Source organism: Chionomys nivalis, chromosome 3 (genome assembly GCF_950005125.1).
Source record: "Chionomys nivalis chromosome 3, mChiNiv1.1, whole genome shotgun sequence".
Classification (NCBI taxonomy): domain Eukaryota; kingdom Metazoa; phylum Chordata; class Mammalia; order Rodentia; family Cricetidae; genus Chionomys; species Chionomys nivalis.
The window spans coordinates 63,928,925-63,989,872 of record NC_080088.1 but is presented as its reverse complement, the minus strand read 5'-3'; the positions used below and the strand labels follow the sequence as shown (position 1 = coordinate 63,989,872).

The 60,948-nt window shown below is 45.7% G+C and overlaps 2 protein-coding genes and 1 pseudogene across 2 annotated transcripts; 2 read left to right on the top strand and 1 right to left on the bottom strand.

Moving 5' to 3' along the window:
* Positions 1-1,288: 1,288 nt before the first annotated feature.
* Lsg1 (large 60S subunit nuclear export GTPase 1) lies at positions 1,289-30,638 on the bottom strand. The gene is made up of 14 exons (XM_057765628.1): positions 30,511-30,638; positions 28,128-28,254; positions 22,197-22,317; positions 21,599-21,685; positions 20,560-20,646; positions 13,237-13,297; positions 12,001-12,165; positions 9,894-10,292; positions 8,132-8,233; positions 7,905-8,048; positions 7,440-7,563; positions 4,883-4,962; positions 4,204-4,377; positions 1,289-1,732 (listed from the first exon to the last, which is right to left on the bottom strand). Exons 1-14 carry the CDS (start codon positions 30,607-30,609, stop codon positions 1,553-1,555), a joined length of 1,950 nt encoding a protein of 649 aa, XP_057621611.1. The 5' UTR covers positions 30,610-30,638; the 3' UTR covers positions 1,289-1,552.
* A 12,583-nt stretch (positions 30,639-43,221) lies between these two features.
* Positions 43,222-47,051, top strand: Fam43a (family with sequence similarity 43 member A). Its single transcript, XM_057766097.1, has one exon. The coding sequence runs from the start codon at positions 44,400-44,402 to the stop codon at positions 45,678-45,680; it is 1,281 nt and encodes a 426-aa protein (XP_057622080.1). The 5' UTR covers positions 43,222-44,399; the 3' UTR covers positions 45,681-47,051.
* A 13,132-nt stretch (positions 47,052-60,183) lies between these two features.
* The window catches only part of LOC130871289 (phosphoglycerate kinase 1-like), a 13,033-nt pseudogene continuing 12,268 nt past the window's right edge, over positions 60,184-60,948 (top strand).

Here is a 60,948-nt window from a genome sequence, read left to right as displayed (position 1 = left end):
AAGCGAGACTAGGCACCTTGCCTCCTATTAAGGCTGGACGAGGCAATCCAGTAGGAGGGAAGGGTCCCAAAAGCAGGTAACAGACAGCCCCTGCTCCCACTGTTAGGAGTCCCACAAGACCAAGCTACACAACTGTCAATATGCAGGGAGTCGAGGTCTCTCCCACGCAGGCTCCCTCGTTGGTTCAGTCTCTGTGAACCCCTATGAGCCTGTTAGTCGATTCTATGAGTTTTCTTGTGGTGTCCTTGACCCCACTGGCTCCTACAATCCTTCCTCCCCTAACTTTGGTTTCTTTATGGGTTGTTTTCCTGCTACAAGGCAGCTGGTGGATAAATATTTGCTAACTAACTGTAGTTTCTTACTGGGTGTGGTGCTCACACCTGTAAGTCCGGCTCTTAGGAAACTGAGGTGGGGATGGCCTGAGTGTGAGGTATGCTCCAGGCACTTGACGGGGACAGTGACGGAATGAAGAAAAGACAGATACATAGACACACACAAGAACTGGAGTCAGGTGGGTGGAGCTTGCTAATGGAGAAACCACAGCACCCTCGAAGCTCATCCCGAGAGACAGGATTATTACAGAGCTGAACGAGGAGGCGGGGTTTAAGGTAAATAGCTGGATCAAGGACACAGGTGTAGCTAGCCTCTGGAGGAGCAATCTCTGGACCGTAAACTGTTCAGAGGGAGAAAGCTACATCAACATCAACACACAGGCCAGAAGGGAAGCCTCTGCCATTTCCCCTTGGGGTGAGGCCCAGGGGCTGGCGAAAGGCTTTGAGGTCCTTGACATGCTGTGCCCACTACACAGCACACAATCGCTCACTCAGGGCTTTCTCTGCTTCCTAGAGGTGACCCTAAAAGGTGGTTTGAATGAAAAGGGCTCCATAGGCTCACATATTTGAATGCTTGGTCCCCCGTTGGTAGAACGGTTTGGAAAGGAGTAGGTGTTAGAGGAGGTGTCACTGGGGGTGGGATCTGAAGTTTCTCAAGCCCACTCCATTCCCAGTCAGCTCTTTCTGCCTGTGAACCATATTCATGGATGTGTTCCTGGTACCCATCAAGGCCACAAGAGGTTGTTGGATTCCCTGAAACTGGAGTTATAGATGGTTGTGAGCTGCCATGTGGGTGCTAGGACCAAACGGGTCCTCAGGAAGAGCAACCAGGGCTCTTAACTGCTGAGCCATCTCTCCAGACCCTCCCCTAGTCATATTTTGGCAAATTAAAATTATAACATGAAATGTATGAATGGCAGCTTACCTATTTAAGCCAATAAAAATATCAATTAGTGGAAAATTAATTTTAATAACTTTTTAAAATCAAAGTTAATATGCATTTGTATGTATGTTTACACACACATCCATCAGTCTTCTGCAGGGCACTTCTGGGGGCACCTCGGTGACTACTACAGCCACAGTCAGTGCTTCCAAAGGCTGTCAGTTGTCAAGACTTCTGGTGCAATCCACAGTGCCAGTGTCTGGAGAGCCCCACGTGCAGTAGTGACTCTGGTCCTTTTCCACCTGCACAGTGCAGACGCCATTTCTGTAGAGCCAATTCACATATCCAGGTGCTTGTAGAGCCTACGACTTTTCTCTTTTTTATTTCTGTTGCCATGTTTTTTCCAGGGCTTCCCAGCCACGTTCTCAGCACTCACAGCAGCTGTGGTCAGCGGGCCACTCCCAGGTTTGTAGCCCATCACAGCCTGGACCCCTCTGGTCAGTGCTCTGACATTCTCCTGCGAGGAAATACGGGAGACATGAGCAGGCTTCTCAGGACCAGGAGCAAGTCACTCAGCAAATGGCTCTCCTCTGGCTCCTTCCTCACTCCCTGCCGTCACGCTAGGCCTCCCAGCACTCCCTCTTAGCTCACCTCTTTCCCAGCCTTCCTTGCTGAGTGTTTAGTCCAGTAGCTTCCAATGTCATCTAAAACCATCCAAACCCACACAATTCAAACTATTTCCTGGGAATTTCTACTTTTTTTTTCTTTTTTGAGTCAAGGTCTTATTGTGTAGTCCAAGCAAATCTTGAATTCCCGGTTCTCTGCCTTTGGAGTGCTGGGATTTTAGGTGTACCCCAACATAGAGCTTGAAGCTCCATGGATGTCAAGCTGCTTCAGCTCACACCAGACACTGACGCTCAAGAAATATTCAGTTTATTTATAAAATGAATAAAAATTATAAAGTAATATCCCAGGACTAACACACACCGTAAAATATTACTCTTAGGGGTGAAGATTTAGATATGGACATTAATTTAAAGTCTAAATAGATTTTTTTTGCATAAAGAAATTTTCAGCTTTCTTATGCAATGCCTTCAGAAATCTCTGCAAACTGAATGTCCTGAGGACACTTGTGGACACTGGGAACCAAACCCAGGTTCCCTGCAAGAGCAACATAGGTTCTTAGCCACTGAGCCATCTCTCCAGTGCCCATTTAAGAATATTGAAAATGTGTATTAAACACAACCAAATGACTTAACTCTTGTACATAAACCTGACATTGAAAAAAAATGCTACCAGCTGCTGGGTGCAGAGGGGCAAGCCTTTAAACCCAGCACTTGGAAGGAAGAGGTAGGTAGATCTCTGTGAGTTCGAGGCCAGCCTGATCTACAGAGTTAGTCCGAAGACAACCAGGGCTGTTATACAGAGAAACCCTGTCTTGAAAAAACAAAAATAATAACAAAACCAACCAACCAAACAAGCAAAGAAAAAGAAAAAGCTACCAGTTATGATGAAGTGATTCAAGTTACTAATATTCACTCGCTTATTTTTTACATGTGCATGTGCACACATGCCTATCTGTGGAAGAGAGAGATGCTTATGTGTGGATGTGGCAGCAGAACGTGAGTACTGGGTGCACCACCTCACCTTGTCTGGGGTGTATACAGAAGTCTTCGGTACGTGGAGGCACACATGGGATATGGAGGTGGAAGGATCAGGAGGAGTTAAAGACCAGGGCGGTCACATAAGACCTTGTTTCATCCCCCTAAACACACACATACACACCACCACCACCACCAACAAAAACCTCTTACAACTCGTTTCTGTGCAGGAAATGCAGGCACCCCGAGTCTGTGAAATGCTGCTGTTCATCACGAAGCGCCAGGGAAATAAAAGCTGACCCAGAGATGACTTCGAGATGGTGAAACAGCACCAATAGATGGCAAGCACGGCACAGATGTGGAACATGAAATCCACAGCCATGTCTAGACAGTATGGCTGCACCCCACGAGCTAAAAGCACAGCTTTACAAATGATCGAAGCACTCCAGTTCTGCAGTGCTTATTCATGAGATGTGAAAACGCACACTACACAAATATACACATGCAGACCTAGCCTAATTATATTAGCCAAAGCGTGAAAACAACCCAAATGTCTATCAACTGGTGAATGGGACTTTTTTACAGCAACTCATTTGTAGTAAAAAGGAACGACGTATGGACACATGCTCTACCACAGACGGACCAAGAAACAGCTAAGCGAAGGAACAGAAGATCACAGCACGACTTCACTCACGTGACATGTCCAGAGCAGACAACCCCACATACAGAAAAAGAGCGGATTAGTGGCTGACATGGGAGACAGAAAATGAGTGGATGTCAACAGCATGGGGTTTCTTTCTGGAGTGATAAAATTCTAAACTGGTGGTAACGGCTGTGCAAATGTGAGCATAGTATAAACTGTGTGTGGAGCCAGATGTGACAATGCACATCTGTAATCTCAGCACTAGGGAAGCTAAGGTCAGCTAGAGTCATAAAGCAAGACCCAAAGTAAAAAAGTGGGGGCAGAGAGAGATCTCAGTGGGGTACCTGTTGCAGAGGACCCAGGTTCAACATCAGCACCCACATGGTGGCTCACAACCATCAGTAACTCCACTACAGGGGATCTGATTTCCACAGACATATACATGATGCAGAGAAAACATTCATACACATAGAAAGAAAAGTGTGTTATGTGAACTTATAGTGCCCATGAAGGCTAGAAGAGGATATTGGATCCCCAGACCTGGAATTACAGGTGACTGTGAGCCTCATGATGAGGGTGCTGGGAATCAAACTCAGGTTCTCTGGAAAATTGAGTGCTTTTAATAACTGAGCTGCCTTTCCAGTCCACTAGATGCTTAAAATAGTAAATATTTTGAATTTTTAAATGCACTGGATGAGAGTTAAATGCAGCCTCTTTTTCTTTTTCTCAGCCTCTTTTTCTTACCTGATGGAAAAAGGTTTTGTCAACTATATTTTCAATCTGTTTGGCTTTCTGGTTTCTGCCTGGCTGTTGCCGTACTTCTTCACCCTTCGTTTTGTTCTCCAGGAGCTGTTGGTGCTGATGCTGGAAGGTCACGGGGTCTCTCCCAGGAGGAGGGTGGCAGTACAGCAGCTTTCCCTGCAGTGAAACAGCATACCGTAACCACCTTACCCTAAGACGGTAAAGGTCCTCATGGCAAGTGTCAACCGGGCAGAGGGCGGAGCAGCTTTCTGTTGATCTGAGTTTGGTCTGATGCACCTGCAGAGCCCTAACTCTGACACCCAGCTCCTCCCAGGGCCCTGGAGCATACAGCAACTCTTCCTTCTCTGTGACCTTGTTCACCTGCTCGTCATTTCTACCAAGTAGTCTTCAGTGTTCTTCTATGTGAGGACACACTAGCCTTGGGAACATCAGGTGGGAGTCTGAAATTAAGGTCACTTTGGAGGGCTGGGCTGAGTGGTGGAGCACCTGTCCAGCATGTGTGAGGCCCACAGGTCAAGCCCTAGCACCACTAGAAACAGCCCACCTGGGCATCAGTCCATCCCAATGGGAAATATCTCCTTACCAGGCCGTCATGAGCTAAGAACTCAGTGTAGGGAAAAGAAAGCTTACTTACTCAGGGCAACAGAACAGGCTCACTTACTCTGACGTAGTCCTTTAGGATGTAGCGTGCAGACCGAGGCTGGTCTGGTTGTCCATGTGCTGTCATGAATCCTCGCATGCCTGTGAGAGAAACCAACTGTGTGAGAGCTCATTTAGGAGTTGACACAACAGCGTGACTGGGCTGATGTGCACTAGGTCCCTTCCCACAGCCCTATGTGAAACTAATTTCCTCTCAGCGTGAAACACACTTCTTCTTCATCATCATCATCAAAAACATTGCTAAGGCACAGCAGACACTGCAGCTTATCTAATATCTAACCACTTAGCACCATGACAGGCACGTTTGGTTTCTCATAATTAGTTATTCCTTCTAACCCTGATTTTAGGCATTTACTCATGGAGGCTACCTGCAGGAGAATATTATCTGCAGAACAAAAGGCAACACAGCAAACTCTCCCTAATTTAATAGCTACACCTGATTGTCAGCTTCCCAAACATACCAAGATCGCTCTAATTCTCTTTCACTTAGTAGCAAGGAGAGAGCACAACTGTTTTTGTAGAAAGGCTGAGTTCAAAACTCAGCCCATGTGCAAACTAGCTACGCTGGCCTTTTAAATTTAGAAGATTTTGAGTCCTAATTCCCATTACACACAAAAATAAATTTAGATATATTAAAAGACCTAAATGGTCTGGACAGATGGCTCCGTGGTTATGCACTGTTCTTGCAGAAGACCCAACGAAGCTCAGGTCTCAGCCCACAGCCAGTGTCTCACAGCTGTAATTCCAGCTCCAGGGAATTCAACCTCACTCATGACCATTGAGGGCATTGTACTCATGTGCAAACCCCTACAGAGACACGTGCATCCCCCCCCACATTAAATATTACACAGTTGCACTCTGGGAACAAGGATGGCCCCCACATGTAAAACATCAAACCCAGGCTAGTCCCAAAGGAAAAATACTACATTATAACTGGGAACTTTTATAGCGCCCAAAAAACCAAACATAAGCACAGGGTGAGGGTGGAAGGTATGGGTAGGATTACACAGGATCTAGTTACATATAGGACAACAACAAAAAAACCTCTAAATTAAGACAGAAACAATGCATAGAAACAAACAAACAAACAAAACCCCTATGATTTCTAGAAGCAATATAAAAGGTCAAAAACTTGGGGAAAAAAAAAATGTTCCAACTTTACCCCAACACCCACCCCATCTATGAACTGCTGGAGCATGTAAAAGGCCAGACCTCCAGACCAAAGCTGCAGGATCTCCACAACACAAGGCTACAACAGGATATCTAAGAGGAGTCCCAGTGAGGGCCCAGTATCGAGGGTGTAGCAGAAGCAGGCTTCAAACCAGACCAATGACTCACTGCAACGAATACTTGTGAGTGAAGATGTGTGGACTATACGGGTATACTTGTGTGACTTACTGTATCTTCCACGCTAAGACTTTTATTTGTTTTTGCTTTTTGGATAGAATCAGAATGCATGATGTAAAATCTACAAAGAATCAATAAAAAGTTAAGAGAAAATATTTCAACTTCACCAGCATTTAAAGAAATACAAAGTAGGGGGCTGGAGAGATGGCTCAGAGGTTAAGAGCATTGCCTGCTGTTCCAAAGGTCCTGAGTTCAATTCCCGGCAACCACATGGTGGCTCACAACCATCTGTAATGAGGTCTGGTGCCCTCTTCTGGCCTGAAGGCATACACACAGACAGAATATTGTATACATAATAAATAAATAAATATTAAAAAAAAAAAAACAAAGTAGGGCTGGAGAGATGGCTTGGCAGTTAAGAGCAGAGGTCGCTCTTCAGAGGACCCGGTCCAATTCCCAGCACCCACACGGTGCCTCACAACTGCCTGTGACTCCAGTTCCAGGGCATTCACTGCCTCCTCAGGCACCAGGCACGCACACGATTCACAGACATTATGTAGGCAAAACAGAAAATAAAATTTTTAAAAAATCTTAAGAAAGAAAGAGATAAATTCCAGCACTCAGTGGGCAAAGGCAGGCCATCTGTGAGTTCTAGACTGGCCGGGTAACAGTGAGACTGCTTCAAACAAAGACAAAAATCAAAGAAATACAAAGTAGGCACTGGAGAAAGGGTTGGGTAGCAAAGAGCGTGTGTGGCTCCTACAGAGGACTCAAGGGATCCAAGTTCAATTCCCAGCACCCATTCTGAGCGGTTCACAATCACAGTAACTTCAGCTCCAATGCCTCTGACTATCACGGGCACCAGCACTCATGTACATATAACCTCATACATATACATAAGTTAAAATAATACATTTTAAAAAGAAACACAAAATAAAATTGGAGTAACTTGGAAGTGCCTTTAAAATTCATGGCCAGAGGCTTTATTCTACCGAGCTTTGTTTGGACAGTGGTAGAGCAACTGTACACGTGTGGTCGTTCTTGTAAACAGGAAATACCGACGCTATGTAAGTATCAGATGAAATTCAGTCCTTATGTCATTAGAATGAAACGGGGGTGGTGGTGGAGGTGTGGTTCATGCTACTAGCCCTGGGTTTGATGCCTAGTGACCCTTTCCAGACTTCTATGATTTAAAATGACAGACAACTCACATCCATAAGCTGTTAGCAGCTCTTCTGAGGTTGGAGGTCGGCAGGGGTCTTCATCTTCTCTAGGTTTTATAATGTTAATACCATAGGTAGCTTCCAAAACACATCGTGGGATATTCTGGCAAACGTAAACTTGTCAAGGAATCCACTCTTGAACTGACTGTACTCCCACAGCATCCAAACACACTATTTTGCTGCTTCTGACACATGTTCTCCCTCTAAGCAGATTATAGTGACTGATTCATTTAAATAGCTTTACACACCAATGATCACTTTTAAATGCATTCTTTACTTTAAGGAACAATATTATAAACAAACCCTAACTTTGAGAGACTATCCTAATGGAGATACAAAGGACCATGTCTTTGCTTCCAATGCCTACAATTATGCTGTTAGAAGGTAATGCCCTAAAAATTCTCAAAGCCTTACACATTAAAAACCAGAGTGGTCCTGAAACAGAAAGGATATTAGTGATACAGGTGGAACGTGATCTCTCATCTGGTCAATTGGGAGAATCCCATTGCAAATCATCTCTGCTTTAGTAGACACAAAGGACGGCATCACCAGGCCCGGGCAGTCACACAGGCAGAGGCCAGGCTCCACATACAGAGTCTGAAAGACACAAGCAGCTTATGATGGACACATGGCGAGTGGAAGGGAAGAGAAATAGCATTGTGGTGAAGAAATTCCTGTACCTGGAAATGCTTGGTGTGGCCAGGCGTGGCAGACACAGACACTTTCTTGTTGCCCATGATAGTGTTGATGGTTGAGCTTTTCCCAACATTAGGATAGCCCACCTGGAAGAGAACCAGAAGTTACCGGAGGGGTAGAAATGCTAATGTTCACCTTTCATTCTCTTGGCTTTACAAACTCAGACTCAGCTCTGACACACAGCACAGCCGTATGGATTTTGTTTCTGCAGACTTTGCTGTTGCCCACAATATCCTCATGCCCTCTGCCTGCCCCTAATGTTCCATTTCTCGGCACTTCACTGTTCCCACTGCATCTTTAACAAGGGGTGAGCTGAGCGTCAGGAAACAATAATTACAAGCTGCAAACATCTGAAAACTCCCAGGCTTTTTAGTCCGGGCCAGCAGAAGGTGGCAGGCTATGCAGAGCTGTTTGTAGATTAGGGAGCTAAGCTTCGTCCGGATGATGCCCTGAATTAAGAATTCAGAGAGCTAGAAATCGAAGACACATGTAGAGAAACCCGGTTTTCTGATACACATGGGAACAAATTTTTGGCAGAGAATATAGCCTTAAAACTCAGAGAAATTAAGAAATTTTCTGTGTTCAGGTTAGTTCTACTGTGAAATTGGGAATTACACCATGCCTGCCTAACTCCAAAGGCAGGTCTGTAGCAAGAACAATACACAAAAACACCATTTACTTCATCTTTCTTTTTAATTAAGATTTTATTTTTATTTATGTGTAAGAGTGTTTTACCTTCATTTATATGTGTGTACCACATGCAGGCAATACCCAGAGGTCAGAAGAGGGTTGAGATTCCTTGAAACTGGGATTAGAGACAGCTGTGACCTGTCATGTGGGTGCTGGGAACCAAATCCAGGTCCTCTGTAAAAGGAGCCAGTGCTTTCGGTTGCTGAGTCATCTCTGTAGACCCTACATTGTAAGTAGGCCTCCTGTTTTATTTTAGGTGATGGGACTCAGGAAAGAGTCTAAATACAATGAGGATTAGTTACACCTAATTTTAGCTGAAGAGCTGAGAGACTACATACCTGCTGCGACCTTCCACGGTTTTGTTTCCCTGGAAAGATCTTTAGTATAAATGTCTTCTCTAACAGCTTATGTGTCCTTAGCCAAGGATGGGTCATCTAGAGCTGTGCTGTGTACCCTAGAGCCGTGCTGCGCCCTAGAGCCGTGCTGTGCCCCCTAGAGCCGTGCTGTGTACCCTAGAGCCGTGCTGTGTACCCTAGAGCCATGCAGTATCCTTGGGGTGTGGGCAGTTCCACAGTCACCTTCAGAATTAGGTAATATAGTTGGGATCTGATCTAATTTTTACCATTTCTGTTATGTTTATGCAATGAAAATATCTGTCATGGTTTGCCTTCCCAGGGCTGGATTCTTCCTAATGGTATATGGAACAGTATAATCTGGCAAGGATCACAGGATGTCAACAGAGCACAGCACTGAAGTCTGGCAACAACGTCAAAAACTTATTCTCGTCTCTCAGTGACAAAGAACTGAGCTGGAAGAAGATCATAGAATACATTTAATATAAACATGTATGTAAACACTATAAACCCAGAAATGTTTCCTTTGAGTTGGATCCTGGTCCTCATCCCATTATGCCAGGGGCAACAAGTAGGCAGCATGCTCAGTAGGCAGCATGCTCCCTACTGCGCCAGAAGCTTGACTCTCTGGGGATGTGTAGCTATGAAGGGCAGGGAAAGAAGACGCCCATGTGGTGCTAGTTCGTGATCTACTCCATCTTACCAGCCCAACAGTTAGCTGTCCATCCTTCACCTTCTTCCCCGTGTGCAGCTTCTTAAAGAGCTCCAGTAGTTCCTGCTTTGACACCAGCTGGCTACAATTGTTCATTTGCTGGTTTTCTGGTTTTTCCCTGTTCTGAGTCTCAGAATCGACAGGACAGTGTTCTTTCCAGTCCTGAGCACAGCCTTCCTTGTCTTCCTCCTCCTCAGGGCTGCTGTCTTCTGAGCACGTCTGCCAGTCCTCCTCCTCCTCCTGACAGTCCTCATACTCACTGTCATCCTCGTCACTTGCGGACTCCTCACCAAGTGAGAGCCAATTTCTGCGTGGAAGTTCATTCTCATCCGAACTGGAATTTTCAAACTCAATCCTGTTGGCTTCTTCAGCAACACTGTTTTCTTGGTCCTGATAAAATAACAACCACAAACCTTCAGACCTGTGTAAGTGCACTTGTCACTCAGGGGACTAGTTACAGAAGGAGAAAAGGAAATATGCTGGAGACAGGCATGTGGTTCACAGGGGCGCAGCACAGCAATCTGTCCACACGAGCGCACAGGCGGATGGTCTATCAGCAGAGTGCCCTCGGGAGGGCAAGAGAGGCAGACCTTGGCTCTGGTTGCGCTGTTTCTGCTGTGCTATGACTGAGTTTTTGCATATGAAGCAAGACTATACCACCGAGCTATACTCCAACCTTGCTTTGCTTTTATAATTGCTTTGAACAAGTCAAAAAGTACTACGGAACAGAAGCTTGTGTATGAAACTCTGGAATAGCAAAATATCATTTTAGATTGGCTATTATTATTATTGCTACAACTAATAGACTAATAGATACAGGGTCTTACTATGTAGACCAGGCTGGCCTTGAACTCACTGAGGTTTGCCTGCCTCTGACCCCCAAGGGCTGGGATTAAAGACGTGCACCCTTAAAGGCAAGCACTTTACTCACTGAGCTTTCTTCCCAGCTCTAGAATCTATCCACATATGTCCTAGCAGACAACACATGGAATAAATACGTTCAATTAGGTTCCATAAATTTTAGTGGTAGTCCCAAGATAAAGTCCAAAAAATACTGTGTACAAGATTATCGGAAGGAAAAAAATGTATAGGAAGGAACCAAGCAGACACAGAATAAATTCTCAGATCAAAGATTAGGGAGTAACTTAGTTTCAGAAAGGAAGAACTTTCCGAAGTCACAGATGAAAAAGGAATATGTTGCCTGGTCCTAAGGCAGTTGTCATTGCTAGTGTTAAGAGACTAGAACCTTCTTTCTGCATGCTTGGCAGACACTTCTACTGAGTTACAGCCTAAGCTCAAAACAGTCAGTGGGAGATAACATGACCATCTGACAGGAAGCGGAGGAAGGAATTTCTTCTTTCAGTTGGAGCTTAGAGCTCAGTAAATTATGAGCTCATTTATGAAAAAGTGTTATATTCACAGAATCTACTTTTTGGCCGGGCGGATGGACGGGACGGGGACAGGTCTTCTTGTGTAGTCCCTGGCTGTCACGGGACTCTACGTAGATCAGGACAGTTTCAAACTCAGAGAGACACTTCTGACTATGCTGGGATTGAAGGTGTTCTCCACAACACCCAGCCTGCATAGCACCTACATAACCATCAAAGTCAGAAAAAAGAAGGGGAATATTACTACTAAATGTCTTCTAAATATCAAAGATCCCATGATCTTTGTTGTTTTAGTAAAATCTGGATTAAAGGTAAAAGAAATAGCATAATTTATCTTAATTCAAGTTGAGTTTGTCTTAAAAACAAACTCAGACCCTGATAAACCATGACAAGCTACCACATCCTTTAGCTGTACAGTGTACACTGAGAAGTTTCTCTTAAAATAAGCAAATACAAAACCACTATGAAACTTCTTTACGGTTCCACAAGTGACACTGGGCATCTCCAATTATCCAAAATCACAACGCATCGGTATGATTTGATTAAAGATTCTAAGTATTTTCTATAGTCTATCCTACGAACACAGCACTAGGGAAGGAACTCCCCATATAAAAGTAACTCTTACAAACTACCAATATAAACAAAGCACATCAATCAAATCAAAGCAATTCCTTAAATCCACCTTGAGAAAGGCCCCCAGTCCCTGTTACCTTAGAGTGAAGGGTTTCTCCCAAAGCTGACCAGAAAATAACCTTCACACCTTCTTTTTCAAAGTGTGAGGCCCAGGCAAGGCGCTGTTCAGCAGTCAGCAAGTCTGCCTTGTTTATCAGGATAACGTTCTCCTTAGCGGTATCAATCTCCTTCACGTAACATTCCTGTAAAGACAAAGGCATTTTCAGTCTGTTCAAACAAGTGAGACAAACACTGGAGATTCCCAATTTAAGTTTTTATGACCTCCCTACTTTAAATTACTCTCTCTCTATTTTGGGTTTTCAAGACAGGGTTTCTTTGTGTAGCCCCAGCTGCTCTAGAACTTGCTCTGGAGGCAGGCTGGTCTTGAACTCATAGAGATCCACCTGCCTCTTGCTCCCAAGTGCTGGGATTGAAGGTGTGCACCACTGCTAAACACCTGGCTTAAATCACTTTCCTTAACAAATTATTTATTATCGTGTGTGCACAATGTGTGTACATGCAAACATGACACAGCATGTATGTGGAGGTCAGAGGAGAACTAGGAGTCAGTTCTATTGGTCCCACTTTACATGGTTTCAAAAGGGGTCAAACTTAGGTCACCAGGCTTATGTAGCAAGTGCCTTCACACCTGCTGAGCCACCTCAAAGGAGGTCCTTAAATCACTTCCTAATTTAAATATTAGAAACTTTGATATATTCTACTAATTGATCCTTTCTGTGAGCTCTGAAAAGAACTTTAAAAGAAGCATTACAATTTCTGTTACTCATGAGTTTAGAGAAACCACTACAGTTGTTCTAATGAAAATATGTACATCACATATGTAAGGAGTTTCATGGGTTCATGCATTACATCATTTTAAGTGATCTTTATGCCTTAGTGCTACTCTGTATCCTATAAGCTTAGTTCATTTGTAAGATAGCATAGGTGTAACGGTATGTGAAAACAAAGTATTTAGTGTGATGTATTAAAAAGCGACTGGAATATCTTTAAAAAAAGTAATATGCCATCCTGACTGCTATCTCCTGAAAACAAGTAACCAGCAAATGACTAACAATAAAGTACCTTCCACCCCAGCAGCTAAAACACAGCAGGCAAATCTCTGTGCTTTCTACAGATGAAACAAGTGCTGGAGCAAACCTCTGACCTTGCACAGCGAGGGGAGCCAGAGAAGACAGAATGCTTGCTCAGTTACTGCTGTGAGGACATCTTTCCTCTCTTTACCGTCCCAAGGATCTAAATCAAACTTTACTTACCAAATCCTCACATCTAAACAGGAGTGGGTTTCGAGCATCTACTATCTGGACCACAATATCACTGGGGAGAAAATGAGACAATCTAGTTACTGTAAAGTAAAAGCGACCACTGACTGACACAGTGCTTAGCACAGAAACTCACAACAGGTTAAAGTACAGAGATCAGGTTTCTGTGGAATGCTCAGCCACATTTCCCATATATCCCATTTCCTTGCCTCAATGTTCAGGAACCCTTGAGGAAGAGGGGACAGAAAGATTGTAAGGGTCAGAAGCTGAGAACCAGGGTGAAGTCATGTCTTCTAGATACAGCAGGACTAGTACACTCATGAACTTGGCAGCATAGCTGTCTGCACAAGACCTGAGCAAGATCAAGCCGGTCACCATTTCTGCTTAGAGTAGGACGGGGGGCTCATGTTCTCTTCCTGTGCCAAGGGACTAATGACATCTGAAGGCTTCAGGAGGCTCAGTTTTCTTTATGTGTAGCCCCTGGTCCATCCACCTTGCTCCAGTGGAGGCCCTCATAACCATGAGTATATGGGAAGCACAAACTGGACTCAGTGGGTTATCAAAAAAATTTTATGTATGACATTCTCAAATTAGAAAAGCATTTAAAAAGGAACCACTGCCATATATTAATATAATAATAGGAAATACTTTCCATACATTAAGTAGCTGACATACTAATTCCTTAAGGCATATTATTTCCAGTTTCTATAATGTATATTATAATTATATAATCTGCCCAAAATCAGCTAATAGGCAATGAAGCCAGAATGGTTACCCAGGCAGTCTGGACCAGAGGCCACACTCTTCAACAGTCTACTGTTCTAGTTTGGCTTAGAGGACTCGATGACTTCATTGCTAACCTTCTACTACTTCTTTTAGTAACTTTGGGTCAGATAAGAGCATCCTAACTACCTCAAGGTGAAGTTTACTAAGTATTCAGTCTGATCTGAATTCACACGCATCACTTGTTGCCAGCTCCCATTATAAGCCAGTATTGTATTTAGACCCAAGGTTCCAGAGAGGAGAGTGCATACCCAGTCAATGATCACCCACAGGCTCGGCGGATGTGTTTAAACAATAAAATACAACTAAGTGTCAGCTTAAGGTACCACAGTGAAGCATGGATGTCAAGTCTACATGTAAGATGTCTGTCCACATGTAAGATGTGACAGTAAGACAGCTTTCTCCAGCTGACAGCAAGCCTCTCCAGTTCAGCTAGATGCAGAAGGGACACACAGGTCAACATGCTGCACACTGCAGCATTTTCCTCCTTAGAACATTTACTTCCGGTCTCTCAGAGGCCCCTCCCTTCCTTCAGCCTCTGTGCCTAGGAACATGGTCAGGGCATGTGGCTACCACTGGAAAGAGATTAATTGCAGATGCAATGCCCCTATAGAGCTCTCACCAAATTCTAATTTGGTCAGCAAACTTTGTTTTTTGAGAAAAAGAATTCACTATGTTGGTCTCGAACTATATCTGCTGTGCTTACCTCACAACTATGGGATTAAAGGCAAGCGCTGACTTGGATTGGCTAATTTTTAACAAACTGTTTTGAACTTCTCTAATTAAGCTATTTCAGTATCTCCCTCAGGGTGAACCTCACTTTCAAAACCACATTAAGCTAAATGATTGCAAAAACTAAGCCTAAACCACAACAAGACAAACAAAACACTAGCTCTATCTACCAACACAGAGAGGGATAAACAGCTTCCAATCTCAAGAGGAGGACACTTCAGGCTAGCCTGCGGGAGGCATTTGGCAGCAATACAGGAGAAACGCCTCATTGGAACAGAATGTTCTTTGCCCGAGCCTCAGCCACTTTCCTGCATTTCCTCCGTGTTATGTATCAAATCTTTTTTGATAACTGCTGTTGAAATTAAAGAGACAGATGGCTTAGTCAGACTGTTAGCAAACAGTAGACATCTGTCATAGGAAAGACATCAATAAAATATTTCCTATTAATGATGTGGCAGCAGTCACTTCACTAATATTTCTGGATAATTCAGGTCTATTTCTATGTGATACCAACCATACTGTGTAATTAAAACATACTGCTATATTAAGGAATGGGTTGGTAAGATGTCTCAGCTGGTAAAAGTGCTTGTTGTCGTCTGATAAACTGATAACGTTGACCCATATGGTACAGGATAAAACCAATTCTCACAATTCTCTGATTTCCACAAGTGTGCCATGGTAGTCAATGTCTGTCCCCACCATGTGCATACTCATAAATAGTTAAACGTAATGAAAAAAAAATTTAAAAAGGAAATACAGTAATAGTTCAGCAAGTAACACTATACTCCAACTGAACCTCCAATTTTTAACCATGTACAGGCTCTCTTGAGGAAACCCAGATGCTAACTTAGGGGCATAAAAAGTAACTACAGTACAACTTGTTAGTCATGGAGTTGCTTTTGTCCCCCCCCCTACAACCTACAAGAACAAAAGTAATGACCCTCATTAACGAATAAGAATGACAGCCACCAGAAGTGCCTAGAGAAGTAAGGCTGTTTATGTCACAGCGGCCCAAGCAAGAGTTGAGCACAGACTGTAAGGAGCCTGAACAGAAGGTTTCCAGGTTGGTTCGCTGTTCCAGCTCAGCCACCCAACAGTACTCTTTATTGCGGACCAGATGGGGAAGGGAGGGGAAGCATGTCAGGGGAGGGATAAACATAAAGTGCCATGAAGATGCCTGCTCCCCTCTGCCACACCTTCCTGGAATTTTTTTTTTTTTTTTTAAGATTTTCCCAGTTTGGTGCAGCACATGCTTTAAGGTATGTTCTAACAATTTTCTAAATTTCATTGCTATCTGTCATAATGGCTCCCCCTTTTCCTCTAATTACTGGTGAATCTTCTCTTTCATTGGCAAAGAACTTGTTCATCTTTATCATTTTTTTAAAGAATCAACTCTATTTCATTGATTTTTCCCCGTTTCCATTTCATTAATTTTGTCCCTGACTTTAATTATTTCTTTTCATCTACTGATTTGAGGTTTGGTTTGTTCTTGTTTTCCCAACTCTGTGAAGTGTATCTTCAAGCTATTTGATTTTTTTTTTCTTTTTGTCTTTTGAGGTAGGACTCAAAGGTGCCATAGCCACATTGCACAAGTCTTTAATCCCAGTGCTTGGGAGACTGAGACAGGAAGAGCTCTGTGACTTCAAGTCCAGTCTGGTCCACAGCACTGAGCTCCAGGCCAGCTGGGGCTACGTAGAAAGACCCCCTCTCAAAACAAGTAGGCAAAATTTAAGATTTTTAAAGTATGTATTTTATGTGGGTTTATGTAAGAACATATATGAAGGTGAGAAGGACACTTTTGGGAACTACTTCTCTCCTTCCTGCTTCTATCTTTTGAGCTCCAAGATTATAGGCAGGTAGGGCAGTGGTGGTGCACACCTTTAATCTCAGCACTTGGGAGGCAGAGGCAGGAGGATCTCTGTTGAGTCTGAGGATAGCATGGCCTACAAAGTGAATTCCAGGTCATCCAAGGCTACATTACATGGAAAAACCCTGTCTCGAAAAAACAAAAACCAAAAAATAAAAACAGTAACAAAGATTATAGGCAGTACCATGCTGTGGTGGTTTGAGTAAGAATGACCCCCATAGGCTCATGGATCTGAATGCTTGGTTATCAGGGAGTGGCACCACTTTAGATGGGTTAGGGTGTGGTCTTGTTGGAGGAAGTGTCACTGGGGGTTGGCTTTGGCTTTTCAAAAGCCCAAGCCAATCCTGGTGTCTCTCCCTGCTGCAGTGAGTCTAGATGTAGAACTATCAGCTGTTTCTCTAGCTGCCTGTGTGCCACCATGTTCGCCACCATGATGAGAATGAACCAAACCAATGAAACTATAAGCAAGCCCCAATTAAATCAATTAAATGCTTTCTTTTACAAGAGTTGCCATGGTTATGGTGTCTCCTCACAGCAATAGAACACTGGCTAAGACACCAAGTCCAGTTATGTAGTGTTGAGGATCAAAGCCAGGAGTCTGTACACGATAGGCAAGCACTCTGCACAACAGAGCTACAGTCTTAGACCCCTACTTAGTATTGTTTGTTTTTGAGACAGGGTCTCATGTTGTAGCTGTGGTTGATCTGGAGCTCACTGTGTAGACCAGGCTGGTCTTGAACTCAGGAACTCAAGAGATCCAGCTGCCTCTACCTCTGGAGAGCTGGGATTAAAGATATTCGCCACCACGTGTTCTCCTTCCCCAATTCCTTAATGTAGGCACTTAGAACTGGCTTTGGCCATAGATTTGGGTATGCTGTGTTTTCATTTTCATTCCTTTTATTTTTCTCTTTTTAACTTTAAGAAACACACAGGTTTGCCGGGCGGTGGTGGTGCATGCCTTTAATCCCAGCACTCGGGAGGCAGAGGCAGGCGGATCTCTGTGAGTCGAGGTCAGCCTGGTCTACAAGAGCTAGTTCCAGGACAGGAACCAAAAAAGCTACAGAGAAACCCTGTCTCGAAAAAAAAAAAAGAAAGAAACACACAGGTTTTTTTTTTTTCTTTCGAGACAGGGTTTCTCTGTGGTTTTGGAGCCTGTCCTGGAACTGGCTCTTGTAGACCAGGCTGGTCTCGAACTCACAGAGATCCGCCTGCCTCTGCCTCTCAAGTGCTGGGCTTAAACACACAGGTTTTAATGAGTAAAGGTGTTTGCCATCAAACCTGAGTACACAATTTCAATCCTCTAGGTCCCACATGACGGAAGGAGAGAACCAACTTCCTGAAGTTGATCTCTGACCATACATGCATGTGGCACACATGCACAATATAATAAATGTAAAAAAATACAACATAAAACCCTGATAGGCACTAAGGAAAGATCTTAGAGTATTCCAAAAAAATATAACTAATCCCTGTCCAGTCTCTCTACAGAGAGGTTCACTACTAAGCAAACTATATCTAAACAGCTTTGTAATACTTCATTCTTAAATATGAATGGATAAAAAATGCCAGTCATTTCAGGAAACCTCATATGTAAACAGCAGAAGCCAGGATAAACAGCAAAATGAAGTAGGAGGAAAGACAGTCTGAACTACAGGAAAGCCTGTGGACGGTGTTTTCTGTCAAGGCCAACAGTGCAGCACTGCAGAGCTGTGCCCCCTTCTCTTTGGAATTAAACACACACACCCTCAACTGCTGCGGAAGCTCTGAAGGACGCAAGTCCATTCTGCACAGCCAAAGCTCCCCATGGGAAGGGGACAGAATCTCCAAGCTCAGCAGAGCCTAAGACTTAAGAGGAGCTTATGCACACCCAGCCACCAGCAGCAAACCTCTGCCACTGGGAGGTACAGTGGCTTTAAAAAGCTGAGGCACCACTCGCCCCTTTTCATGGTTTTAAGAATATTCACAAAGCTCTGCCACCATCACTATTTAACTCTCGAAGGTTTTCAATAACATAAAAGGAAATGTATTCTTTTACAAGTTAAATTTAAGTCTTAATTAAATAAACCTGTTTCTGACTGTTCTTCCTACACATATTTTATAAACACAACTCGAATGTCTCTTATTAAATCCTTGAAAGTAATTCAGAAACTCTTTGAGAAAAACATATCCTTCTAACCAAACAGAAGAGGAGAAATAGAGAATGATAATTCAGGAATTCTCCTTGGTGGATGTGGAAAGGAATGAGTCTCCCTTCCACCCCAACTCACCAAAAAACAAACGAACAACAACAACAAAACAATTAAAAAAAGTCACTTGGGTCGGGTGTGGTGGTGCACGACTTTAATCTCAGCACTCAGGAGGCAGAGGCAGGCGGATCTCTGAAGTTGAGGCCAGCCTGGTCTACAAAATGAGTTCCAGGAGAGCCAGTATTACACCTGTCCCCAAACAAAAATAAAACCACACCTTGGTTGTCCTCAGTCCTGAACAATCACGCCTTCTCCCTTCTCTCTACACTCATTCTGCTCTGGTCTCTCACTAGGTGCCACGTGCTGATCTTAAGGGAGCATTTCACTCCTCCACGTGTCCCTGGAGCGTGGCCGAGCAGTCTCCCTCATAGCACACACCTCTGAGGCTGTGCTTTTCGGTGTCTGTTTTCCATATTACCAGGAGGAACTCAACGCATAATTGCTGAAGTAACCACAGGTGCTCCAGAATTCACCTCATAAAAACATTTATTATTTACTTATTTTAAGACTTACTTATTTTTATTTTATGTGTGCTGCCTTGAAGGGCAAGAGAGGGTGCTGGCTCCACTGGAATTGAGTTAAGAGACAGTTGTGAGCTGCCATGTGGTGCTGGGAACTGAACCCAGGTCTTCTGTAAGTGCAGTAAGTGCTCCTAAGTGTTGAGCCATCTTTCCAGCACTGTCACTATTCTTACACACCTGTCAAATGAACTCATCTAATAACTGTACACACCCACCTCCCCGGCACTGAAGAATGATCTTAGGATCTTACACACCTAGATAAGTATTCTAAAACTCAATTACTTCCTCAGACCTAAAAAAGCCACTACAATTTAAATGAAATATAATATTTTCAGTTTTTTGTTTTTTGTTATTGTTGTTTGGTTTTTCGAGACAGGGTTTTTCTGTAGCTTTGGAGCCTGTTCTGGAACTAGCTCTTGTAGACCAGGCCTGCCTCTGCCTCTTGATAGCTGAGATTAAAGGCATGCACCATCATTGCCCAGCTTTCAGGTTTCTTTTAAAAAAGACATGTGAGTTAAATTGTGTGTATGTGGCTATGTAAGTGTATGCAGGTGCCCGTCGAGGACAAACTCCTGGAACTAGAGTTACAAGTAGTTGTGAGTGATCTAATGAGTGTTAGGAACCAAACCTTAAGCAGCAAGAGCTTCTAACTGCTCAGTTATTGCTCCAGTCCTCTATTTTCAGTTTTTAAATTTTTTAAATTTATATTTTTATTTTCTATATGCATTGGTGTTTTGCCATGGGTATCGGGTCCCCTGGAACTGGAGCTACAATATAGGTGCTGGGAACTGAACCTGGATCCTCTGGAAGAGCAGTCAGCACTCTTAACCACTGAGCTATCTCTCCAGGCTCCAGTTTTTAATGTTTTAAGATGAATTTCTCTGAAAATTCCATCCATGCATATAATGCATTCTGATCATGTTCTCTCTCCTTCTCTTAGCTCCACCCCAGCCTATAAACACTTCTCTTTCCCAGATTTAGGCTTTTGGTTTAGTTTTGTGATTGTTTATAGTATAGCCAGGGCCACTGTCCGGTTTTCATAGTTCTCAACAGCCCATTGTGTAACTTAATCTCGCTCCTGCTGGAGCCGGAGCCGGGAGCACATGTCAACGCTGCGCTCAGTCACATCACTGCAATGTCTTCATTAAACATGGAAAACATTACTCACCTTCTCTCAATGACCCTCCAGAGCTGGCGCCAGAAGTCCAAATTTCGTTCAAAGGGAGTCAATATCAACTTTTGTTCCTCTTCTAGCCTGGCTTTAGAATGAGAAGGTCACATCTCTATCTGATCATAATAGTTTTAATGAATTATAAACACTCAAATTCATTACATTAAAAGACACATATACAAATACTGCAAATTATTATGTTGGTTAAGATACTGGGGATTATACCTAAGGTTTGCACATGCCAACCAAGTGCTCTACCACTCAGCCACATCCCAGCCCTCCTTTTACCTTTTTTGTAGCCTAGGAAGGCCTTGGAATTGCAGGCCTACACCAGGCTCTGTCCAATTATTTTAATGTATTTATTATTGAGTCAATACAAGAATACCACCAAATTCAAATTATATCCTTATACCGCAGAAGGTTCTCTCCCACAACTCTCACGGAAAAATGCTCAGAGGACCCCTAAGAGGGGCCAGACAGATGGCTCAGGAGTTAAGAGCGCCAGCTGCTCCTGCAGAACATGCTCATGGCAGCTCACAGTTGCCAGTTCCAGGGGATCGGATGCCCTCTTCAGACCTCTGCTGGCAATGTATGTATGCACATGGTGCATACACACACTCAGGCAAACACAAACACATAATAAGAAAAGACTAGGAATGGAGCAGAATAACCACTAAGTGCCTTTGTGCACCGCTGCCCTACACCCAGCAACACTGTCTATTTACACACCAAAATCCACTTGTAATAGACACTACCACCCTCCCCCACCCAAAAGTGCATTTTATTTATTTATTTTGTGTGCATGTTTAGAGGTCAACACACAACTTGCGGGAGTTGGTTCTTTCCTTCTACCATGTGGGTCCTGAGAACTGAACTCAGACCATCAAGCTTGGCAGGAGCTTCTACCTGCTGAGCTATCTCACAAGCCCCAGTATTTCCCTTTTAAAAGAATCAAAATTTCAGGAGGCAAATGGCAATGCAAGCTAAAATGCCCAACCCAGGGCTTCCAGACAAATCTTCAGAGTCCAATACTCACCGGACAAGCTGGCGTCTCCATTTTAGGAAGTTATCTTTCTCTGCCTGTTTCAGTTCTTCTGGGCTAGTTTTTCTGTCCCAATTTGGTCTGGAACAATCACAGAAAGGATTTTATATATAATACCAAAATAAAAAGAGAATTTGGATATAAATGGCAGTTAAGAAGGAAGCAGGAAAATTATGAACTAAGAATATATTCCGTGGTTATGTCTTCTTTTTTTAAAAAAAATAATTATTTTATGTGTATGACTGTTTTTGCCTGCATGTATGTCTGTGCGCCAGAAGTGGAATTATAGAAAGCTGTGGGCTGCCATGTGGGGCTGGAAATTGAGTCTGGTCCTTTAGAAGAACAGTCAGCTCTTAACCACTGAGCCATCTCTGCAGCCCCATTCTATGTCAACTTTTTTCAGGGGATGGAGGTGTTGAGATAGGGTTTCTCTCTTTAGCTCTGGCTGTCCTGGAACTCACTCTGTCGATCAGGCTGGCCTCGAACTAGATCTGCCTGTCTCTGCCTCCTAAGTGCTAGGATGAAAGGCATGCGCCACCACCACCTAGCCCGTCCTATGTCTTCTAATGATCTAAATTCTTGTTCAACTTACCTCCTCGGTATACACAAGAACTGTCTGTTTTCTTCATGGAGTTTCTTAATTCTCTGACTCTCCTCAAAAGACAGCAGTCCAGTTCTAGCCTCAGGAAGCACAAACTTGATATTAAGCTTCTCTGTTCACAGAAAGAAAAGCGCTATTAGTCAAGATGCAGTTCAGAGGCTGAGGATGCACCTCAGTTGCTGCAGTGCCTGCCTAGTGGATGACGGGGAGGAGTGGTACACACCTGCAATCCCAGCACTTGTGAGCGGGGGCAGGAGGACCAGTTCAGGAATTCAAACTGAGTTTGAGGCTAGTCTGGGATACATGAGATTCTGACTCAAAATCCAAAAAAGGTAATTTAAAATACTGAATGTTGATCATTTTGATACTTGAATACTAACCACTCCCTAAAACAGAACTTAAGCTTTCTTAGGTTAATTTCTAAATTAATACACAGATAACTTTACAAGAAAAAGATCTTTACTACCTCACTAAAACTCCCCCAAAGCTGACTTCTTTGGGTACTATGTTTTAAGAGTCTATGTGGTGAACGGACTTTATGGAAACAGCAACAGTAACAATGGGAAAGGGTATAAAGATTCAGTATAAATTTCCTCGTTTTACCTATGCAGAACAGTTTTAAGCTAACAGGAGTAGAGGCAAAGATTTAGCAAAAGATATTGCATTAGAACAAGCAAACTACTGTGGCTGTAATTTATACAAGATACATATTAATGGTCACCATTAGTGACTATATCACATTAAAAAAAACCAAAAAACAACAAAGCAGGCGATCCCGTGTGAACTAGTAATAGAGAGATGTATGCTCTAGGGCTCTAACATGTAGGCTGCTCACCGCTCAGCCAACACCTGGACTGCATCAGAAGAGAACCCGTGAAGGCAGCCACGCTTCCTCCTGAAGTGGCAAGCGAAGTCTTTATTTCAAAGCTAACAACATCTTCAACAACAAAGCTCTTCACTTGAGCAAGGACTGCAGCCTGCTACCCCTCTCAAACCATCACAATACATAAGATCCTGCAGTCCTGTAGCCTACACTACCGCTAACCCACTAGACTCTCAGTATCAACAACTCCTCATACCTGCTGCTTCTATGGTGTTAGCTTCTCTGTCTAATGGTGACTGCCCACTGCACCCCTATTTAGCCTTAGTGATTAACTGGAAGTATTGTACATCCATCCTCAACCACTGCTGGATTCCTTACTCCACTGTACCCTAAACTCTACCTACCTGTTGTTTCTATGTGTCACAAGATGCGTACTGCTACAGGAAATGGTACCATACAATGGTGACCTGGCATGGCAATAGGCTGAGACCACAGCCTTCTTATGGAAGGAGGAACTCGTTCTAGCTCTTGGTTAACCTGCCCCAGTCCCTAAGTGGCAACTGTTCTGCCCTTCCTTTTCCTGATGACAGCCTTGTCATCAGCCTCACGAAGACACAATGGAAGCTGAGAGATGTGTACCATGGTGCCACACGTCCCTAGATGTCCCACCTTCAATCCCTTTGTCCCACTGCAGAGGACACTGTGCTCCTTCCCTGGCAGGAACTGACCTTTCCAGATGTTTCCAACCTCATTTAGTCTCACCTCCTCCAGTCTAAAAACCCGTCCCACTCCCTTAGTCACCTGTTTTACTTTTAACCACACAATTGCAAAGGAAGCTCTTCCTGTAAACCTTCCCTCTGACCCACCTCCAACCTTCTCTCTGCCACTCCAAGTCCTGGAATTCAATTCCTTGAATTAAACATGTAGTCTTCTGAGTCACTTTTTCTAAAATTCACATGCATACACCGGTTGGTCACATATGCCTTACACTTTTCTTTATGGGGGCGGGGAGTATGGTACATGTAGAGGTCAGAAGACAGCTTGATGGAGGAGGGTTTCTCCTTCTACGTGTGGGTCCTGGGGACCTAACACACAGTGTGAAGGTTGACAGGACTGCTTCATCTACTTTATCCACATCTGCAGCCTGCTCAGGTATTGCGAATGGGCCCACACTAAACACACTGCCCTACAACTTAGTCTTTTCGTCTGACAATAGGCCTTGGAGATCCTTCATGTTAACACCTGGAGTTAATCTGTTCAACTGCTGCTCAACAGTTCAGCCTGTCCACACCAGAGCAGTGATCTCCCTGCTGATAGAGCATTCAGCTCCCACACTTTCCCAGTCAGTTGCAACACTTTCTATGCCTTTGTTACAAATGGAACTTCTTTGGTCTAGACCTCACTTGCTGAATCAGAGGTTCCAGAGGAAGAGCCAGGAGTGTGTTTATGAACAAGGTCTCTGAGTAATTGCTGCCTAGTAACTGTGACAGGGAAAGCCTAGTAACTCAGAGCATTTGGGGAGAAGCAGCATGCTAGTTTACAGAGAAGAACCACTCAGAGCATTCCCAGAAAAGCGACGTACACTTGCAGCTCCTAACTCATCCTGCAAACCCAACAATCTTCTTTTCAGAGGGACATGGTCTCACTGTGTAGCACTGGCTGTCCTGGACTCACTATGAAGACAATCTGGTCCAACTCAGAGAGATCAACTTTCCTTACTGGGATTTAAAAGTGTGTGCTGTTTTCAACCCATATAACATAATCCATGATTCTTTCATTCTCATTCTTTCTCGCCCACCCACCTAAAACCACAATAAAATGGTCTGGCAAAAGGTACTAAGAGCCTTTTAAAAATTCAGCTTTATGGAGGTAATCCACATTCAAACAGAAATCTCAAAGAGAAATGTTTGTCCATTAGCAGGTACTTCCCATTCTCTATTCTGTCTTTGTAAACATGCCTATTCTGGACTTTTCACAGAAGTAGGATCCTATGTTTTTAGTCTTTCTTGGTGCTGATCACTGAACTCAGGACTTTACACATGCTTGGCAAGTGCTCTACCACAGAATCATATCCCCAGTTCAGAATGTTTTAAAAGGTCCTGAGTGGTACAGTCCACATCAGAACTTCCCCCCTTTTCATGGTCAAATAATACTCCACTGTATATATGTGTCACATCCTGTTTATCCAATCATTAGCTAATGGAGATCAGGGTGCTTTCATTTTGCTTTTTAATGGCAAATGACACAACTAAGAATATCCATGTCCAAGTATTTATGTAGACATGATTTTGGTTATCTTGGGTATATATCCAATAGGGAAACTGGTGGATCACATGGCAATTTCATTTCACCTTTTGAGAAACTGCCAACACAGCTTTAAGGAGCTGCACTATCTGCAAACGATGGATGAGGTCCACTTTCTCCACAGCCTCACCAACATCTGTTAACAGTCTGTGATGTCATCGATGGCCGAGGGTGAGGGAACTGTGACAGGGAAAGCCCAGCAGTTTACTCTCAGCTCCTTGTTCTTTGCCAGCTTTGTCCAGCAGGCCTGGCTCATTCTTGCACCCAACATTCCCGTCCGCATTCCTTCCTCCAGTTCTGACTCGCTTCTTTATTCGACTAAGACGTGTCTCCGAATTCATCTTTCTTCCTTAAAACCACCAGTCAACTTTTAGAACACTGAAGCCTTGTACAACAGTTATGGAAAACAGAAAAAAGGTTCCTCAAAAAATTAAATATAGGGCCAAGTGGTGGCACATGCTTATAATCCCAGCACTTAGGATGGTGAGACAGGAGGATCACAAGCTTGGGGTAAGACTGTGTTACACAGCAAGCTCAAGGCTGGCTTCTACTATAGTGAGAACCATATCTTTATTTAAAAAAAAAAAGTAAAAGAAATAAATAAGGGCTGAGATGTCCATGCACAGATCTGGTGCAGATAGACATGCAGTGAAACATCCAGACACCTCTCCCCTCCACACACACATGCACACTCCACACGGGACACTATGTAGAGGTTCTATAAAATGTTGACATTTTATATAAGGCAATTAAGAACCTGTGTAATGGGGGTGGGGTGGGGTGAGTATGCTGTAACTATTTCTACAGGTTTTAAGGGACAATTGATTGTACTGAGGAACAAACTGTACACATGTACAAAAGAGGACTTCTCAGCCCTAACAGACAGATAATCTCGCCATGTTTAATACTGTGGATGAGCATTACACCAATGGAAATAAGCCAGGCAAAGAGCAACAGGGACCTCACAAGATGTACAACTGAAAAGGTGGAGATGTAGAAGCAGGAGTGGATGGTATTATGGGGAAGAAACAGGAGGAAGATCATCAGAGTGCGAATGAATGAGGAAGGAGGAGCTCCAGACAGCTCATGGCCAGCATGGTGACCTCACCTAGGAACAGTGTATTGTCCACTTGAAACCTACAGTAGACTACCTTACCACACACAAAAGAACCACGTGTAGTGATGGATCTGTCGGTCAGCCTGAAAGCCACTACCTATACACTGTGTGTGAAGATTAGGACACATTGTGTACCACAACTGTATGAAGTTAGGAGGTAGGAACATGACTACTGCCCCACCAATACAAAAAAAACCCCCAATCAAAATAAATCCTGCCCACCCCCCGCCAACAAAACACAATAGAAAATGACAGCTGGGCAGTGGTGCCGCACACCTTTAATCCCAGCACTCGGGAGGGAGGCAGAGGCAGGCGGCGAGGCCAGCCTGGTCTACAAGAGCTAGTTCCAGGACAGGAACCAAAAGCTATGGATAAACCCTGTCTCAAAAATCCAAAAAACAAACAAACAAAAAAACCCAAAAAAAAACAAACAAAAAAAAGAAAGAAAAAGAAAACGACATCTGAAACCACGTTATTACTTAAAACACCTATAAAGGGACCCTTCACTGCCCCCCCCCTTCTAAAGACAAGGTCTCACAACCTTGGATAATCTGGAATTCAGTATGTAGATCAGGCTAGCCTCAAACTTAGTGACATTCTTCTGCATTCTGGGGTGAAAGGCACGTGGTGAAACTTTTATCCTCCCTGGAAACTGGCCCTTGCCCACCCCCTGGTGTCTGTGCTCATACCGCTTGTCCCTGACCAGCAACACCAAACCCCTAACAATTTCTGAACAAAGCAGACTGACTGCTGTTTCACAACTTGTCTGGTTGCTCTCACTACCTGTTTTGATTTTTGTTTGAAGATAGGGTTTTGCTATGTAGCCCAAGCTGGCCTCAAACTTAGGGAAATCCTGCATTAGCTCACCAAAGTGCTGGGATTACAAGTGTGTACTACTGTGAATGGCTATCTCCTGTCCTATTACCTACTTAGCAATCTTCTGTCAGATAGAAGCTATCATGAGCTCCATCTTTTACGGCCCATTGTTTTCTATAGACTTCTTTCAAAACATATAAAAGAACATTTTAAAGAAAAAAATTTATCTTTTAACAGATAAATTCTGTTAAAATTTCTGAGTAGCCAGGTCAATGTTTGAGAGTAGCTGGTGCTAAATAAAGGCATTTTGAACAAATGAATGACTTGCTAAGCAGCCTGCCATTCATAACAGTAAGAGAAATAACTTACAATACTATTTATCAGTTACTCTTTTAAGTGCTTAGAACACAAACACGAACACACACACACACACACACACACACACACACACACACAGAGCAGGGAGTATGTACAAGGTGCCTGGCAGCAGCAAGGATATGTTTTGCACTTGATATGACGATGTACAATCTGAAGGGCTTCTGCTCTGTTTCTGAGACAGTCTTATGGCATAACCTTAGTTGGCCTGGAATTCATAGAGATCCACCTGCTTCTGCCTCCAGAGTTCTGGGGTTAAAGGTGTGCGCCACCACACCTGACATCTGAAGTGTTTTTTAGAGCTGAATTTAAAAACCAGTGTGGACTCTGCCTTTCACGCGTGGAACTTTCCCACCCCGCTTCTGGATTAAGGAAAGCCTGTTCACATGATGGGAACAAGACGGCAGTGACCAGGAAAGCCTGTTCACATGACGGGAGCAGACGGCAGTGACCAGTGTCGCAGGCACCAGGTGGATGAGCCACTTACCAGCCACGAACTCAGTCCCTGCGAGCTCTGCAGTGGCGAGGAAGTCGTCGAGGGAGCTCTGTTCTGTCACCGACTGGAGATTGAGCCGGCCCCAGTCATAGCCGTCGTTGAGTTCACTCGTGTGCAGCTACAAATGAAACACGGCACAGACTGAAGCAGCTCTCCTCTCTCTTGGCATCGAACAGCTCTAAACTTTCCCGGTACTGGTCTGTGTCCTGGGGTGCTTTGCCTCTTCTAGAATGTTCACTACGAATAACAAACACTAGGTAGGCTGGGCCACACCTCAGTAGGACACTTGCCCTTTGCTGTCAGTGACAGTTGCTATCCAGCAATGCAAAACCCCAGATCAAATATTTAAACGAACACTTCCTTACCTCAGCAAGGGCACTTCCCTGACACCATTCCATTCCATCTCTGACTCTCTGGAAGTGAATTTTACTATTTAGAAAGCTGAGGTTTGCCGGGCGGTGGTGGCGCACGCCTTTAATCCCAGCACTTGGGAGGCAGAGGCAGGCGGATCTCTGTGAGTTCGAGACCAGCGTGGTCTACAAGAGCTAGTTCCAGGACAGGCTCCAAAACCACAGGGAAACCCTGTCTTGAAAGCTGAGGTTTAAGTAGGTAAAATATTTGCCTACAGTAGAGAGGTAGAACTTGAATCCTGACTATCTTGACTCTGCTAGCCAGTCGCAAAAAGTTTCCATAGGGACTTATGAGAAGGGATATTTTAAACCGAGCATCGTGGTGCACGCTGTCGTCACACGAGTGGGAGATACAGAGGCCACAGGTCTAAGTGCCATCCTGAATTGTGTAGAGATCTACTCCCCACTTTCCCTTAGTCTCCTGCATCCCAAAACTCCCAAGGGCTGGAAGACTGGATTGGCTGGGATGATCATTAAAAAGATCTAGGTGCAGGCTGGAGAGATGGCTCAGTGGTTGCTCTCCCAAAGGTCTGAGTTCAATTCCTGGCAACACATGGTGGCTCACAACCATCTGTAAAGAGGTCTGGTGCCCTCTTCTGGCCTGCAGATATGCACACAGACAGAATATTGTATACATAATAAATAAATTTTTTTTTTAAAAAAAAGATCTAGGTGCACACGATGAAGTTTATTTTCTCATACAACCCAGATACAATACCATCCTGTTAAATGATTAAACACATGTGCAAACAGTTAAAAAAAGAAATTAAAATCAAAAGCTTAGAATTAATAAAAATCAGGATACGAATTAGAATTTTTTTTTTTAACATTTAGATTCAACCACTCCACAAATTCCCAAAGGGTACTACAATAAAAAGTTACCACGAGGTCAGTTAAATGACCTCCAATCAATGTCCACACTTGAATAATGAGAAGCCTGTGTGTATTCCTAAGACTGATTGGTTGAAAAGTGGGATAGTGTGAAAGACATGCGGTCAAATTAGCACCGGGGACAAACAAATTCAAGCACAAGATCTTAATGAAAACTCCAATTTTTTTCGAATATTCTGGAGAATAAAAGTGACAACTAGAACAATAAACAAAAATCAACCACTTCATTTATTTTTTTTTAAAGACAGTAGCCATGGTGGGCCTTCAATTCATTATGTAGACCAGGCTGGCCTTAAAACTCAGAGATCTGCCTATCTCTGCCTCCTGATGCTGCGATTAAAGTAATCTCTATATTTTCTCTCTATATTTTCTCTCTCTCTCTCTCTCTCTCTCTCTCTCTCTCTCTCTGTGTGTGTGTGTGTGTGTGTGGTTTTTCGAGACAGTGTTTCTTTGTAGCCTATCCTGGAACTAGCTCTTGTGGACCAGGCTGGCCTCAAACTCACAGAGATCCACCTGCCTTTGCCTCCCGGGTGCTGGGATTAAAGGCCTGCGCCACCACCGCCCGGTTTTCATTTCATTTTAAGGCTCCTTACTACATTCTTCCCCAAACTCCCAGAGACAATGTTAACTCCATGAGCTCAACCCCAAGGAGGAAACAGAAGGGAAAGGTGGGATAGAATTTATTTGTTTTTCTGATGAAACCACTTCTAGAGAATCGATTCTCTGGATAATTAAAATCGGAACGTTTAAAGATCCATCCAGTCTTGTAATCCCAGTACCGAGGAAGGGAGTCCCAGGCCAACCTTGGGCTGCGTACGGAGATAACAAATTATTTTCTCTTTAGAGTTTTCCAAGAGCGCCCACGGCTTCTAGAGCAAAGATCAAACACAGGCAAGCATTCCGACATGAAAGCCTGTATACGTTCTCATTCCCATCTCATCACACGCTAGCCTCTCTGTGCCTTGCTGGGACCCGCTTCGAAATCCTGTTCGGCGTGACTCTGCTTTGACTTTTGTAGCGTGGAGGCTTCCAGAACGAGACGGAAAGGATACGGATAGTAAGGATTTTCTTACCCAAGAGTCAGTATGACGGTGGCTGCGGTTTCGCTGAGTCTGATGCCGGATAAGTACCCGGCCCAGAGACCCGCTACCCTGCGCTCTCCTCCGGCCCATAACAACTCCACAGTGGTACGAACACCCTCCTCACGGCGCGTGTGGCTTCCGGTTTCCCCGGCTCTATATCAGGAAGTGACGTATGAGCGAGTCCAAGTAGCTCTGGTCCAAAGTTGAGCTGGGGGAGTGGAAAGACTTTTAGACTTGTTTCAGAATGATTTTGGTAGATATCGAGTTTGAAAATATTATAGAGAAGAAATGTTGAAATTGCTCTGGGGACTTTCTTATTCAATTTTGGATGGGCCGACCTACTTAAGAGAATGGTACATTCCAGACTTGTACGTCAGTGTTTAAAGATCGGTGGGAAACTGGGACAACTGGAAACTATGCCCGCTCCGGTTCACAGTACTAACTCCACCTTCCCTGGTGCTGCTTTCGTCTGGAGGAGGAAGGGACTCGGGTGTAGGGTGCCTCTGTGACTCTAGGTGGCAGGAGGCTTCTGTGGCTGCTTTTTCGCCCAGCAATTAAATTAGTTTTTGTTTTCCTAGCATTCTATAGCTGTGAAGCAGGGAGAAAAGTTCCCGCCTCCGTGAGCTTTTGAAATGAGCAGTGGAAAAGCATTTCCAGAACTTGAAAGACGAGAACGAAAGCCGACAGCATCCTTCTGCTTTCTGAAGAGCAAATATATTTACCCGTTTCAATGAGAGTTGTATCAGTATTTTCCTATCATTAAAATTAAAGCGAAAATAGTGAGCTGGCTCCACTAATAGATATTTAGTGGCCTCCACCAGTCGTCATCTATCCTTATAATGGGAATATAAAAAGTCAGTTAAGCCAGGCATGGTGACATACACCTTTAATCCCAGCACTTGGGAGGCTGAGAAGAAACCCTGTCTCCAGCTACCTCTCCACCCCCCCCCCCCCGTTCCTCCCCGCCCATCAGTTTATCGCTACGTGCGTGCAGGACTCCCTCATTGCTAGGGAGATCACTACAATGTGCTGCTCTGACAGGTGTTTGCACTGGCTATAGATCAAAGGTATGCAGTGTCACGTATCAAATGAAGTCTTGTTACTTTTCCATACATAATTGAGGGGACTTGGGATTAACATGTATTGTAGAAGTCATAGGATCAAGGTAATTCATTGTGTTAACTTGCTTGACTGAGCTATGTCTAACATTAAAATATGACTGTATTTGTCAGTTAAAATAATTAAGAAAATTCATAAGAATCAAGAAGCCTAGTACTTTTTTTTTTTTTTTTTTTTTTTTTTTTGGTTTTTCGAGACAGGGTTTCTCTGTAGCTTTGGAGCCTGTCCTGGAACTCCCTTTGTAGACCAGGCTGGCCTCGAACTCACAGAGATCCGCCTGCCTCTGCCTCCCGAGTGCTGGGACTAAAGGCGTGCGCCACCACCGCCCGGCAAGAAGGCTAGTACTTTTCCAACTTTAATGAACACAGAAATCTCCTTAACAGGTTGACTGATAAGTGCTGGGTCAGGGTCTCTGATTCTAACTAGTTTCCAGATAACAAGGATGCGAAAGGCTCACAGACCACACTTTAAGTAGCAAGAGCAGCCCATTCCTTTCTGGTGCCGATGAAGTCACTTCAGTGAACTAACGGGAGGTCATTCACAGCAAGTTAGCAGCAGGCAGAACTGGGGCCACACCACTCGCCCACTTCTGACTCTTTGTCACCTCCTTTTTGTGTGCTGTATCTCCACTGGACATTCCTTAACTGGAGAGAACTTCGGGGAGCTGACAAACCCAGTAGTGGTTTGGAAGGCACTGGGAAAGGCAGCACTAACACACCAGAGAAGGAATGCTTTTCTCTGAGAAGAACGTGATTTCTCCATCCCCATTTTAGAAGCATGACTGTAAAATCTCTGAACACAATCTCCATCAAGAAGGTAGGGAGAAGACACCTGGATAGAATTAGCGAGAGCCCCTGGCATTGTTAAAGATCACCCTAACTCAGGGAAATGAAAAAGATTATAGACGGCAACAAAGGCAACAATAATAGACAGTGCGGAGAAAATGGTCATCTCATTCCTAGAGTTCAGCCAGTAACTCAATGCTTCACTTTAGTTTCCTTTTCCAGAGCTTTTGAAAAAGCGAACACTCTTGGTTTTTTTGTTTAAGACAGATTCACGCTTCATAATCTAGGTTAGCCTCAAACTCAAATCTTCCTGCTTCTTACTTCCAGGTGATTGGGATTATAGGCATTTACCGCCGTGCCCAGCCAGCCGCTTCGGGTTTCTAACGTCACTCTTAGATGTTTGGTTGTGAGTCTAGCTTTTTAACGGCTGAACTACCTCGCCTGTCCTAATGCCACTCTCTTAAGGGCTCTAAAATATTTTGAGAGAATAAGCCAAAGTGAAAATTTAATCAAGATTTGTTGGGGAATGTCAAAGAGCATCCACATTGTAAGATTAATTAGCAGCAACTATTCTAAACTGACGAACAATAAAGCGCAGCCTTTTCTAAGAACCCTGCACCCTACAACACAATGCTCAGAAATGCAAGTCTCAGTTTTCTTGTCTGGTTAATAGGAAGAAGAATGGTTGTCATGTCTTAAATGTGGTGTATGCCTTCAATCCCAGCACTTGTAGGCAGAGAGAGAGAGAGAGAGAGAGAGAGAGAGAGAGAGAGAGAGAGAGAGCAATCTCAATGAGTTCAAGAACAGCCTAGTCTGCATGGAGAATACCAGGCCAGCCAGGACTATTAATCATGAGACCCTGTATTAAAACAAAACAATCAGAATGGTGGCTATAATTTTTGTCCTTCAAATGTAACAAACGAAATAATTCTGCAAGATTGTTATTCAGTAGTTTGTGGAGATACCAGTTTGGCACAGCTGAATTACCTCCCCCCTCCCCCCCCCGGCCCATACAGACCAAATGATCAATATAAATGAGAACCCAGCTAGATAATTGCTCAGGAACAAGGGCAAAGAGGTAAGTAATTGAGGGTGTTGATGAGGCAAGAGAACAGGACCCAGATCCAAAGGAACAAAGTGCAAGTATGAAAGAAGAGGAGATCAGGGTGATGAAGGATTGAACAAGGTGCTGGCTGCCGCCAGAAGGAGGGGGTTGTGGGATGAATCAGCCCAGGTCCCTGCCCTCTAACTGCAGGAGCTTTCCACCCACACACTGTAGGGAACAACACAGCCCAGCCAAACGCCCACCATTGCTTTGTCATGCCACCGGAAATGCTCCACTACCAGACTTCCATCTGAAGACTTGCTAGATCGTCCCAATTCCCAGACCTAAGCTCTTCCATGGAAACCAGGATTTTCTGAGAGGCTGATTCCTGGAGAAGGTTGCATTGATTTGGGGTTGGAAGCCTGTATCTACCTTCCAAATAGCAGCGCAGGGAGTGCTCCTCGGTCATGGTGTTGCATAATAGGTGATTTACCTCATCTGAACAAATGTAGTTACAAGTCCCGGTACTCACACCCAGAAAGAAATCTGGGAAGAGCTTTCAGCAATCTGGCTCCACACTGCTGAGCTTCTGCCTCTCACATCTGTCAGGGGAGGGAGCAGGAAAGCCGATTGGCTTCTATTTTAGTTTTATCACCTGTTTGTCCAAAATGTGTCAGTGGCTGACATTTTCCACGGCCAGCCTAGAGTGCCGTCCTTCCATTGCTCACTTTCTACACTTCTCGTTCAGGAACAGCAAAGCAGTTTGCGTAAGCCCGAGAGTTTTGAAACTTACGCCTGCTCATCTTTGCAAAGTGTCAATGAATCAGGAGGGAAATTCCCTCCTATTATCTGTTGTTCTCAGTTTATCTTGGTTGGAAATGGGCGGATTCTCACATGCCAGTGAGTTTAAATAATTTTGCAGACATTTATTGGTGGTTCTTATTGATGACTGAGTCATTGCAATTAAACATTGATTGCCTGCTTGTGTAAGTGGTACAAGCATGGAAAAGTATCAAGAGATTCTTGTTTTGGTTATATCTCCTAGGCTATAGGATACACTATATATAGTATATATAGCATATATAGTATATATCAGCTATAGGATCCCCTGTGAATTGTATGTATGCCTATGGATCTAAAAAATAACCTAAAACATTTATTGCTAGTGTGTGTGGGTGGTGTGTACATGCATGTGTGTGGCATGGCACTCCTGTAGTGGGTAGAGGACCACTTTGTGGAGTAGGTTTTTCCTTCCCCCTTCACGAAAGTTCTGAGGATTGAATTCAGGTCACCACATGTGCAGCGAATGCCTTTACCTCCTGAGCTGTCTTGTCAGCCCTTACACCTATCGGTTCCTAAAAACTCAACTCTTACATGTGAAGTATCTATGGTCTTCTCACAAATGACTTTAAAACTAACTCTTCCCTTTACAACAGCCAGGTAAGAACGGGCATCACTGTTGTTTTGCATCTAAGGGTGGTAAAAGTTGTCAAAAAATTTAATCAAAGTTAAATGCTCTAGATAGAGATTTAGTGATAACCAAATCAAAAGTTTACGGATAGAAAGTGCGAGGTTGTTCCCACGCAGTCACTTATTTCCCCCATCCATTTGTGGACCACTAGCTTTTGAGAGTCAGCACTGGACAAGGTCCTGACTGAACGAGTGTGCATTTTATTTTTATTCTTTATTCATTTTACATTCCAACCACATTGCCCCTCCCACCCCTTCTCCTGCAGCCACCCCATCCCCACCTCCTTCCCCAGACTACTCCCCCATCCACTCCTCCCAAAGGGTAAGGGCTCCCATGGGGAGTCAACAAAGCCTGGCTCATTGAGTAGAGGCAGGACCAAGCCCCTCCCCCCTGCATCGAGTGCAGAGCATGGTGTCCCAGCATAGGGAATGGGCTCCAAAAAGTTAGTTCATGCACCAGGGATAGATCCCGGTCCCACTGCCAGGGTCCCTCAGATAGACCTAGCTATAAAACTGTCTCCCCGATGCAGAGGGCCTACTTCGGTCCCTTGTAGGCTATACAGCTGTCAGTCTAGAGTTGGTGAGTTCCCACGAGCTTGGTAAATGTATATTTTAGTAGCAAGCATCCAGGGGCTACGTAGCTCAAATCAGCAATGGAGCCATGAACTGAACCACCAGGTAGATCCTATTTCACCACCCCCACAGACCAGTATTTTCTTTTCGTCTCGATGACTTCTCCTCTTAAATAACCCTAAATATACTATCATTGGTGATGCTGTAGATCTATGTTGTAGGCCAGCACGCAGGGACCATTTCTATTCATGGCAATTTCTATTCATACAGCAAGGAAAGGAGTTTGTTCTAAGTGGATGCAAGACCCACAGAACCAGAATACATGTAGAGACCAGAGTTACAGTTTGAGATTTAAATGGGTCGGAACTTGCTCAAAATCAGTGGCTCCAGGATGCCAAGAGTAGGTGTGGAAGGGGCTCAGCGGCCTCCAAACCCTGGTAGGTACCCTTCCTCTTCATTCTGCCCCGTGATTTACCCCAGTGTCTAAAACAGCAAATACATATAGGCAGCCTCTGAAAAAGCCCCTGGGCTCGCAACAACAGGGCAGTGCTTTGGCCATGTAAATTGAAAAGGCCACATCTTGCCTTCTTTATCTAGAATCATCTGAGAAGAAGGGCACTTCAATTGAGAAAATTCTTCCATGAGATCAGGCTTGTAAGCAAGTCTGTAGGACATTTTCTTTTTTCTTTTTTCTTTTTCAAGACAGGGTTTCTCCGTAGCTTTTGGTTCCTGTCCTGGAACTAGCTCTTGTAGACCAGGCTGGCCTCGAACTCCCAGAGATCCGCCTGCCTCTGCCTCCCGAGTGCTGGGATTAAAGGCGTGCGCCACCACCGCCCGGCCATGTAGGACATTTTCTTAGTGATTGATGTGGGAAGGCCCAGCCCATTGTGGGGGTGCCAATCCTGAGCAAGTGATCCTGGGTTCCATATGAACTGAGGCACAAGTCAACAGCCAGCACCCCTCCATGGCCTCTGTATCAGTTCCTGTCCCCAGGTTCCTGCCCTGTCTGAGTTCCTGCCCTGTCTTCTTTCAGTAATGAATGCAGTGTCGAAGTGTAAACAAAAAGGACCCTTCCCTCCCACATTTGCTTTAGTCATGGGTCATGGCGTTTCATCACAGCAACAGAAACTCTAAGACCGGGGGTTTTGAATTCAGAGGCATTCCTCAAAAAGATGCTAAAGACCACATTCACAGGCAGTGGGGATTTGGAGGTTAGTCACTGCTGCAGGGCCCCTCTAATCATTGTAAGTTCACCTTCCTGTGAGTATATTTGCAAAGACACTCTTTCAAGTAAGATCACTTGCAAAGGTACTGGGGATTAGGACCTTTCCAAGATGGCCAAAGTCAGTGGTTTTGTGTGTGTGCGTGTGTGTGTTTAAGTTGAGCCGGAGTTTATCTCCTGAGGACCTTAAGTGACAGATGAATGCTGAGGGATATTTGTACACTGTGTGAAGATATATTTCTGTGATTGGTTTAATAAAGAGCTGAATGCCCAATAGCTAGGCAGAACATGTAGGCGGGACTTCCGGGGGGGGGAAGAGAGAGAGAGAGAGAGAGAGAGAGAGAGAGAGAGAGAATCTAGGTGTGACAAAGACACTAGGACACACGGAAGAAGCAGGATGGGGATACATAACAGAACGTAGATCGATAGAAATGGGTTAATTTAAGCTACAGAGCTAGATTAAAACAAGCCTAAGCTAAGACCAAGCTTTCATAATTAATAATAAGTCTCCATGTCATTATTTGAGAGCTGGCTGGTGGGACAGAGAAAAACTTGTTACAGATGGAGGCCTCTTCCATCAAGGAGTCACCAGAGGCACTGACCCAGGGAAATGCTATGGTCAGATCCCCAGAGAGCATATCTGATACAATGAAGGGCCCAGAGCAAGCTGTTCTCAAGTCCTTCAAAACCAGGTCTTCCCCTCTGTGAAATCAAGGGACTGGAGCAGACCTCATAACACTCCTAGGAAGAGGAAACGTTTGGAAGGGCCAGACACAGAAACATGCTCAATACACCCAAGATCTCCGCTTTCATGCCTGTCATTTCATGCTCTGTGCAAACTACCTTTGACATGAGTCATTTGTCCCCTTTGGACTTCTCCCTCTGTAGCAATCTGCCCGTCCTCCAGTGCTTTACGTGAAGTGCCCTGCCCTCCAAGACGAGGCTTCATGAAGGAGATCCCGATCTCTTCAGTGTTCACCAGAAGTTCACCAGGGAGTTCCCAGAGTACTTAGTGTGATCCCCTCAGATCGGGCATTGGCATTTGTGATTCATCGCCTAGGCTTTTAGCCACCTCTTCCATCTCTCTCCAGATCACTGAATATGGAGCTATGAATCCCCAAAGGGATGTGATCACATCTGTCTCCCAGTATGAAGCATGTAGAAGCCATCTGAATTAATCTTTACATTGAATTGCTATTATGTCGTTAGTTCTTGACATGACCTAGCTAAAGGTGTGCCAAGTCCACATGTAAAAAAACAAAAGGCAAGTAAAACACAGGTTTACTTAGCAACCATCTCCATTTTCAGTGAGCCTCACTGTTATTTTGAATATTTCCTGAGAAATGGAACTGGGCAGGTATGTTTTTTGAAGCTAAAAATATACTGAAGAGGTCAAAATCAGTAAACAGAACAGGAATTCCATGGCTATCACACTGTCATAAACCTAACTGTAATCTTTTGTTTTGTTTTTGAGACAGGGTCTCACTATGTACCTCTGACTGTCCTGGAAGGAACTCTCGCTATAGACCAGGCTAGCCTTGCTCACAGAGATCCTGAAACCTCTGCTTCCTGAGTGCTAGGATTAAAGGTGCACACTATGGGACAGTGAATGGAGAGCACTGTTTGGCTCGCGTGGGCTGCCTGGGCCTCGCTGATGAAATGAACCAGAGAGCCCCAAAGCATAGCCTTTCACTGAGTGTAGTGAATGGAATCTATACACATATTTGTTTCAAAGCCGTGGCTGTATAGGTAGCAGAAGCAAGGGGCTGAAATTAAGATTTAAATCATATGGGAGCCCCAGCTCTGGCCATGCACATACACTCTCTGGGCCTCAGTTACGTCATAAAACCAGAGAGACTTGACCAGATTACGGTGAAGGGCTCTCTACTTCACGTGTTGTCAGCTGTTACTGTGACAATATTCACGTGGCTCGTGTCCATTTCACATGCCACACATTGACCGTACACTGGCGGCAGGCCCGAGCTAGGAGTCAAAGAGATTGCAGTGGCTAAAATGCAGTTACCCCCTAAAGGAGCTCACAGCCGAGTTGGGAAAAGTGGAAAGTCACCAAGACAATGCTGTTAGCCAGACAAGAGCTATAACCAAGAACACGAGTAAAGTTGAGGAGGCGGGTAGACATGGAATGTTTCCTGGAGAAGAAACCAGGAAACCAGCTCATTTTCTGAGATAATGGGTACCAGGGCTGGAGCTGAAACACAGTGGTCCGGCTTCTGCATAGCATGGCCCTTAGGTTAGTTCCCAACATAGAAGAAAAGGAGGAGGGAGAAAGATAGAGGAGGAAGGGGAAGGGGAGGGCTGTAGAGGAGGACAGACAAACTAGGGATCAGCCAGGAGAAGTGACACAAGTTATTTCAATTAGATGGCACCATCTAAGCAATGTAAGAAACAGAAGAAGCAGCCTTAGGTGCCCAAGAGGAAGGCCAGGCCATCCTTCATCCCTTAGCACAGATTATGATGCCAGGAAAGGTGAAGGAGGCTCGGCAGCTAGGTAGGGGCCCGACATCAGAACGCTTATTGTGTTGTGCTGGGGTGCTGTGCCTGGAGTTGGCGGGAATCCACTTTGAGGGTTAAATCTAGGAAGAGATACAAGCCCAGAGCCATGGTGAAGGAGACAGGCTCAAAAGAAGAGAGATGGTTGAACCATTAGGAAAGAGGTGGGCACGCGCATAGATGTGCTGTTTGTAGTTAGTTGGGTTGGGACTCAGTCCAAGCCTCTCTAACTGCTTCCCTTTTGTTGGGGAAGCATCAGTTCAGCTCTGGTTGGTTGCACTAGAAACACAACCGTATGTGGAGGGACATCTTCCAAGAGGATGAACCTGTGTCCCATTGCTAAAACAAAGCGCACAAAGCTAACTACTCATAAAGAAAATGGTTTATTGAGCCCACAGTTTAGGAAGCCCAAACCTAAACAACATGGCACTAGCTCTGCCAAGAAGTCCATTGGCTGCATCATATCATGGCAGATGGCACACGTGAGAGCCTACACACGGCGGAGCAAGCATGTGGTGAGACACGAAGCTGCGAAAGGGTCCGAGGGCCAGGCTTTCTCTTTCATAGCAATTCTCTATGGTGGAAATTAGCTGGGGTCCCACACAAACTCTGATGACCTCTTCTAAGGGCGGCGCCTCCAACAACTCAATGTCCTCTCGTTAATGCTAGTGTAGGTGCTGGTGACCCCAAGAAGGTTGAAAACCGATGTGACAGGAATCAAGGACAAAGGGCTGGAAGAGTAAGAGGTTAGGATCACGGAGTGGGACGAAGAAGCTTGGAAGTCCTCCAGCCGGTTTAGCTCATTACAAAACCTTAGCCATGCCTTTTGCTTAGGACAACACTGCCTGTGTGTAATCCTACAGCCACAGTAAGGAAGGAAAGGGAACAGGCAGAACTAATCTCAGTGCAATGCATTCAGTATAACTCACTGTAGCCTACATATTATTATTCAGCATAAAATTCACATAAAATCATCACAACTTTTTTTCTTACTAAATCATCAAACGCATGCTTGTGGCTTACTTCAACTTGAGCCCAACTACCTCTGGGTGCTCAATAGCCGCACATGCTGACTTCCCTGGCTGGTGCAGGCCAGTGTTCATCTCATCCCTTTGAGTGCCTGGCTCCCTCAGGCTATCACTGTTCCTGTTTTGAAAGAAGCCACTTTGACTCCTAGTCCCGCCACCTGTTCACCAGCGACATCACTAGCTGGTACTTTATTCCTTGGTGTTGGTTATCCATGGACTATCACTCCCAGGAAAGCAAACACCCCAGGCATCTTTATTGCTTTGTCCCCAGCAACATCATCACCACAGCAGACACGCAACAAATATTTTCGAAGGACTTGAAGATTCCAGATTTACCATTGTCTCCCCTGAAGTCAATGTCGATTTAGTGGGTTCTTCATCAGGGGAGGAGGGTAGAGATGGAGGAACGTTATGTAAAACACAAGGTGGACAGAGAGCCAGTCCAAAAGCCCTCTAGGAGATAAAAGGCTGATTCTCAGGTGCCAAATGAGAGCTTGGCAGTCCTGCTGGCACCACTTCCTTTCAGACGTGCCTTGGCTCTATCGATTCAATCACAGACTTGTCCAGTTTTATGAGAAACAACCTCACCCCGTGGCACTTTGGTCTGCCACCAGTAGGTGGAGTAGTGTCATTAAAAGTACAGCCGTAGTGTCTAACCAGTTTTTCAATGGACTCTGGGAGGTTCTCTCCCAGAGCTGCCCTGGATCTCCTATGTACGCTTGCCTGTCTCCTCTTGCCTGTCTCCCACTACGGAGGTGTAGCCTGTTTGTGATCCATGCTTTCAGCAAAGGTGGCCAGGTTCTCCAGAAGACAAGGTAGGCAGCCCCCAGAGGCTGGCTCAGGTCCAGGCCTGGAGGAGATAGCCAGGTTTCCCTCCTGGGTTAAGAGCACAAGCCCTGGACATGATTCACACATGGGATGTTCTCATTTACCTAGAACCCTTCTGTTCTTCCAAGGTCGAAAGAAGCTCATTAAATAGGTGGTTAGGCACGACACAGCCTGTACATCTGACACTGGCACGCTGGCTGCCACCAAGAGTTGTGGTAGCCAGGGGATGCTTCCTTATTATCATTCCTCTCTGGTTTCTGGGTCACCATGTGTAGCTCATGGCTGTGCCTCCAGGGCTGTGAGACCGGTCTTGGTCCCCTTCTTCCTCCCCCCACAAGTCCTTCTGGCCCTCAGACATCCCAGCCACGTGGAAATATTAACTTTAAATAATAGAATTCAGACTTTGGAATTATAGATGAGGAAAAGGCCACTCAGCTGAGGCTACGTTGGGATGCTTCCTTTAGAATGGTTTTGCTCTTTGGATTGTAAGTTATCATAATTGACACTGCCCTATATACCAGCCATTTCAGTAGAAAAGAAAAAGCAGTGATGGCTTGATGGTTTATTATCATTCTAGTTCATTCCATAGAGCTGTCTGGAATCCCCCCCTCCCGCCCCGGCCCCTAAAACCCAATCAGACAGCCAGCAAGTAAGGCATTAAGAGCTTAGTTAAGAGGCTTCACAGGCCCAGTCAGCCGTGAAAGGGCCATTCCTTCTTCCTGAGCAGCAATTCTCAACCTGTGGGTCATGACCCCTTGTTGGGGGGTGGGTGTTGAATGACCCCTTCACAGGGGTCACCTAAGACCTTCCTGCCTATCCGATATTTACATTACAATTTATAACAGTGGCAAAATTATAGCTATGAAGTAGCAGCAAAAATGATTTTATGGTTGTGTGTGTGTGTGGGGGGTCACCACAGCATGAGAAACTACATTAAAGGGTTGCAGCCTTAGGAAGGTTGAGAACCACTGCTCCAGAGAATAGGAGAGTTTTTAATCCATTACCAGGAAAGTTCTTTGATAGGGAAACATTCTTTTATTGCTACCATGATTGACTCTATTGTATCTTGTACAAATGCCTGCATGTTCGGGCTGTACGTCCTCTACGCTCAGAAAGCCCTCCGATTTTCCTCCTGTTTGGTGAAATCATCTTTCAAACATCACTCCTCTGTGAGTCTTTTTGATTTTCTTAGTCACAGTGAATTCTTTCTTCTCCCAGATTCTCAGAGGACTTTGTTTTTTTTTTTTTTTTTTTTTCCTGGCTGAATTTAGCCCAGCAAAAATTACTTCTGTTCACTCGAATGTCTCATTCATCAAACAGAAGTCACTTTGCTTGGTCTGAATGGCCCTTAGTGTCAAGTCGGTTGTTTCAAGGGCCCAGAAATAACTTACTGGCAGAGGGGCAAGCTGGCCGGTGACTAAAAGGTACCTGTTCCAGAGCCAGGGATGCTGATGCATGCCTACATTTCTGAGCAAACCTGATCTAGATAGCAAGATCCTTTCTCAAGGGACAGGGGAAAAAAGTAGAAAGAAGGGTAAACAAACAAACCCTACATTGTTTAGCTAGCACATGAAAAAAAAAAGCATGAAAAATGTCATTTGAATTTTCCTAAGACTTCTCATCCAAAGTGCACTAGTGATTTAATAAACAAACAGCAACACAGCCTTACCTAGAAATTCCATACATCTCAAAAAAGTGCCTCACACTCCGAGGGGCCGGTGGGAACTGGAAGCCCTTAACGTACCGACTGTTCACTATTGTGTTCACTATTGTTCCCTCCAGTTACCCTACCACCCACTCTTCACGGCCCGCACTTCACCTGTGGATAAATGGCACCAAGACAATAACAACTAAGGCCTTGGCTCTCGGGTTTTTTGTTTTGTTTTGTTTTTAATAGACGATTTTTAAAGAATAAAAGAGAACAGACCCTGCAAATTCTCTTGAAGTTGTCACACAAGGAAAAAAAAATTTCCCAATCTTTTCGTACAGGAAAATAGCGTCTACAATCTCATCTTCCACCACCTCCTCCAGAAGTTTCGATCTAGACATACATTTATTCAGGGAGTTGCAATTTAGCCTAGGGTGGAGTGTCAAAGTTCCTTTTGCTACCGGGTAACTCCAGGTCTTTGTGGTTTCTATAGATAAAAGAGATGCTGGTAAATTTGGGACGGGATTGCCTAATTGGACCAGTCTTCCATTGCCTCGCCCAGTGTTTGTAACCGGGTTCCTTTAAGAGGCCAGAAATACGTCCGGCGTCGCAGCCCTATGGATTCTACTCCCCTGTCCGCGCTGCGAATGGTTCGCGCCGGCCCATATTAACCCGAGATCGCCCTCCCGGACGGCAATGATGTGAGGCGGGCAAGCCGGCCACCACGCGGATGACCACAGAGGGCGCGCTGCAGACCGCCGAGAACCCCGAAGCGGAGTCGGACACCCCCGGAGGGAAGCAATGAGGTAGCGGCAGTCCCCAGAGCAGACGCTGCGCGCGTCCTGCCCTCGGAGCCCCGCGCTACCCTGGCCAAGCCGGCCGAGCGCGAGTCCCCGGCGTCCCCTCGAAGCGAGGATGCAGTGAGCCGCGGGACTGCTGTGCCTAGCCCCCCGCGGCCAGCCGGGCCACTCGGACCGTACTTGAGGCAAGCTGCTCATTCCGGGACCAGTTCAGCCGAGGGGCTCGCCCTCTCTGGCTCCCACTGAGGGTGGGGTGCACTGGCTCCTGGGCGCACTGCTGTAGTTTCCGCGGCTCCTGGCCCTGGCCCAAGACTTGTGTGTGTGTCACGTTCGCTGAAGAAGAGTTCCTGCTTATTCTCTCACCAACCCGGGTGCTTTGGCCGAGCCCCCCCTTCTATTTATTTGCACGCACTCATATGATTTTTTTCTAAAATCATTTTCCGCTCCTCCGCTCTCTCTTATTTTGTTGCTTGTCTGAGACTTTTGTCCTGGTCCTTCTCATCTAGGCTTCTGTAATATATTCATAGTCTCTCTCTCTCTCTCTCTCTCTCTCTCTCTCTCTCTCTCTCTCTCTCTCTCTCTCTCTCTCTCTCTCTCTCTCGTGTATACCTCTCTTGCACACTCAAAGTTGTTTATTTTTTTCTTTCTAAGATTCTACCCCACCCGCTGCGGGGTTCTCAAACACTATCTGGCCTCTCCTGCTTCCATCTCCCTGTCCCGGCTGTGCTCCCAGCTCGAGTTTTATTTTCCGGGCTTGCCCGGGCCAAACGCAGCCGGGGTTGGTGGCCCTGCGGGGCTCACACCCCGCGCTCGGCCGCCGCCGCCCAGACGCTCCCGGGCGTCCTCCGGAGATGCTGCCGTGGAAGAAGCACAAGTTCGAGCTGCTGGCCGAGGCGCCGCCGCGGCAGGCGTCCAAGCCTAAGGGCTACGCTGTGAGCCTGCACTACTCTGCGCTCAGCTCCTTGGCGAGGGCCTGCCCGGAAGGCGCGCTCAGCCGGGTGGGCAGCATGTTCCGCTCCAAGCGCAAGAAGCTGCACATCACCAGTGAAGACCCCACTTACACTGTGCTCTACCTGGGTAATGCGACTACTATCCAGGCGCGCGGCGACGGTTGCACGGACCTAGCGGTGGGCAAGATATGGAGCAAGAGTGAGGCAGGCCGTCAAGGCACGAAGATGAAGCTGACGGTGAGCGCGCAAGGCATCCGCATGGTGCACGCCGAGGAACGAGCGCTGCGGCGCCCTGGCCACCTCTACCTGCTGCACCGCGTCACCTACTGTGTGGCAGACTCGCGGTTGCCCAAAGTCTTTGCCTGGGTGTACCGGCATGAGCTGAAGCACAAGGCGGTAATGCTACGCTGCCACGCAGTGCTGGTGTCCAAGCCGGAGAAGGCTCAGGCCATGGCCCTGCTGCTCTACCAGACGTCAGCCAACGCTCTGGCAGAGTTTAAGCGTCTCAAGCGGCGGGACGACGCGCGTCACCAGCAGCAGGAGCTGGTGGGTGCACACACCATCCCGCTAGTGCCGCTGCGTAAGCTGCTCTTGCACGGACCTTGCTGTTACAAGCCGCCGGTGGAGCGCAGTCGTAGCGCTCCTAAGCTAGGCTCTATCACCGAGGACCTGCTTGGGGAACAGCAGGAGGAGGAGCTGCAGGAGGAAGAAGAAGAGGAGCATCTCGAGGGCTGCCTGGAGGAGGACGAGGAAGAAGAGGACCGTGTGGGGGATGGGGATCCAGCAGAGGAAGAGGCTGAGGCACAGAGGGCGCTGGTGGTGGCTATGCACTTGGAATGTGGGGACTTGCTGGATCCACTAGAGAATGGCCACGAGGAGGCGTTGGGGGGCAGCGGGGTCTCGCTGGGCCCCAGCTCTGGGACATCACCTCCTCTGCCAGGCTGTGCCTCGGACATGAAGGCCCAGCTGTCGCAACTTATTAGTGACCTGGGCGACCTTAGCTTTGGCAATGATGTGCGCACCCTGGAGTCTGATTTAAGGGTGACACGCCTGCTGTCGGGCGAGAGCACGGGCAGTGAGAGCTCCATCGAGGGCGGAGGCCTGGACGCCACCTCTGCCACCTCTGGCAGCCCATCCGGCCCTGCTGACAGCACCAGCCTAGAGGAGCCCTATTCCGGCTAAGATCCCAGAAAACTCCATGTGCCTGGCACCCCACAATGGCTCCCCAGCTGTAGTTCTGTTCCCCCTAACCTCCGGGAAAGGGAAAATTATGCACCTGAGGGCCAGACCTGGGTTTGGAGTTCCCAGGGGCTTCTCTCCCATCTTGCCCCAGCACTTTGGGCTCTGAGGTGGTTCAGGTTGTGAGTATGGGGATGTGGAAGGAGAGAGAACTACAAACGAGAGACAGACAGGCCTGCTTCGGAGGTGAGGGGGCCGTGAGGGTGTGGGACAGGGAAAGCTGGCTGAAGTTGGAAAAGGCCAAGGGCAGGCTAGAGGTGCCCAGCGGTCAGTTTCCTGTTTGTGAGGCAGCTGGGGCTTGGGAAGGAGGGGTAACTTCCTCTCCAGACCCCCTGACTGGGAGGCCTCTCTCTGTCATCAATATCTCATTAACAAAGTCATTCTCATAATATTGGAGGCTTTCATGGCTCCAGATTACCTGTCCCCAGTTCTTTCGAATATGAGAGCTTGGGCTGTTTACCTCAGACTCAAAACTCTTTAAAGATTGCCAAATTTCTCAAATAACTGTACTGGGGTGAGGGGCAGGGTATGAAAGTTGTGTTTTGTTTACAGTTAAAGACATCTAATACCTTTTAAAAAAGGAATTTTCCTCTAGAAATACACACCTTCCTCCTGTTCCAAAGAGCATACTCCATGATGATATTTTTGCACCTTTGTGAAGTATTTTTGACTTTTTTTTGTACATAACTGTGATCTCAGAGCTGAATGTTTATATATCTTTTGCTGTGCAAAAGATAGCTGTAAAATGTTGTTCAGTTGTACATACGGAAATGTGTATAAAACATTTTGTTATTTTTTTGAGCAGCATTGTTTTGGTTCTGTTTGCATGTCAGTGGGGCGAGAATAAAGAGGAAAAGTCGTTAGAACAGCCTCTGGAAAATGCTGCCGAGGATGATTGGCGGTACGGTGGTAGGGGGTGTGCCTCCATCCTTAGCGTGCTTCTGATGGGGCTTCCAGAGGGAGAAGGTGAAACCACACTACCCGTCTTCTAGAGTTTTCTTTTTGGATCAGATAATCAAGATGTTATATCTGGGGCCTTCTGAATATTTCATATTCTCATTGTATGTGTGGGGTTTTGCTTGTTTGTTGCTTTTGAACACAGGGGCTCACTCTGTAACCCCCTACCTGGCCTGGAACTCCTCATAAGACGAGGCTGACTTCGAACTCAGATCTACTTGCCTCTGCTTCTCAAGTGTTGGGATCAAAGATATGAGCCACTATGCTGACATATGGACTATTTTTCTTCAAGTTAATTTTTGGAGAGATCAGAGTAAACCCAATTGTCCATGCTCTTTAGAGGGGTCTAGCTGTCTACTGAGTGACTGCCATGTTCTGGTTTTTTTTTTCCACCTCCTGTGGTTGGCCTAATGATCAAGTATAAACATAATACATAATCTTTTTTTCTCTGCAGCCTGCTATGGTGCTTTGGGGACCAACTAGCACCCTAAAGGGGGCTCTGTGAAGTGGGATCTGCTTTGTTTTTTGCTAGGGGAAAAGAAAAAGCAAATAGAAAAGTTAGAGGTTCCAGATACCCAGAAGTGAGTCGTGGCTCAGGTGGGGATTGGGGAGGCAGCTCAAATAGCCTGTTTCCTTCCCTTACAGCCCAACCTGGCCCAGTGGGAACCCATCAGGGAACAAAGCAGAGGAGCTGTTGGCTTGGTGTGGGGGTGTGTGCTGCAGGGTGTTCATGCTTTCTGTGTTTGTTTCTGTTGTGAGCTCCAGCCAGATGTCTCTAGTTGGGCTACACCCAATCAGCTGTAAGTGGGATTACGATGCTGCCAAAACTGCCTGCTGCCAGTCATTCTTCCATTTGCCCTTTTGGGCCTCTTTTCCTGTGTTGCAGAAATGGATCTCACTCCCGGCCTTCCCCAGTGTCCAGAGGCCACTTTGCTTTGTTTTCTTCATAAATATGTTCTGAACAGCTAGGCCCGAGGAGCCCAAGGAAGCTGGAATGCACTGGACTCGGAGAGGAAGGGAGGGTGAAATTTTCTTCCTAGTAATGGGAGTGGTTCAGCAATAAGTCAAGCAAAGAGGTGGGGGTGGGTAATATTTTTTAAAAAAAATACTCAGTGTCTTCTTAAGGCCACAGGCCACACCTTTTCATCTTCTATTCTGGCTTGGCTGAGCCCTCGTCCTTCTCACGGCACACCTCAGGTATATATCATCGAATGACAGTTTTAAATGTCCAGGCAGAGGTCAGGAAGTACACATCCCACCCAGCTGTGGCCTTCCCTGTCCCAGCAGGTAGCGGCATGGACCACTGTTCTTCTGTTCAACAGAGTTAGCATTTCTCATTATTTCCCCACTGCCAACTTCCTCTGCTGAACAAAGCGGACGAAGGCATAAGACAATGAAGATGATGGGGCTACTGCTTGGGAGTGGGAGGGAGCCTTGACTGTTAACCAGACAATCACTTTGGCTCTCATCAGTGATGGATGTAGATAGGATAGTTAGCATTTAAGGTAACGCCACCAAAAAGTACAAAGCAAATATCTCCTTAAAGTTTTCTTTTTCTTCTTATTTGATTTCTGAGTAGCAGGTAGGGCGTGGCCTGAGGAGCATGAAAAACACTGCAGATGGGAAAAGAACCTGCTCCCTTCCTCCGAAGCCTGGCCCTCATTTTTCTCTTTCTCTTCTTGGCTTCTTGGCTTTTGTCACTGCTCCTCAGGGCTCTCGGGCTGACGTAATTCTAGAAGAGATGCAAAGTGATGCATGATTCACCTCTTGTTGCGTCTCCGTCTTCCATGGATGATATCATTAGAGAGAGAAGAAATGGCTCGAAGTGAAAACAAAACTTCATTTGTTTCTGGTACCTGGAGGTGCTGCAATGGTGTGACACAAGCCACCTCAGACCACTGGGTGACAAACACATCCCAGAATGGCCTGAAGTCTGGTTTGGTCTTCACATTTAACTTCTTCCTTCTTGCAAGGCGAAGTGCCTCTTGCATGTAACCCGGTGGTGTTTTAAATGCAGCAGAACCCTGCACATTCTTTTGCAGCCTAAGTCATGCTCCAAGTCCAGCAGTACAGCATTGACTGTGTGAACCCCAAGTGATTTCTGGAGGCAGGAGAGGTTGCCGGGGAGGTGGCAGCTGAGTCCCTGGAGCAGGCATTTGTCAGCTTCTCCCAGTGCAAACATCCTGTGTTGGGATCTGTAATGTGTTGAGAGAGAACGAGGGAGGAGTGGGACTGTATAAAATAAGCAATAGCGTGACAGACACACTCAGCTATGGTAGTGTCAGAGAACACCCACCCTACGCATTTATCCCCACACATATGCCTCCTTAAAGAAACCCCTCTCTCTGCATTCCCACCCCAGGAACACAGTGGCTCTTAAACAAATTAGAAAGGCTCTGTTATTCCGAGAGAACACATTTCCTTCCCGGGGAACACAGCTGTGTTTGAGGGTTCTGCTGTTGCAGGAGAATGTACCCTAGGGAAGATGCTACCCTTGGCACCACACTGGAGATTTCAAAATCTCACAGGAATCATTGAAGATCACGAGACACATAAAAATTCTATTAGGAGTGAGTTGCCCTGTTTTCTAACAGGGTTTGGTAATTTAATCAGCAGGCCCTTCCCCTCTGTGTGGCCTGCATCAGTAGTCCCAGCAACTGCTGATGGGGAAGGCATGACAGAGCTAGACCGTGAGTGTGGACCGCAGGAGCCAGGTCAGCCACATCAGATGCCTGGGAAACTCCTCCCAGCTGAAAGCAGGTGGGGGCCAGGGCATGCTGTGCTGGCTGCTCCTGGCTCTTGTGTACATGGTCACATCTGGTTCTGGTTTTATTGTGAGTCAGGGATTTTCCTGTTCCTGCCGGCTCCCTTCTATTCATAGCCCAAAGGTCCCTGCCACCATATCTTTCTACAAGCTCTGAGGCGACCCAACATGAACAGCCACGGCTAGTCACTATTTTGGTGGTTTGAATAGCTAGGTAGCAGCTGTTCCAACATTCCTCTGTCTTGTGGTATTCAGTGGCACCAATGAAAGTTTTTATTTCCAACTCCCAAGGACAGTGGCCCTTCCAGCAGACTGCACTTCTGCCTCCCTCTCCATCTCTCTCCCATCCCCTTTCCTTCTGTTAATACATTATTCCCATTGCAAACTCAGCTTCTATCACTACAATCTGCACCCAGGCCTGGTCTCACTTCTCATCTTTCTCCAGATATGCTCAGAAATTCAGTTACCCAAAAGCAAAATAAAACTCCCAAATGTTAAAGGAAAAGCAAGTTGCTGTCAATCATCGCCGCTCATGAAATTTTAAGGCCCCCTCTGTGACCCTGCTCCTGAGTTTAAGAGATGAAGAAACTGGAACATAAAGGGTTTGTTCTGGTCAAAGCCACACAGGAAGGCCCCAGGGTTCAAGTCCTAAGTCAAAGTTGCTTTCAGCGGCCTCTGGATGCCAGGAAATAGAAGCTTTCCCACCCTTCAAGCCTGATTAAGAAGACACTCAAGGATAGATACTTAAGATGTTGGTTAGCACACCACCACTATATGTGAGTGAGTAGGAACAAAATGCACAGGGCTGGAGGTGAGGGCGTCAAGGGCCTGCCTTCCTTAGAAGAAGATTGCCGGTGGGTGGGTGGCAGGCGGCCCTAAGAGCAGTTTAATATGCTCTTCTATCCTTGAGATCTAGCCTAGCCAGACCCCGCCCTAGAAGAGCAGGTCTCAGGCAAGAGCTAGGAGTCCTTTCCATTGCATCATGGTGATTAATCATCTGTATCCTTCCTGCTGGACAGACTTCTTCAAGGTCGACCATGTGTCTTAGGTGTCTTTGTTTCGCTCTGTAGCACATAGAGGTTTGCATCTAGTAGGTGCCCAAAAAAGACTGGGGTGGGGGGGGGCGGGAGGGGCAGAGACGTCAGTCCACTTCAGGCTAGTAGGGTCTGAAAAATCTCAAGGTCACACCCAGACGGAAAATTCAAGTTTCAAGCCCCTGTGTTGGGTGAGATGGGAAGTTGATTCAATTTCTCACTTCTGCCTGACCTTCGGTTGCCATGATTATTTTCTGTAACTTCCTCAGCCTTCTAGGGAGAGGTGATTCATTTGGAATTGGCTCTGAAACAAATTGGTATCCTGCTTCTAATTTGAGCATTCTAGTGTTCAAATCATTGCCTAAAATTGCTTGGTAAACTAGAGCGGAATTTGAGACTCCTGAGTCCAGGTTTTAGACTCTGCATACACAGAATATGGTGTCCATTAATTCGGAAGCGGCTCAATTTCTGTCTGAGGAAGTTTACCAAAGTATGCATGCCGTCAGGGACCACCAGTCACCTGATAGCAGGGTGGTTCGGTCACAGAAGAACCTAAGACCCACCTTAGTCAAGTCTACACATAGGTGGGAACTGGCGATCTTGGAGATGCTTCACACCAACAGCAGGGCTGGCCTCTCTAGGATCCTTGCCCATTTCCAACTCTCAGGTCCCAACACTGTATTCTTTCCTTGCTGGAATTCTAGGGTGAGCCAATCATGGCTGGCAAGGTCTTAGGCTCACTTCCAGGGTCCTCTGTCATTTCTGAGATCCGCACAGCACTCCAGACTCTAATTCCTTTAATTTATAGATGGGAAAACTGAGACCAAGAAGGATTTTTAAACACATGTCATAAGAAACTCACAGCAGAGCCCAGATTAGAATTTGGGGCAAACCCAGTCCAGCCTCTCTCCAAGGTTGCAATCCTCCTCTAGAACCCTGCCGCAGTAATGAGGGAGTCCCATGGCCTTGGGAACAAGTGCCAGCTACAGATATCAGAGATAAGGGTGTTGCTCCCTCCCCAATTGTTAAAGTACCCACTTTGGTCTCCTTAAGCTTAGTGGATATCCTGGATTCTTTTATAATAATATGGGGATTTCAGGAAGCAGGATAGGGTAACACAGTGGGTAGTAAGGAATGTTTGGGGGCAGGGAGTACTTCCCATCATGTCACAGATGCTCTCCTCACAGCAGATGCCATATTCTTGAAGGTATCAATCTTGCATTGAATTCCTTCCTGGAGAAGGAGAAAGTGATGCTTCCAATGTCACGGGAGCTCAAAGGAGGGTGGGTAGGGCCACCAGGTCCTGAATCAGCACACTTCTGGTTCTGTGTTCCAGATCAGGGCATGCAAATGATTCTAAGACACCACCTACAGACCAAGAAAACCACAAGCCGTCAGCCACAGCTGCTGATGTCTTCTCCCGAGACTTCCCCTGAAGAGAAACCCATCCTTTGGAGGCCATCTCTTCTCTGGGGTCCTGAATCCCAGGGACAACCAGACATCTGACTTCTAGGAGAGTAGCACAACTCTTTGGAAGAGCCTCTGCTTGAACCTAGACAACAGCACACAGCTTGTCCGGAAGAGATTTACAGACACACCGCGTCATGTGTGGACCGACCTTTCTCACACCTGAGGTAGTTGGTCAGTGAAGGAATGGGCAGAATCCATAACCGGAGAGCCCCTTTAGACATGTTCACAATGAGATTTCATGACTTTAATAGCGTGCCCTAAATCTTCTACTCAGTTCTTCTGATCCAAATCCTAGCCAATATTCGAGGTTAGCCATCAGGCATGGGATTGGGAGACCGGGGTGGGTGAGAGGCACGTTCCCGTGGGCAATTTGTAAGGCACAGCTGAAGCAGAAATGAGCTTTTTATCTAGTTCTAGCCCTGGCTTTACACAGAGCAGCTCTTTTGAGTTGGGCGATTTTCCTTTGGGGGCAGCTCTTTCGTGGAATGGAAATACTAAAACCTGATGGAACACTCTTTTGGTTGCATTCGGGCTGGGGACCTAACCCGTGGTTGCTGGGTAAAGTGCATATAGGGAAGGAGTGGTTGCTACTACGATAGTCAGGTGAAATGGCAGTTGGCCAGAGAGCCTCTGTGGGACTCCTACATGCCACAGGTGTCCACAGACAGGGACGGTTTCCATGAACTGTGTTCCAGTGCTCAAGGAGGGCAAGCGTGTGATGATGAGGACACCATGATTTAAGAGCAGAAATTTCTAGGTAAGTGTTAACATAGCACAAGGAAAATTGGTGGGCTAACATTGCTACCAAAATGTTAGGTGTCCGGATGGTTTCTGTGCTATCCCTATACTGTCTCTTCCGTCAGCTGTGGCTGAGGAGTCTAACACCACCCTGTTTCTGGATGAATTTGTATTTGTTCCATGGAATGGGTATATTATGTCAGCATTTGATTATTGCTCCAGATCAATATTACTGGTGTGATTAATGACACACACACACACACACACACACACACACACACCTCTCCCATAAATATTTGCCTCTTAAACAGAAATCTCTGAAATGCACACAGATCCTCTTAAAGCAATTCTTTAGAAAGAGAGTCTTTCAGAAATGTGGAGGGTCAGAGGTTTATCTTGGAGACATTATATGTTGGAAAAAGAGTATACGCAGGCCTTTTTAGGAGTCTTCTGTGAAGAGAAATTGTGTGTGGGGGGGACTTGTGTGTGAATGTTTGCACACGCACACACAAACAAACACGAGCCTACACACATGTCTGTCCACGTGTGTGCGCCCTGTGGGTGGGCATGCCTGGGACGATGCTCAGAACACAAGCTGTGCTGCACACTCCATCTGTCGCCTTTGGCTTCCATGTGAAATGGTCGGTGAGAATGCAGGGCAAGGAGAGCACCGCTGATCCTCCCAGATCCCTGCCAAGAAAAACCAAACCACATCACCCTTTCCTCTCCATGCCAGTCTCAATTTCTGTTTGCTTTTTTAATATTAAGGGGTCCTTCGGCAAATCAAAAATCACCAGTTCCCTCTGGGAATGCTTTATATTGCCAAAGACCATGACCCAGAGAAACATTAGACCATCAGACTTGCTGCAGACTGCAGCTCGTGCAAGGCAGCCTGGCGCGTACCCGATGCCCTTGTATAGTTATAGCGAAAGCACCTTCCATCCTCAAAACGATACTACTGCCCATCTGCAACCTAAGCAGTTTCCGTATGAGTGTGTGCAGACTCTCACTGCTTTTGGTTCTCTCCCTCTCTGAAAGCACACTTGTTATGTGCAAAGCGTGTGATACCACTCCAACATGAAGAGAGGTATAATGAAGGAGAGGAGGGGAAGAGAGAGAGAGGGAGAGAGGTGGTGGCAGGGTTATGGCACAGGGGATAAAGATACTCACTTCCAAGCCTGGCTGCCAGAGAGTTGTTTGTTTTTGTTTTGTTTTGCTTTTAGACAGGCTAGCCTTAAACTTCCATGTAGTTGAAGATGACCTTGAACTTTTCTTCCTTCTGGCTGCACCTCTGGTGTTGGGATTACATGCCTGTAGGCATGGTTTATGCCTTGCCTTGGGTTGAATCAGGGCTTTGTGCTTAGTAGGTAAATTCAGCACTACTGAGGTATTTCTCTAGCTAAGTTGCTGAAAAAGCATTCTGAGACAGAATTTCGTGTAGTTCAGGTTAGCCTTGAACTCACTATGTAGTTGAGCCTCATGTGGCCACTTCTGAGTGCCGTAATTACAGACATGGGCCACCATGCTAAGTTGATACAGTACTGTGGATCAAACAGGGATGCATACAAGGCAAGTTCTCAACCAGCTAAGTTCCTGACCCTTTAGTGCTAGCTAAGGTCGTCTCTAGAACATTCCATTTCTCTCCTTCTTTCCCTCCACTTTGGTTCACTTTGGTTGGTCCACTTTTTTTTTTTTTTCTGAGTCAGGGTTTCTCTGTAGCTTTGGAGCACATCCTGGAACTAACTCTTGTAGACCAGCCTGACCTCGAACTCACAGAGATCCACCTGCCTCTGCCTCCTGAGTGCTGGGATTAAAGGCATGGGCCACCACCATCTGACTGGTTCACTTTTTTAAAACTTGGCATCTATAAAGAGAGAGTATGGCAGTCCTGATGAAATAGAGTAAAGAATACTACTTACATTAACAAGTTTCATACTTTTGCTGGCTTGATGTCATGAAGATTTATGTTCCATGAGGCGACATTAAATATGAAGAGATCTGGTTGCCAGGGAGTTAGCCACTCAAGAATCCAGGCTCCTTCTACGTTGTGGCTCTGCCACTTCCTCCGGCAAGACTCTTATTTTTGTAGATGAAATTTTGACACAAGAGTTCTTCTCTCTACATCCAGGCAGAAAGGGTCCTATAGTGGTCACGGCCATTCACAAGGCTCTAATCGGTCAAGTCTGGTTTCCTTGGCCAGAGCCCAGAGTGGAGCTGTACCTGTCAATGCAAGGGAAGTCATTTGTGCTCTTTAGAGAAGAAGAAAGTGTCTGGGTTTGGTTTTCTTCTGCGGTGATGAAGACCATGACCAAAAGCAACTTGGAGATGAAAGGGTTTATTTCATCATACAGCTCAACCCATGGTGAAGGGAAGGCTAGACAGAAACTCAAAGCAGGGATCTGGAGGCAGGAACCGAAGCAGAGGTTGTGGAGAGTGGTTTTATTTTTTACTGGCTGGTTCTTTATGGTTTGCTCAGCCTGCTTTCTTTTACAGCTCAGAGCCATCTGTCCAGGAGTGGTGCCACTTAGAGATGGGAGCCCTCCCATCAACTATTAGTCAAGAAAATGCCCCATGGACAAGTGTCTGTAGGCAAGTTGATGGAGGCATTGTATCAATTGAGGTTCTTTTTCCCAGTTCGAGTATAAGGACAGAGAGGGACGCGGAGAAGAGAGGTACAGAATGTGCAACATGCCAAAATGGGGCATGGCTGGTCATTCCATATGCTGCACATTTGAATCCTGAAAGATGAGACCTTAATCAGCCTAAATATTAAAAATTCTCTTCCATGGCTGGGAAGACAGATCATTTGATAAAGCTCCTGCTAAGCCAACATGAGGACCTGAATTTGGATCACCCCTAACCCCCATGTAAAAAGCTGGGCATGGTCTCATGCCTGTAACCCCTAGCACAGTGTCAGGGTATGGGGAAGTGATGGATGGAGATAGGCAGATATGATCTAGGAAAACTTTGATTTAGCATGACATTTTTCAATATGTTTATGGCTCCCAAAAGGATAGCTTTAAAATTGACTAATAAGGGGATTTTTTTTTTTACCATTCTCTTTTGATCACTTTAGTGGTGAATCTGTAAATTGTTGAAATTAAGATGTCATTGTCAAGGAAACAAAAGAAGACAGGAAGAAGGGGTGAAAAGAATAAAGAAAGCCAAACAAACAAACAAAAAAGAATAAATAAAGCCAAGGAAACAAACTGGGTGAATGCACCACCCAGAGGGGAAGCTTGCCACCAATTCAGAGACTGTGAACAGCCCCTTCTGCATGTCTCAGGTGGTAGAGCTCTGAGGTGTTCAACCCATGACCATTTGTAAATAGGGAGAGTTGTGGCATTGTTCAATTCAAAGGAAATCATGAACAGAAGTCGTAGCTCATGGAATCACCAGGCTAAGGCTGTGATTCAGCCTGGTGGTGGGCAGAGGAGGATGCAAGGCATTCTGATCACTGCTGCCTTCTCTGTTCCATTTAACTCCCGCACCACCTACAACATCCCAAGACAAAGTGCTTCCTTGGGACTCATGATAGTAAAAGGCTAGACCCTGCAGCCAGCAGGTCACATCCATACCCTGGTCCTGAGGAAGTCGCTTTTCTGTGTGCATGGCACATTTGACCTAACACAGCAATGCTCCTGGCTAATTTCTACATGATGTTCATGGTCATCCGGTGAGTCACACAGCTAGGGGAGTATTAATAACTCAGCTTTTAGGCAAAAGACCTAGGGAGCAAGGAATGGAGAGCAGGAAGGGCTAGATAGCGCACACTGCACACAGCAAAGCACTACCGACTTCAGGCTTGAGCATCTCATTGTAAGGGAATAATCCACGGCAGAACCAGGCTTGGACTTCCAAGACTCCTGGTTCTAAGCGTTCAATAAGGGCAGAATGGCACAGGCCAGAGGGAATGGCTAAGGAGCACTGAGAAGATGGGGAGACAGGAGGGAAATACGGGGAGGATGACAGCTGGCAAGTACAAGGGAGTGGGTGGGGTTGGGGCCATGGCTTCTATTATGCCACCGTCATCAAAGTGTCCAAATAAATAAAGACTTGCAATTACAGGGAGAAGTGGGTTTGGGATTCTCCCAGCAGCAGGGCCCAGATGTTAATTAAATCCAAGATAGGTCATTATCTCTCTCCATTGGACTGAGCTGAGGGACAGGGACGCAGACAGCAGGTTAAGGCCTTGCCCAGATAGCTGTTAGGTGTTATTATTCCTGGGTTTTAAGAGGCACTTAATGTGGGGCTCTGGGGCAAAGCTGAGGGGAAAGAGGCCACACTAAGTGCTGGTCACAGAGGGCATTTCCTACTCCTCCCTCAGGGTTAACGCACGGCCTGCTTAGGTTCTAGGCAGTTGCCCTGTGACTATGCTGGGGTCCCCTCCAGCCAGACCCAGTTGTTCAAGTGTGGACACAAAGACCACAGGCACCCCGAATGGCTGTGTGCTATGACTCAGCCTAGAAAACCACAATGATAGCAAAGTCTTAGGCACAGAGCAGGGTGTGGGCACCCCCAGTTTAAACAGTCGTTGGCCTAGACAGGGGCCTGCCTTAGGTTCTCTCCTTAGCAAAGTGTTATTTCTTTAGTAACTAGATCATGGGCACATGTGAACGTAGGAGTGGAAGGGTTCACGGAGGAGACATGGTAGCCTGGGGACACCACGGAGGAGCTTGGGCTAGCAGCTGTTTTCTAACAGATATGGAATAATTCAATATGATGCTAATTAGTAAGGCTGTCCTGGGAGATGGCAGGCAAGAGAAATGTACATTCTTATCTGTAAATTAATTTAGAAACATCAAGGACTTTGTGTTAGATATTGTTAATGTGATTTAGTTCACCAAAGATCTGTGGGTTTTGGTTTTGTCCATTTCCCAGCAGGCTGTGTTTCCTGGGCTGCTGGTCAGTGGTGGCCCTGGCTAACTCTATCTGTGGTGGGAACAAAAAGTAAGTCATGCTTTTTGATTCAGGGTCTCCCAACATCAGAGGATTCCACGTCACTTCAGGATAGATATGTCCCCTGTGGTTTGGACACCTGCCCATCTGCTTCTGTCCACTGGTGTAGATCAAATACCTGTATGTTAATGCCAAGTGCATAGGGATTGTTCTTGCATTCTGGGCATCGAATGGCACTCCTGAAATAGGCATTGCACCTCCAGTCTCACCCACAAAAGCTGCTCTGATAATTGGTCTGTCCCTGCTCCGCTACGAAGCAAGACAAAGAGGGATTCATTCTATAATTTCAGTGTAAATTAGTGGTGGACAATCACTTTTAGGTAAAAGCTATGCATTGATTTGGTTATATTATCTCTGGCTTCAATCACCCTAGGTAGAGTAACTCTCAAGGACATTTTAAAGATTTCCTAATCATATTTTTATTGTGCTTGGAGACACAGGGATACAGGCTTCTGGGCAGAGTGTGGCCATGATCTTGAAGATCAAAGCGAGACCTGTCTCTCTCTTGAATCTTGACCTTGCTTTTGATCAGCTGAATAATACCAACGATAAAGAGGCTTGGAAACAGCACGGTGGCCTAGTTATGTTTTACCTGGGAAAGGCAAACAGGCATGAGTTACTTTAATTCCCTTCAGCACATCTGCTAACAGGCTGACTGAACATTCAGGACAAGCCTCAGAATAAACATGCCTGCCCGGATTTCAAGGGCCGGTCCTCAGTATAGAACTCAGCGAATGAAAGAAGAGTCATAAAACTATAGACCCAGTCCTGGCTCGTGGTCTGTCTGTAGCTTACTCAGTCAAGGGTTAGCTCCTGTTGCTGCTTTTTTGGTTTTGGCCTTGAGACATGGCCTTATTGGACAACCCAGCCTGGCTTAGAAGTCACTGCACAGCTTGGGGTCTCGGTCTTCAGTGTCTCAGCCTCCCTGCCACTAAGATGCGTGCCACCACACCTGGCCTGTGATTCCTGAGTTGGTTCAGCCGTGGAAAGAGCATCCACTCCAGAGGACATGCCTTTGGCAAATTCTTGCTTCTCTCTTAAATTAACATTCACCACAAGGTCTGTAATCATGGTAAAGTCGGCATAGATAACCCAGGAATATTAATATACTTTTTACTTAGAATAACTAATAAAGAATAATTACAGGTTACCATGATATTTTTATTTCCATTATCTCATTTGATTATAAACAGACTTTTGAAATGGGTAGAAGTTAATTTTTAAATTTATTATTAATATCATTATTATCATTATCATTATTATTATTTTGAGACAAGGTCTTGCTATGAAGATCAGGGTGGACTTGAAGTTACTCCGATTGTTCTGCCTCTACCTAGTGTTAGGAATACAGCCATGGGCCACAGCACCCAGCTTTGGACAGAGATAATTATTTTATTTACAGGTTAGGAAATTAAGGCCAGAGAGGTGTTATTGGGTTAGAGTCACAGCGTCAGAGATAGTCATGACCTTCTTACTGGTCACAGATTTTTTTTTTCTGATGCAGAAGCTAGATGGGATGAGGGGGGCTCACTCAGCCCTTAGTAAGCGGACCAGAACTAACACGCAAAGGGCATTTTCTTACGGGTGAGATCCAAACCATGGGCCATTTGATCAGCGACTCAAGTTTAGTTGTTACTGGGGAGTGAGAACTGACCACCCTCTATGCTCTGGGTTCAGGTCTGGCCCAAGCCTTTAACAAGAGCTTCTTTCTAGCCCATAATTATCCAATTTAAAGCAATATTAGAGACACAGAACCCTGAGGGTGGAATTTTAACAACCGAGAGTCGGCCATTCCCTCTGGGGAGAAATACAGAGAAATCAAATAGAGGGGAGGTGGTGGTTCTAGGAGTCTGAGCCAAGGCAGAGGGTTCTAGATGGGCTCCTGTCCCTTAGTACCCCCCTTTCACACCCCACCTCAGCCACCCACAGAAGACAGTGACCACTTCATTCCCATGACCTCACCCCACTGTCCTGACACAACTCTGTCCTTTCTAAATCTAAATAGGTTCTCCTATGGCCAGGGCATGGTGCTAGGCGTGGAAGAATAGGGGACTCATCAAAGAGTCCTGCCTGCCTGGAAGAGTCTGTGGCTCTGGGAAGGGAAAACCAGATATATACAGAGCCAGTCAGGATTCCCCACGGTAAGTATTCCATCAATAAAATTAAGTGCCCAGCACCATATCATTAAACAAGGAAAGAGAGGGTCTGGGGTGTGACACTTAGCAGGGAACAGGGCAGTAGTGATACACAGAGAGGGGAGAGAGACTTGTGATTGGGAATAAGGCATTTCTAGGCGTAGGAATGTCATGGGGACATAAGCTGAAGCATGGCTGATCAGAGAGGTATGCTGGGGTTAACTAAGCATGTATGTGTGTGTGTGTGTTTTGTGTGGTGTGTATGTGTGTAGATAAGAGAGGTATACAGGGGTCAGGTCATCAAAAGCTCGTGTATTTATTAACTTTGATAGCTCATTGATTACATTGAGCTTAGATGAGTCTCAGAATGGATGGCGCTGCAGCACGATATGACGACCGAGTATGTGCCGATGGGACTGTGGAAGAGGGATGGGAGCAAAGAGGATCTGGAGAGGAGGAGGAGAGCCTCTTGCAATAGTCAGGCAACAGTGAGGAAGGCTGAGACCGAAGGAGAGATACTGTGGGAGAGAGGACACATCCCAAGGATATTTCCTAACAGTCAAGCAGACAAAAGGAAGGAAGAGGTATTGGAAACAGAGGTGGAAGAACAGACCACACTTCTTTCCCCATTCTGTATTCAGGGATGTGAGGTTGGCAACTGGTCAAATCATGGATGCTAGAAATAGTAACAATACAAAAATAAAGAATGATTTCTCCCTCATGCTCGTAGTTTGATGCCAACTTGGCACAGGCTCGAGTCATTTAAGACGAAGCAGCCTCAACTGAGAAAATATTCCCACCAGACAGACTAGCCTGTGGCACATTTTCTTGACTGATGATGGATGTGTGTGTACTGCTACCCCTGGGAAGGTGGGTGGTCCTGGGTGCTGTAAGAGAGACTGAGTAAGCCATGAGGAGCAAGCCAGTAGGCAGCACATCTCCATGTCTTCTGCATCAGCTGCTGCCTCCAGGTTCCTCAGTTCCTGCCTTGATTTCCCTCAGCGATGGACTGCAAGGTAGAACTATAAGCTGAAATAAACCCTTTCCTTCCCAGGTTGCTTATGTCATGATCTATAATGTAATAATGAAAACCCTGACCCTTATAGAAATCTGGTTAACACACCATTAACAGCACGCCTCTGCCAGCTCCCCGA

Bases quoted from the DNA above. Each gene is read 5' to 3' on its own strand.
- Fam43a (XM_057766097.1), top strand. From the start codon at position 44,400: ATGCTGCCGTGGAAGAAGCACAAGTTCGAGCTGCTGGCCGAGGCGCCG.
- Lsg1 (XM_057765628.1), bottom strand. From the start codon at position 30,609: ATGGGCCGGAGGAGAGCGCAGGGTAGCGGGTCTCTGGGCCGGGTACTT. The intron at 13,298-20,559 runs GTGAGTAATGTT...TTTTCTCCCCAG, and splicing joins TGGAGGGTCATTGAGAGAAG to TGATATTGTGGTCCAGATAG. The intron at 8,049-8,131 runs GTACAGGAATTT...TGTGTCTTTCAG, and splicing joins GCCACACCAAGCATTTCCAG to ACTCTGTATGTGGAGCCTGG.